Here is a 66345-nt window from a genome sequence, read left to right as displayed (position 1 = left end):
CGTCCCTGGAGGGGGTGCGTCACCTGAGTGGGTTGATTCACTGTTGTGGTCATCCTGTCTGGGTTGGCGCCCCCCTTGGGTTGTGCCGTGGCGGAGATCTTTGTGGGCTATACTCAGCCTTGTCTCAGGATGGTAAGTTGGTGGTTGAAGATATCCCTCTAATGGTGTGGGGGCTGTGCTTTGGCAAAGTGGGTGGGGTTATATCCTTCCTGTTTGGCCCTGTCCGGGGGTGTCCTCGGATGGGGCCACAGTGTCTCCTGACCCCTCCTGTCTCAGCCTCCAGTATTTATGCTGCAGTAGTTTATGTGTCGGGGCTGGGGTCAGTTTGTTATATCTGGAGTACTTCTCCTGTCCTATTCGGTGTCCTGTGTGAATCTAAGTGTGCGTTCTCTAATTCTCTCCTTCTCTCTTTCTTTCTCTCTCTCGGAGGACCTGAGCCCTAGGACCATGCCCCAGGACTACCTGACATGATGACTCCTTGCTGTCCCCAGTCCACCTGGCCATGCTGCTGTTCCAGTTTCAACTGACCTGAGCCCTAGGACCATGCCCCAGGACTACCTGACATGATGACTCCTTGCTGTCCCCAGTCCACCTGGCCATGCTGCTGCTCCAGTTTCAACTTCCACCTGACTGTGCTGCTGCTCCAGTTTCAACTGTTCTGCCTTATTATTATTCGACCATGCTGGTCATTTATGAACATTTGAACATCTTGGCCATGTTCTGTTATAATCTCCACCCGGCACAGCCAGAAGAGGACTGGCCACCCCACATAGCCTGGTTCCTCTCTAGGTTTCTTCCTAGGTTTTGGCCTTTCTAGGGAGTTTTTCCTAGCCACCATGCTTCTACACCTGCATTGCTTGCTGTTTGGGGTTTTAGGCTGGGTTTCTGTACAGCACTTTGAGATATCAGCTGATGTACGAAGGGCTATATAAATAAATTTGATTTGATTTGACTAAATACTTTTTTTGCCCCACTGTAACTCGGCTACGCATGCCTCTCCCTAATATCAATATGCCTTGTCCATTACTGTCCTGGTTAGTGATTATTGTCTAATTTCACTGTAGAGCCTCTAGCACTGCTCAATATGCTCAATATGGTTTCATGCATGTTAACATTAGAAGCCTCCTCCCTAAGTTTGTTTTATTCACTGCTTTAGCACACTCTGCCAAACTGGATGTCCTAGCCGTGTGTCACGACTTCCCCCGTAGTCGGCTCCTCTCCTTGTTCGGGCAGTGTTCGGCGGTCGACGTCACCGGCTTTCTAGCCATCGCCGCTCCATTTTTCATGTATCCTTTTGTTTTGTCTTGTTCCCTGCACACCTGGTTTTCATTCCCCAATCAATCTACATGTATTTATTCCTCTGTTCCCCATCATGTCTTTGTGTAAGATTGTTTGTGTTACGTGTTTGTTGTTGACGCGCCAGACTGGTTTGTTTTTTCCGTGATATTTCACAAAGATGTTTATTGTTAAACATTATTCTTGTGACTGTTTTGCGCGTTTTGCACTTTTGCCTCAATAAAGTGTGTGCCTGTTCACAAATCTCTGCTCTCCTGCACCTGACTTCATTACCAGTACGCACACACCTGACACCGTGTCTGAATCCTGGCTTAGGAAGACCACCAAAAACCCTGAAATTTCCAACCCTAACTACATCTTCCGACAAGATAGAACTGCCAAAGGGGGCGGTGTTGCAATCTACTGCAGAGATAGCCTGCAGAGTTCTGTCTTACTATCCAGGTCTATACCCAAACAATTTGAGCTTCTACTTTTAAAAATCCACCTTTCCAGAAACAAGTCTCTCACCGTTGCCGCTTGCTATAGACCACCCTCTGCCCCCAGCTGTGCCCTGGACACCATATGTGAATTGATTGCCCCATCTATCTTCAGAGCTTGTGCTGCTAGGTGACCTAAACTGGGACATGCTTAACACCCTGGGCCATCCTACAATCTAAGCTTGATGCCGTCAATCTCACACAAATTATCAATGAACCCACCAGGTACAACTCCAAATCCGTAAACACGGGCACCCTCACAGATATCATCCTAAACAACTTGTCCTCCAAATACACCTCTGCTGTTTTCAACCAAGATCTCAGCGATCACTGCCTCATTGCCTGCATCCGTAATGGGTCTGCGGTCAAACGACCACCCCTCATCACTGTCAAATGCTCCCTAAAACACTTCAGCGAGTAGGCCTTTCTTATCGACCTGGCCCGGGTATCCTGGAAGGATATTGACCTCATCCCGTCAGTAGAGGATGCCTGGTTATTCTTTAAAAGTGCCTTACTCACCATCTTAAATATGCATGCCTCATTCAAAAAAAATTGAACCAGGAACAGATATAGCCCTTGGTTTTCTCCAGATCTGACTGCTCTTGACCAGCACAAAAACTTCCTGTGGTGTTCTGCATTAGCATCGAATAGCCCCTGTGATATGCAACTTTTCAGGGAAGTTAGGAACCAATATACACAGGCAGTTAGGAAAGCAAAGGCTAGCTTTTCAAACAGAAATTTGCATCCTGTAGCACAAACTCATGTAAAGTCCACGGAGAATAAGAGCACCTCCTCCCAGCTGCCCACTGCACTGAGGCTAGGAAACACCGATAAATCCGTGATAATTGAGAATTTCAATAAGAATATTTCTACGGCTGGCCATGCTTTCCACCTGGCTACCCCTACCCCGATCAACAGCACTGCACCACCACAGCAACTTGCCCAAGCCTCCCCATTTCTCCTTCACCCAAATACAGATAGCTAATGTTCTCAAAGAGCTGCAAAATCTGGACCCCTACAAATCAGCCGGGCTAGACAATCTGGACCCTCTCTTTCTAAAATGATCTTCCAAAATTGTTGCAACCCCTATTACTAGCCTGTTCAACCTCTTTCGTATCGTCTGAGATCCCCAAAGATTGGAAAGCTGCCGCGGTCATCCCCCTATTCAAAGGGGGAGACATTCTAGACCCAAACTGCTATAGACCTATATCTATCCTACCCTGCCTTTCTAAGGTCTTCGAAAGCCAAGTTAACAAACAGATTACCGACCATTTCGAATTCCACCGTACCTTCTCTGCTATGCAATCTGGTTTCAGAGCTGGTCATGGGTGCACCTCAGCCACGCTCAAGGTCCTAAACGATATCATAACCGCCATTGATAAGAGACATTACTGTGCAGCTGTATTCATCGACCTGGCCAAGGCTTTCGACTCTGTCAATCATCACATTCTTATCGGCAGACTCAACAGCCTTGGTTTCTCAAATGATTGCCTTGCCTGGTTCACCAACTACTTCTCTGATAGAGTTCAGTGTGTCAAATCGGAGGGCCTGTTTTCCGGACCTCTGGCAGTCTCTATGGGGGTGCCACAGGGTTCAATTCTCGGGCTGACTCTCTTCTCTGTATACATCAATGATGTCGCTCTTGCTGCTGGTCATTCTCTGATACACCTCTATGCAGATGACACCATTCTGTATACTTCTGGCCCTTCTTAGGACACTGTGTTAAAACTAACCTCCAGATGAGCTTCAATGCCATACAACTCTCCTTCCGTGGCCTCCAACTGCTCTTAAATGCAAGTAAAACTAAATGCATGCTATTCAACCGATCGCTGCCCGCACCTGCCCGCCCGTCCTTCATCACTACTCTGGACGGTTCTGACTTAGAATATGTGGACAACTACAAATACCTAGGTGTCTGGCATCTCCAATCCAAAATAAATCTAGAATTGGCTTCCTATTTTGAAACAAAGCATCCTTCTATCATTGCTGCCAAACATACTCTCGTAAAACTGACCATCCCACCGATCCTCGACTTTGGCAATGTCATTTACAAAATATCCTCCAACACTCTACTCAACAAATTGGATGCAGTCTATCACGGTGCCATCCGTTTTTGTCACCAAAGCCCAATATACTACCCACCACTGTAACCTGTACGCTCTCGTTGGCTGGCCCTCTAGCTGTTCACCAACTACTTTGCAGACAGAGTTCAGTGTGTCAAATCGGAGGGCATGCTGTCCGGTCCTCTGGCAGTCTCTATGGGGGTGCCACAGGGTTCAATTCTCGGGCCGACTCTTTTCTCTGTATATATCAATGATGTTGCTCTTGCGGGCGATTCCGTGATCCACCTCTACGCAGACGACACCATTCTATATACTTCCGGCCCGTCCTTGGACACTGTGCTATCTAACCTCCAAACGAGCTTCAATGCCATACAACACTCCTTCCGTGGCCTCCAACTGCTCTTAATAGTAAAACCAAATGCATGCTTTTCAACCGTTCGCTGCCTGCACCCGCATGCCTGACTAGCATCACCACCCTGGATGGTTCCGACCTTGAATATGTGGACATCTATAAGTACCTAGGTGTCTGGCTAGACTGTAAACTCTCCTTCCAGACTCATATCAAATATCTCCAATCGAAAATCAAATCTAGAGTCGGCTTTCTATTCCGCAACAAAGCCTCCTTCACTCACGCCGCCAAACTTACCCTAGTAAAACTGACTATCCTACCGATCCTCGACTTTGGCGATGTCATCTACAAAATTGCTTCCAACACTCTACTCAGCAAACTGGATGCAGTTTATCACAGTGCCATCCGTTTTGTCACTAAAGCAACTTATACCACCCACCACTGCGACCTGTATGCTCTAGTCGGCTGGCCCTCGCTACATATTCGTCGCCAGACCCACTGGCTCCAGGTCATCTACAAGTCCATGCTAGGTAAAGCTCCGCCTTATCTCAGTTCACTGGTCACGATGGCAACACCCACCCGTAACACGCGCTCCAGCAGGTGTATCTCACTGATCATCCCTAAAGCCAACACCTCATTTGGCCGCCTTTCGTTCCAGTTCTCTGCTGCCTGTGACTGGAACGAATTGCAAAAATCGCTGAAGTTGGAGACTTTAATCTCCCTCACCAACTTCAAACATCTGCTATCTGAGCAGCTAACCGATCGCTGCCGCTGTACATAGTCTATCGGTAAATAGCCCACCCATTTTTACCTACCTCATCCCCATACTGTTTTTATTTATTTTATTTTCTGCTCTTTTGCACACCAATATCTCTACCTGTACATGACCATCTGATCATTTATCACTCCAGTGTTAATCTGCAAAATTGTAATTATTCGCCTACCTCCTCATGCCTTTTGCACACAATGTATATAGACTCTCCTTTTTTCTACTGTATTATTGACTTGTTAATTGTTTACTCCATGTGTAACTCTGTGTTGTCTGTTTACACTGCTATGCTTTATCTTGGCCAGGTCGCAGTTGCAAATGAGAACTTGTTCTCAACTAGCCTACCTGGTTAAATAAAGGTGAAATAAAAAAATACTGTATTTATTTATTTATCTTGCTCCTTTGCATCCCAGTATCTCTACTTGCACATTCATCTTCTGCACATCAACCATTCCAGTGTTTAATTGCTATATTGTAATTACTTCGCCACCATGGCCTATTTATTGCTACCTCCCTTATCCTACCTCATTTGCACAAACTGTATATATACTTTTTCAACTGTATTATTGACTGTATGTTTGTTTTTTCCATGTGTAACTCTGTGTTGTTGAATGTGTTGTACTGCTTTGCTTTATCTTGGCCAGGTCGCAGTTGTAAATAAGAACTTGTTCTCAACTAGCCTACCTGGTTAAATAAAGGTGAAATAAATCAAATATATATTTTTTAAATAAGTATGCCCCCAATGCAATTCTAAAGTCTAATACATCCAGTGTGATTTCAACAGATTTTTGTCAAATAAACAAATTATTGTCTTTTGTTGATTTTATATAACAACATTTCAACCTCGTTTAGCGTGATCTATTCAATTATGGCATAATTATATTTGTATTAATTTGCTTCACTCTCAATGACAGACTTTTATTTTGAAGGTTAACCACAATGTCCACTATTGTGGCTAGCTTCACATAGATGGGCCGACCACCATTAATCAAATAAGAACTGTTTTATAAATGAGGGTTATTTTAGATGATTACACCTCGCTATAGCTACTGAAACAGATTATGTCATTTTGCTGTGTTTTTGTGGAAGAACATTGTTGGCGTCCATGAGCTAGCTAGCTTTATTTTATGACCAGCCCTGTAGGTGCGCGAGACAATTTTATCTGCATCGTATGGAACGCCGTTTGGGTCTTTGCGTGTCATAAAAGACACAAGTCAAATAACACTATTTGACGTGTCAAATAACACTATTTGGCGTGTCAAATAAACTGGACGTGTCCTGGCCCACAGAAAAAAACTACGTGCGTCTATGTTGTCTGGCAAATTTCATGAAACTACTATTCCCATAACCCTTTATGAATGAACGGAAGCGGGGTGATACATTCATGACGTATAGTTTCAATTATTCTAGCTGCGCCCCCTTATAGTAGGGCGGGGATTGTCTTGTGTTTGGTAACTCCATAGCACAAGTTACACAAGCAAGGATGATTTTATAATAGGAGCATTTCACAACTTGTACACCAATTCGCACGCTCAGCACATGCGTCCGAGAAAGCAATTCTGTCTTCTCATTTGGCTGGTACTACAATAAAAATGGTCAACCTGAAATCATAGAATAGAATAGATCATCATTGACGTCCACGCCTCACCTTCCATTTATGAGACAGAACGATCAAATTGCCTACATTTGAGTCGACTGACATCAGGAGTCGCAAGAACATTTATCGCTTTAGGCTGAATAACACGGAACTCCAAAGTAAAGTCAGTATGTTTGCTTTGACAGTGTAAATATCAATCGCGAGCAGAGAGAGCGAGCGCGTCGATCTTGAACAACTACAGCGCGCGAATTTTCTAACGTTGAAATCTTCAAGTGGAGTAGGACACAGAAAGGAGTTTGTCGTCGCCATGGAGTTGAATTCAGTGCTTTTGACTGCGGGTGGCTCTATTGGATTTTTTAAACTTGTCAACTGTGGTGTCAGTAAACTCCCTCTTCCCGAGACTGCTTGCAGAAACGCCTGGAAATGGAGAAATATCTGCACATCTTTCACCCACAGTCTGATAACTGGGATATGGGCTGTACTGTGGTGAGTCGTTTTCCACTGCCTTGATGTGCAAAGATCAATTGTTTTCAATTAGCTTATACATTACAGGGTAGTAACTGATAATAGGGTTTATAATACATTTGTACAATTTAAAGGTAAACATTTGGATTTTTATAGGGTAAGGTAACATAATGTGGACTATGTTTTATTCTGGACTGAATTGTGAAGTGTTAAATCAATTAACCTATGGTCATATAGAATGCTTCAGAATCAATTTTATCTAGCCTACACCTTTTTCACTATGCTAATTCTCTCCAACTTTCTCTCCCAATAATACAAAAAACGATTTCATTGCTTTGAATAATATATCAATTTGAATTGCTTTCTGGTTATTCTCTCAAATGAATGTGTCTGTTTTTCCCCTGCAGCTTTTTCCTACACCCACAGATGGCCGAAGATTTGATAGGAACCCATTCTGTGTTCTCGCACACGTTGGTTTCTATATCAATTGGTGAGTGAGTGTGTGGATGGATGGGCAGAGGGAAAGGGAAGCGGTGTGTGAGCTGTCCACACTGATGTACTTTTATTCTATTTTTTTGTTTAGTTGTGTGATGTGTCTGGACCCCAGGAAGAGTAAGGCAGCAGCTAATGGGGAATCATAATAAATAGGAATAACCCATAGAAGGATTTTGGAACCTCTAACTCTGGCACTTTGACTCATGGGTACCCTAGCAATGGCTGCTATTCCAGACTTGAATGGGAACTGCCATCTATGGATTATATTTCTGTGGTTGGCTGCGGTTGTCATTTTGCCTTTCGCAAATTTCAAAATACAATCACGAGAAAAATGTAAGGTCTACCGTTTGGAAAGAAAATGCCTACTGCTGATAAGAGAAGACTAATCTGTCTGTCGATGCTAACACATTTGTTTCTCAGCTTTTGAGCGATTCTGAGCGAACAGCACTGCTTTTCAAAATATATTAACTTGAGATATTGGCATGAGCACATCGGCCATCACCGGTGAGTAGCCTATGCTATCTATCTTCATCATTGAGTCAGTGTTACTGGAAAGTTTATTTTGTAGCTATACAAAATAAAAATAATAAAAATATAAACGTAACATGTAAAGTGTTGGTCCTATGTTTAATGAGCTGAATTAATTTTTTCCATATGCCCAAAAAGCTTCTTTCTCAAATTTTGTGCACAAGTTTGTTAACATCCCTATTAATGAGCATTTCTCCTTTGCCAATATAATCCATCCACCTGACGGGTGGCATATCAAAATGCTGATTAAACAGCATGATCATTACACAGGTGCACCTTGTGCTGGGGACAATTATAAGGTCACATAAAAATGTGTAGTTTTGTAACGGTTTTCTAATGGTGAAGGAGAGTCGGACCAAAATGCAGCGTGTATATTGCGATCCATGTTTTAATAAACAAACGTAACACAAATCTAAATACAATTACTACAAAAACAATAAACGTAAAGAAAACCGAAACAGCCTATACTGGTGTAACCTAACATAGACAGGAACAAGGACACTAAGGACAATCACCCACAATACAACCAAAGAATATGGCTGCCTAAATATGGTTCCCAATCAGAGACAACGATAAACACCTGCCTCTGATTGAGAACCACTTCAGACAGCCATAGACTTTCCTAGAACACCCTACTAAGCTACAATCCCACTAACATACACACCAAAACCCCAAGACAAAACACACCACAATACAAAAACTCCATGCCACACCCTGGCCTGACCCAATACATGAAGAAAAACACAAAATACTTAGACCAGGGCGTGACAAGTTTTGTCACACAACACAATGCCACAGATGTCTCAAGTTTTGAGGGAGCATACAATTGGCATTCTGACTGCAGGAATGTCGACCAGAGCTGTTGCCAGAGAATTTAATGTTAATTTATATCATAAACTGCCTCCATTGTCATGGGAAATCTATAGATTAGGGCCTAATTAAAAATGTCAATTGACCAATTTCCTTTATATGAATTGTAACTCAGTAAAAAAAATAATTGGTGTGTGTGTGTGTGTGTGTGAATATATCTCAGGGTTTCCATTAGGAAAATTAGGCGGCGGGTATGGTTCCATCATCTTTTATTAGAAGTGAAACACACAGAAAACAATAAAGTGCAAAACGAAATGTGAAGCTAATGTAGTGCTCGCAGGCAACTATACATAGACAAGATGCCACAACAAACAGGTGGGAAAAGGCTGCCTAAATATGTTCCCCAATCAGAGACAACGATAGACAGCTGCCTCTGATTGGGAACCATACCAAGCCAACCTAGAAATAAAGAAACTAGAATGCCCACCCTAGTCACACCCCGACCTAACCAAAATAGAGAATAAAGGATCTCTAAGGTCAGGGTGTGACAGTACCCCCCCCCCCCCAAAGGTGCGGACTCCGGCCGCAAAACCTGACTCTATAGGGGAGGATCCGGGTGGGCATCTAGCCTCGGTGGCGGCTCAGGTGCGGGATGTAGACCCCACTCCGCTCGCGAATCCGACCGCTTCGGTGGCGACTCTGGTGCGGGGATCGTCGTCCCTATTCCAGTCTGCTGTCCCCACATGCTTAAAGATGGCCACCATTTTTACTGTTCCTAAATGACTATCGCCTTGTTGCACTCACTTCTGTCATCATGAAGTGCTTTGAGACTAGTCAAGGATCATATCACCTCCACCCTACCTGATACCCTAGACCTACTCCAATTTGCTTACCGCCCCAACAGGTCCCCTGAACGATGCAATCGCCATCACACTGCACACTTCCCTATTCCATCTGGACAAGAGGAATACCTATGTAAGAATGCTGTTCAATGACTGCAGCTCAGCATTTAACACCATAGTACCCTCAACTCGTCATTAAGCTCGAGACAACTGGGTCCTGGACTTTCTGACGGGCCGCCTCCCAGGTGGTGAAGGTAGGAAACACCATCTACACCCTGCTGATCCTCAACACTGGGGCCTCACAAGGGTGCATTCTCAGACCTCTCCTGTACTCCCTGTTCACCCATGACTGCGTGGCCATGCACGCTTCCACCTCAATTATCAAGTTCGCAGACAATGCTACAGTGGTAGACTTGATTACCAACAATGACAAGAAGGCCTACAGGGAGAAGGTGAGGACCCTCAGAGTGTGGTGTCAGGAAAACAACCTCTCACTCAACGTTAACAAAACAAAGGAAATGATCGTGGACTTCAGGAAACAGCAAAGGGAGCACCTCCCCATCCACATCGATGAGACAGTAATGGAGAAGGTGGAACGTTTTTTAAGTTCCTCGGCGTACACATCACGGACACACTGAAATGGTCAACCCACACAGACAGTGTGGTGAGGAAGGAGCAACCATGCCTCTTCAACCTCGGGAGGCTGAAGAAAGTTGGCTTGTCACCTAAAACACTCAAACTTTTACAGATGCACAATTGAGAGCATCCTGTCACCGCCTGGTACAGCAACTGCACCACCCTCAACCGCAAAGCTCTCCAGAGGGTAGTGCGGTCTGCACAACACATCACCGGGGACAAAATACCTGCCCTCCAGGACACCTGCAGCACCCGATGTCACAGGAAGGCAAAAAAAGATTATCAAGGACAACGACCACCCGAGCCACTGCCTGTTCACCCCACTATCATCCAGAAGGCGAGGTCCGTACAGGTGCATCAAAGCTGGTACCGAAAGATAGAATCTGTTTTTCAGTCTCAAGGCCATCAGACTGTTAAACAGCCATCACTAACATAGAGAGGCTGCTGCCAACAAATCTCTGGACACTTTAAGAAATTGACTTAATAAAGGTATCACTAATCACTTTAAATAACGCCACTTTAATAATATTTACATTTCCTACATTACTCATCTCATATGTAAACTCAGCAAAAAAAGAAATATCCCTTGTTCGGGACCCTGTCTTTCAAAGACCATTTGTAAAAATCCCAAAAACTTCACAGATCTTCATTGTAAAGGGTTTAAACACTGTTTCCCATGCTTGTTCAACGAACCATAAACAATTAATGAACATGCGCCTGTGGAACAGTTGTTGAGACAGTAACAGCTTACAGACGGTAGGCAATTAAGGTCACAGTTATGAAAACTTAGGACATTAAAGAAGCCTTTCTACTGACTCTGAAAAACACCAAAAGAAAGATGCCCAGGGTGCTCATCTGCGTGAACGTGCCTTAGGCATGCTGCAAAGGAGGCATGAGGACTGCAGATGTGGCCAGGGCAATAAATTGCAATGTCCGTATTGTGAGACGCCTAAGATAGTGCTACAGGGAGACAGGACAGGCAGCTGATCATCCTCGCAGTGGCAGACTATGTGTAACAACACCTGCACATGATCGGTACATTCGAACATCACACCTGCGGGACAGGTACAGGATGGCATCAACAACTGCCCGAGTTACACCAGGAACGCACAATCCCTCCATCAGTGCTCAGACTGTCCGCAATAGGCTGAGAGAGGATGGACTGAGGGCTTGTAGGCCTTTTGTAAGGCAGGACCTCACCAGACATCACCGGCAACAACGTCGCCTATGGGCACAAAACCATCGTCACTGGACCAGACAGGACTAGCAAAAAGTGCTATTCACTGATGAGTTGCGGTTTTGTCTCACCAGGGGTGATGGTCGGATTCGCGTTTATCGTCAAAGGAATGAGCGTTACACCGAGGCCTGTAGTCTGGAGTGGGATCAATTTGGAGGTGGAGGGTCCATCATGGTCTAGGGCGGTGTGTCATAGCATCATCGGACTGAACTTGTTGTCATTGCAGGCAATCTAAGACGACTTCCTCCCACATGTGGTACCCCTCCTGCAGGCTCATCCTGACATGACCCACCAGCATGACAATGCCACCAGCCATACTGCTCGTTCTGTGCGTGATTTCCTGCAAGACAGGAATGTCAGTGTTCTGCCATGGCCAGCGAAGAGCTTGGATCTCAATCTCATTGAGCACATCTGGGACCTGTTGGATCGGATCGGAGGGTGAGGGCTTGGGCCATTCCCCCCAGAAATGTCTGGGAACTTGCAGGTGCCTTGGTGGAAGAGTGGGGTAACATCTCACAACAAGAACGGGCAAATCTGGTGCAGTCCATGAGGAGGAGATGCACTGCAGTACTTAATTCAGCTGATGGCCACACCAGATACTAACTTACTTTTGTTTTTGACCCCCCTTTTTTTCAGGGACACATTATTCAATTTCTGTTAGTCACATGTCTGTGGAAATTGTTCAGTTTATGTCTCAGTTGTTGAATCTTATGTTCACATGCGCCGAATACAACAAGTGTAGTCCTTACCGTGAAATGCTTACTTACAAGCCCTTAACCAACAGTGCAGTTCAAGGAGAGTTAAGAAAATATTTACCAAATAAGCTAAAGTAAAAAATTATAAAAAGTAACACAATAAAATAACAATTACAAGGCTATATACAGGGGGTACCGGTACCGAGTCAGTGTGCGGGGTACAGGTTAGTTGTGGTAATTAGTACATGCTGGTAGGGGTGAAGTGAAAATGTATAGATAATAAACAGCAAGTACCAGCAGTGTACAAAACAAATGGGGGGGTCAATGTAAATAGTCCGGTAGCCATTTGATTCATTGTTCAGCAGTCTTATGGCTTGGGGGTAGAAGCTGTTAAGGAGCCTTTTGGTCCTAGACTTGGCGCACCGATACTGCTTGCCGTGTGGTAGAAGAGAGAACAGTCTATGCCTTGGGTGACTGGAGTCTCTGACAATTTTATGGGCTTTCCTCTGACACCACTTATTATATAGGTCCTGGATGGCAGGAACTTGGCCTCAGGGATGTACTGGGCCGTACGCACTACCATCTGTAGCGCCTTACGGTCAGATGCCGAGCAGTTGCCATACCAGTGATGCAACCGGTCATGATGCTCTCAATTGTGCAGCTGTAGAACTTTTTGAGGATCTGGGGACCCAAGCCAAATAATTTCAGTCTCCTGAGGGGGAAAAGGTTTTGTCGTGCCCAATGAACTTGAAACTCTCGCTCCATTACAGCTCTGTCAATGTTAATGGGGTGTTAATGGCTTTTTCCTGTAGTCCACAATCAGCTCCTTTGTCTTGCTCACATTGAGGGAGAGGTTGTTGTCCTGGCACCACACTGACAGTTCTCTGACCTTCTCCCTATAGACTGTCTCATTGTTGTTGGTGATCAGGCCTACCACTGTTGTGTCATCAGCAAACTTAATGATGATGTTGGAGTCGTGTTTGGTCATGCAGTCGTGGATGAACAGGGAGTACAGGAGGGGACTAAGTACCTACTCCTGAGGGGCCCCAGTGTTGATGATCAGCGTGGCAGAGTGTGTTGTTGCCTACCCTTACCACCTGGGGGCAGCCCGTCAGGAAGTCTAGGATCCAGTTGCAGAGGGAGGTTTTTAGTCCCAGGGTCCTGAGCTTAGTGATGAGCTTCGTGAGCACTATGGGGTTGAACGCTGAGCTGTAGGCATTCTCACATAGGTGTACCTTTTGTCCAGGTGGGAAAAGGCAGTGTGGAGTGCGTTTGAGATTGCGACATCTGTGGATCTGTTGGGGAGGTATTCGAATTGGCGTGGGTCTAGGGTATCCGGTAGGATGCTGTTGATGTGAGCCATGACCAGCCTTTCAAAGCACTACGGGGCAGTAATCATTTAGGCAGGTTACCTTTGCTTCCTTGGGCGAATGGACTATGGCGGTCTGCTTAAAAATGTCAGTGAAGACACTTGCCAGTTGGTCTGCACATGCTTTGAGTGCACGTCCTGGTAATCCGTCTGGCTCCACGGCTTTGTGAATGTTGACCTGTTTAAAGGTCTTGCTGACATCGGCTACTGAGAGCGTTATCACACAGTCATGTGACATGCTGGTAAAAATTGTAAAACTGATTTAAGTTTGCCTGCATTATAGTCCCCGGCCACTAGGAGTGCCACTTCTGGATGAGCATTTTCTTGTTTGCTTATGGCCTAGAGTTGGTTGAGTGCGGTCTTAGTGCCAGCATCGGTCTGTGGCGGTAAATAGACGGCTACGAATAATATAGATGAGAATTATCTTGGTAAATAGTGTGGTCTACAGCTTATCATAAGGTACTCTACCTCAGGCGAGTAATACAGACACACACCCCCACCCCTCGTCTTACCAGACGTAGCTTCTCTGTTCTGCCGGTGCATGGAAAATCCCGCCAACTCTATATTAGCTGTGTCGTCGAACATCCACGACTCGGTGAAACATAAGATATTACAGTATTTAATGTCCCGTTGGTAGGATATGCCACCTGACCTTGTCTATCTCTCATATAACTTAGAGCAATAGTGTATGTGTGTCAGCCTATACCCCTCCAAAGACCTCTCTCCAACACGCTTCATGTGTCTGACAGCTAAAATTGGTCTGTAGAAGTATTAAGCCTGGAGCACAAGTCAAACAGCAGAGCATAGCTTTCACTTGGTTAGGAGTCTCGGCTAGATGGACAAAATCTTTATTTAACTAGGCAAGTCAGTTAAGAACAAATTCTTATTTTCAATGACAGCCTAGGAACAGTGGGTTAACTGCCTTGTTCAGGGGCAGAATGACAGATTTTCACCTTGTCAGCTCAGGGATTCGATCTTGCAACCTCTCGGTTACTAGTCCAACGCTCTAACAACCATGCTACCTGCCACCACACTGAGCTTAAAGTAAACCCCAGCAGTACAGCCCCTTTAAATAAAAATGTCTCTATTTTGACTTCATGTTCTCTAATTGACTCGTGTATTGAGCTAATTTACACTCTATAAGCTGTTAATTTATTGGATCTGTGCCTGGTTAACAAGGGCTCCCTTAGAATTCCAAGGATTGTTAGCGTTCTCCCAGAGAATCCACCCACCCTTGAATGCTGCCTGTCAGTGTTACTAGTGTTGCCGGAATTCTAGAATCAATGGGGAGCATTATGATGCTTCGTCCCAGGCACTGCTCCGGGCCTACCCCTGTAGGTTGCGTGACCCTAGAATGGGCCGTAACGCCTGAGAAGAAGGCTGTTGATATATGCCGCAGCAGTCTGCCCGGGTCAAATGCCATCTATAACAGAGAAGTAACAGAGAAGGGAGTCCGGGTGAGGAGGGATGGTGGATGGTGCTTCTTCTGAGCCCTGCCTACAACAATGTGGCGTGACAGTGACACTGAGCCTATAGTATGGTCGTCACTATCAGGCCACGATGCAAAGCTAGAAAGACAAAGTATTTTCACTGTAGACAATTTTGACATGGCAGCTTGGCCACATAGTAGAAACCTACTGTATGTTCGGAGGCTATATTTAAAATGTTTTGTTTGTTTTTCGCTCTGATTGACCAAACAAACACTAGTCTGGGCCTCTGTCTGTGGACTGACTTGATTATGTCAGGCCAAGGCAAAGGTGTTGACATTTTGGAATGCATAACAGTTGCAGTAGGTACCCTGCCAGGCTGACCAAAGGTAAATGCAGTGTTACATACCAAACATGACACTACCATGAAGTGCCACTCTCCTATTGGGTGCGTCGTTAAGTTCATTTTAAGAATATTTTTGTTTTGAGGAACTGTAATCTGTCACAAAGATTTTCTGATGTAGACTCATCTCAACCAAACATCCAGGGTTTGACTGTAAAGCCAGTGTATAGACAAGTTGTGTTTGATCACCATGTCGTTGGACAGTCACTGCCCAAAACCCACAGAACGGGAGAGCTTGGCTCCAGTCACCAGCCGTTTGAGATAACATGCTGCTGTTGAATTTAAACACTACAAAAAAAATGTTTCCATTTTCAGCCACGTGTGGTGGTACAGAAAGGTGTGAGAGAAACTAGGGCAGAAGAACAGGGGCAGGGGGTGAGATGGGGACAGAGAGACACACAGAGAGGGAGAGAGCGACCGAGAGAGACCGAACCAATGATTCCTTTTGGAACACAGTCAGTGTCATAATGATAAGAGAGCCTGTTGGAAGGCCAACGGGCGAACAGTTGGTCACATGCCACCATGGTTCAATAACGTGAGAGCTTGACCTAGGTTGACGGTCTTCGCTGGTTGTAAAATGGCTTTTCTTTATACATATCTAGGAATGATAAGAGATGAATGGATGACACTTTTAAAATCTAATATGGATCCTATTCAGTCAAAATCAATTCCCAATGCACAGTCAGAATTATTTTTGGGATTCAATTTGGACAATTTGGTTAAGTAAACATCCGTTGTTTCTTCAGCATGTGTTTGTCATATAGCAGCTGAGGGTGCTCTAAAGGTACATGTCTTATCACAATATTTACAGAAGCCGTTTGGTGTTGAATGTCAAATAGAATATGTAGTAGGAACACAGACTAGGGTTAATTATAGTGTGCCCTAGAGGAGGACCCCCTCCGCGACATACACACACACACCCGACTATCTTTAACGCTTCATTATTTTTCCACCATTCTGAAAAGCCGTGTCCATGGTTATGCCCATAGCGGGGGACTGATCTAAATAGCACTCTTTAACTGACATCTTGGTTACCATCCTTGGTGTCGTCATGGAAGCGACTGGCAAGAGGGGTCCCCACTAAATATACTTGATATGCCAAACACTCCTCCACTGAAAAAGCCTTTGTTCTATCAATCTCCATTGCTTTGTTTTGGTTCTAAGCTAGAATATGCCTTTTCCATGTTTTGTTCAACAGGCTACTTCATCTATGACTTCCTTGATATGGTGCTCAACCAGAAGATGATCCTGTCATGGGAGCTCCTATTCCATCACACAGTGGTAAGTGGCCCTTGTAGCATCTACAAGGTTTGAGGTACCCGTTATGTACAACCACAGATCTAGGATCAGGTTACCTGACCTCACTCACCATAACCTTGATAAATATCTGACCCTGTATCAGCGGTTAGGTGAAACATAGCCTAGAATCTCTGTCTCAACCTCATTATCTAGCTAAAACACCCACCAGAGAATACTGAAGCAGTGAAAGCATCACACAGTGCACACACAAAACCCCCACAGTCGTTGGCCCCTGTTAGCATACAGCAGAGCTCAAATCCTATTTTATTGGTCGCTTGCACAGTTTTGCTGCACCTGCGATGTCTCTAGCTATAACAATGCAGTAAGATCTAGCAATACAATAACAATACACACATAATCCCCCCCCAAAAAATAAATAAAGAACAAGAAAATGAAGACCTTACTGTTAACCTTTTCCAGCCAGCCTTCCTCATCAGGCTCCTAACCTGCCTAACATCCCCCTTGAGGAAGTTAACCCCCAGGCATGGTAGTGTAACAGAGGTCTTTGGGTAAAAACGCTTGCACAATGAGTACATTTGCCAGAGACCTGATTAGTTGCATTGGCAACCTAAGTGAATGCATAGACTTCAGCTTAGCAGGCTAATGTGCTCTACTGTCCCTTAGAAAGTCTGAGTTTTAACCCCATCGGTCACACTAGCTAGGAACAACCAACTCATTATTGTTCTCTTTCTCATCAAGACTAGACAGCTCCAGTACTACGTAATAGGCCTCAAATGAGAGCACCTGGTAAAGTCATTGTTCATCATTGTCCTTTTGAGAAAAATGTTCATTGTTCACCAATGTTCTTGAGAAAGACCTCATAGTGTTGTTCTCATTCCCTTGAGAATGTGTTTCTCGTCTTTGTAGAATGCTGCTTGAGGCTGTGCATCAGGGTATGAAGTTGCCTGTTGGCAACAGATCTAGGATCAGTTTTCCCTCCCCCATCCTAACTTTAACCATTGGGGGTTAAAATGCTAAACTGACCTTGGCATACGCCAAAGTACTTCTGCCTGACCCATTTTCATGGCAATACTGAGCTTTTGAAGACCTTTTTATTTTGAGGACCGGTTTGTGATGTTGATGTACATTTTTAGATGTGTGGTTAGAAGAGGACTTGTGTAGATTTGAATTTGTAGAATTTTGTCAAGTCTGTCCATGTCTGCTTGTCTAATAGACTTATTATACTTATATAACTAATGTTTGTGTATAGGCGTCTGAAGTTGAGCCAGTGTATGTGGGCACATGCCTATTTATATGTGTGAGCCTCTATAAGTGTGTGTTTTTCTATATCGCTCGCACACATGCTGGTGAGTAGTACAGTATTCACACTCAGCCTCTCGTGTTGGTATGACTCACAGCTGGCTGTTCCTCGTCAATGTATCAACACTGTCCAGGGAAAGCCCTGCATATCTAAACTGACAGACTGACTGACTGGACTCAGTCTGCCAGGCAGCTCCATATCTAAACTAAATGACTGGCTGACTGGATTCAGCTCAGCTTGTTAGGCAGCTCCACGTGCCTCTGGCCCTGGAAGGATAGTGGCCCAGTGTATTTTGGCTCAGTCCCTCCATGGACTTCATTCTCCCCTGAAGTCACCCTATGGTTCTCATCCTCTCCTCTTCCAGGGCCAGCAGCCAGCCAGTCAGTCCCCCATTCTGAGGTTTTGTTGTTGTTGTTCTTCGCTCCCTTCTTTCCTGGAAGCTCCATTCAGGACAGAAGGAGGAGGTCTGGATGAGTGTTGGCAGATACACAGTCCATGACTGTGGCCTGGGAGGAACGTCATCCACTTTTCCTCTCCTTCTCTCACATCATCCTTTTTGTCTGTGTTGTGGTCCCTTTCTGTCTCCTGCTCTCTTCCTGTGTCTCTATCAGTCTTTCTTTATTCTATCTCTCCTCTCTCTCACTCTCTCTTCCTCTCCACCTGTGGTTTACTGATGGGGTCAGGGCCTGGAAGTAATGATAAATAAGAACATTGTTATGTGTTTTTTTGTGAGAAGTAAAGGGAGAGAAACTCTTTTTCTGAATCTGAGATCTCAATGGAGCATTTCATTGGTCTTGGGTAATGCCCGTTGACAATTTCTACGGTCTGTGGAAAAAACAGCCTTTATTTGGCGTACCCCCTCATCCTCTGAAAGTCATTTTGGTTAGTCATTCACTTTGTAATGCTGTAGATGGGTTTCTCTGAAATGCAGACTTAACAACACCAAAGACTCGAGCTAAGGACTGATGCTAAAGAGTTAGCATAAGGCAAAGCTTTGGTAGTTGTTCCAGTAGTCGTCGACCAGGCTCGTATTCATCAGGGCATACAGCATCATAGCAGAATGGTTGGGCAATGTAAAACATAAACTAGGGTTTCTTATTGGATAAGTTCAGCTGGAAGGCCATTTTCTTCCATTTCATGTCTAGTGAACATGGCCTAGTCTTAGTAACTGTGGGGGAATAAGCTGTCAAATGTTCCATAGAAACGTTATACTTTTTTCTACTTAAGTGGAGCTCACTGGGTAAGAAAGGTGTGAGTCTTCTTACAATGACATATGGGTACTCCACTGGCAGTTTGACACAGAGCAACACAGAGACTCCTCGTATAGCCCCCAAACAACCCCTGACCCCTCCATTCCTTTGAGAAACAGGAAGTCCTGCCGTCTGTGCCAGTAATAAGGCGCCCTTATGAACACAAAACTTCCTCACTCAGATCTGACTGAGGAGGTACTGTCATATGTATGAAAGAGCATATGGAAGATTCATAACATATGATATAAGGGTCTGGAAACAGACATTCTGACAAACACCATATTTGCATTTGCAGAAGTTGTCAGGGGTGCTTTTTGTTTCAAGGGGTTTTCTGCTGTAGTTTCAATAACATAATTGAGAATTTCAATAAGCATTTTTCTACGGCTGGCCATGCTTTCCACCTGGCTACCCTGGTCAACCGCCCGGCACCCCTCACTGCAACTTGCCCAATCCTCCCACATTTCTCCTTCACCCAAATCTAGATAGCTGATGTTCTGAAAGAGCTGCAAAATCTGGACCCCTACAAGTAAGCAGGGCTAGACAATCTGGACCCTCTCTTCCTAAAGTTATCAGACGAAATTGTTGCAACCCCTATTACTAGCTTGTTCAACCTCTCTTTCGTATCGTCTGAGATCCCCAAAGATTGGAAAGCTGCCGCGGTCATCCCCCTCTTCAAAGGAGGAGACACTCTAGACCCAAACTTCTACAGACCTATATCTATCCTACCCAGCCTTTCTAAGGTCTTCGAAAGCCAAGTTAACAAACAGATCACCGACCATTTCGAATCCCACCGTACCTTCTCCGCTATGCAATCTGGTTTCCGAGCTGGTCATGGGTGCACCTCAGCCACGCTCAAGGTCCTAAACGATATCATAACCGCCATCGATAAGAGACAATACTGTGCAGCTGTATTCATCGACCTGGCCAAGGCTTTCGACTCTGTCAATCATCACATTCTTATCGGCAGACTCAACAGCCTTGGTTTCTCAAAATGTGTCATTTAATGACTGCTTCACCTGGTTCACCAACTACTTCTCTGGCAGAGTTCAGTGTGTCAAATCGGAGGGCCTGTTGTCTGGACCTCTGGAAGTCTCTATGGGGATGCCACAGGGTTCAATCCTCGGGCCAACTCTTTTCTCTGTATACATCAATGATGTCGCTCTTGCTGCTGGTGATTCTCTGATCCAACTCTATGCAGACAACACTATTCTGTATACCTCTGGCCCTTCTTTGGACACTGTGTTAACTAACCTCCAGACGAGCTTCAATGCCATACAACTCTCCTTCCGTGGCCTCCAACTGCTCTTAAATGCCAGTAAAATTAAATGCATGCTCTTCAACCGATCCCTGCCTGCACCTGCCCGCCTGTCCAGCATCGCTACTCTGGACGGTTCTGACTTAGAATATGTGGACAACTACAAATACCTAGGTGTCTGGTTAGACTATAAAGTCTCCTTCCAGACTCACATTAAGCATCTCCAATCCAAAATTAAATCTACAATTGGCTTCCTATTTCGCAACAAAGTGTCACGCCCTGACCTTAGAGAGCCGTTTTATTTCTCTATTTGGTTAGGTCAGGGTGTGATGTGGGGTGGGCATTCTATGTTTTGGCCGGGTATGGTTCTCAATCAGGGACAGCTGTCTATCGTTGTCTCTGATTGGGCACCAAACTTAGGTAGCCCTTTCCCTCCTTTCTTTGTGGGAAGTTAACTTTGTTTGAGGCATCATAGCCCTGTGAGCCTCACGGTCGTTTTGTATTGTTTATTGGTTTTGTTGGTGACTTTTTTAATAAAAAAGGAAAATGTACGCTCACCACGCTGCACCTTCGTCCTCTTCATTCGACGGCCGTGACACAAAGCCTCCTTCACTCATGCTGCCAAACATACCCTAGTAAAACTGACTATCCTACCGATCCTTGACTTCTGCGATGTCATTTACAAAATAGCCTCCAACACTCTACTCAGCAAATTGGATGCAGTCTATCACAGTGCCATCCGTTTTATCACCAAAGCCCCATATACTACCCACCACTGCGACCTGTATGCTCTCGTTGGCTGGCAATCGCTTCATATCCGTTGCCAAACCCACTGGCTCCAGGTCATCTATAAGTATTTGCTAGGTAAAGCCCCGCCTTATCTCAGCTCACTAGTCACCATAGCAGTGCCCACCCGCAGCACGCGCTCCAGCAGGTATATCTCACTGGTCCCCCCCATAGCCAATTCCTCCTTCGGCCGCCTTTCCTTCCAGTTCTCTGCTGCCAATGACTGGAACGAACTGCAAAAATCCCTGAAGCTGGAGACTCATATTTCCCTCACTATCTTTAAGCACCAGCTGTCAGAGCAGCTCACAGATCACTGCACCTGTACATAGCCAATCTGTAAATAGCCCATCCAACTACCTCATCACCATATTGTTATTTATTTTGCTCCTTTGTACCCCAGTACCTCTACTTGCACTCATCTTCTGCACATCTATCACCCCAGTGTTTAATTTGCCATACTGTAATAATTTCACCACTTTGGCCTATTTATTGCCTCACCCAACTTATCCTACCTCATTTGCACACACTGTATATAGACTATCTCTATTGTATTATTGACTGTATGTTTGTTTATTCCATGTGTAACTCTGTGTTGTTGTTTGTGTCACACTGCTTTGCTTTATCTTGGCCAGGTCGCAGTTGTAAATGAGAACTTGTTCTCAACTGGTCTGCCACCGCCCTTGACTGGGTTCATGGAAAAACAAGGAAACATTTACCATAAAAAGCTCCCCTCTCCTCCTTGTATGTAGGCCAGTTGGCTATGAAAGTTGGAAATATTGAGGTTGCTATGAACGAGGGTGAGTAGATACTAGAGCACTGCTTCAGAAGTTAATGAAAAAAACATTTAGAAAATGGAATTGAGCCTAATGCAGTTCATTTAAGATGTTTAGGTCAGCAGGGGAGATGTCATTTGACTCTAGTTGCTTTTCTAATTGCAGTCGCTATAGCTGCGCTCTTCGTTCAACCGCTCTCTGACTGAGATGTTTTTGAAGGTTTCAACAGTGTTTGCTGTTTCCCTCCAACACAAATTGCTTTCATCCCTGTCTCGTTACGTATTATTGAGTTTGCTTATTAGTAGTGCTTAGTGCTGGTAGGGAAGCGAGTGTCGTGTGCTACTCTCAAACTGTTATTTTGACTGCTGTGTTCCATCTTTGAGATATACTATCATCGATTCCCCTACATACTACATCTGTATCTACAGGGCATTTGGAAAGTATTTAGACCCCTTGAACTTTTCCAAAAACAATTGTAACAGCCTTATTCTAAAATGTATTAAATCTACAATACTCCACAATGACAAAGCAAAAACTGGTTTTTCGAAATGTTTGCAAATGTATTAAAAATAAAATATTACATACGTTTTCAGATCCTTTACTCAGTACTTTGTTGCAGCACCTTTGGCACCTTACAGCCTCGAGTCTTCTTGGGTATGACATTACAAGCTTGGCACCTGCATTTGGGGAGTTTCTCCCATTCTTCTCTGCAGATCCTCTCATGCTCTGTCAGATTGGAGGGGGAGCGTCGCTGCACAGCTATTTTCAGGTCTCTCCAGAGATGATCGATCAAGTCCAGGCTCTGGCTGGGCCACTCAATGACATACAGAGACTTGTCCCGAAGCCACTCCTGTGTTGTCTTGGCTGTGTGCTTAGGATCTGAGGTCCTGAGCGCTCTAGAGTAGGTTTTCATCAAGGATCTCTCTGTACTTTGCTCTGTTCATCTTTCCCTCAATCCTGACTAGTCTCGCAGTTCCTGCTGCTGAAAGATATCCCCACAGCATGATGCTGCCACCACCATGATTCACCGTAGGGATGGTGTCTAGTTTCCTCCATATGTGACACTTGGCATTCGGTTCAAAGACTTCAATATTGGTTTCATCAGACCAGAGAATCTTCTTTCCCATGGTCTGAGAGTCCTTTAGGAGCCTTTTGGCAAACTCCAAGCGGGCTGTAATGTTCCTTTTACTGAGGAATGTCTTCCGTCTGGCCACTCTACCATAAAGGCCTAATTGGTGGAGTGCTGCAGAGATGATTGTCCTTCTGGAAGATTCTCCCATCTCCACAGAGGAACTCTGGATCTCTGTCAGAGTGATCATCAGGTTCTTGGTCACCTCCTTGACCAAGGCCCTTCTCCCCCGATTGCTCAGTTTGGCCGGGCGGCCAGCTCTTGGTGGTTTCGAACTTCTTCCATTTAAGTATGATGTAGGCCACTGTGTTCATGGGGACCTTCATTGCTGCAGAAATTCTTTGGTACCCTTCCCCAGGTACCCTTCCGACAATTCATTTAAAACTTATTATGGCTTAGATCCCGCTAACGGGATCAATATGACAACAGCCAGTGAAAGTGCAGGGCGCCAAATTCAAACAACAGAAATCTCATCATTAAAATTCCTCAAACATACAAGTATTTTACACCATTTTAAAGATAAACTTGTTGTTAATCACAACCACAGTGTCCGATTTCAAAAAGGCTTTACGACAAAAGCACACCAAATGATTGTTAGGTCAGTACCTAGTCACAGAAAAACACAGTCATTTTTCCGGCCAAAGAAAGGAGTCACAAAAAGCAGAAATAGAGATAAAATGAATCACTAACCTTTGATGATCTTCATCAGATAACACTCATAGGACTTCATGTTACACAATACATGTATGTTTTGTTCGATAAAGTTCATATTTATATCCAAAAATCTCAGTTTACATTGGCGCGTTACGTTCAGTAATGTTTTGCTTCCAAAACATCTGGTGATTTTGAAGAGAGCCACATCAATTTACAGACATACTCATCATAAATGTTGATGAAAATACAAGTGTTATGCATGGAACTTTAGATAAACGTCTCCTTTAACCTCATGGCTTGGTTTTTGCTCTGACGTACACTGTCAACTGTGGGACTTTATGTAGACAGGTGTGTGTCTTTCCAAATCATAGCCAATCAATTTGGAGAACCATCTCAAGGATGGTTCACCTGAGCTCAATTTTGAGTCTAATAGCAAAGTTTCTGAATAATTATGTAAATCAGATTTATCTGAGCTCAATTTTGAGTCTAATAGCAAAGTTTCTGAATAATTATGTAAATCAGATTTATCTGGGTTTTAGGTTTAATATATTTACAAAAATGACTAAAAACCTGTTTTTTCTCTTTGCCATTACTGGGTATTGTGTGTAGATTAATGAGAATGTGTTTTATTTAATACGTTTTTGAATAAGGCTGTAATGTAACAAAGTGGAAAAAGGAAAGGGGTCTGAATACTTTCCAAATACACTGTATACACCTACTGCCTGCCATCTTCTGTTCTCCTCCTCTCCTCCTTTCATCTCCTGTCCTCTCGCTTTCTCTCCCCCCGGCTTCTTCTCAAAAGACCCTGATATTCCCGCTCCTGCAGACCAGTCTTTGTCCATGTCCCCTCATTCTGTCAGATTCCACTGACTCACCACATAATATAGCCTTAGTACAGCAGCCGCCAAAGCTGTAGTACATGCCATGCGTTCTGCTTCTTCATTCCAAAGTTATTGAACATTCTCATCCCTACTCTCTCTTAAATGTACTCTAAAAGCAACAAAAAAAAGCATGTTGAGTTATAATTTCGAATTTGCTTTGGAAGTAAATTCATGAACATAATTTTCTGTAATATGTGGTTTGTGAAATTGTGGTTTGCTTTTCACAAACCACTAAAATGTCCCTGAACTCCAAGAAGCAATGTCAGCAGGAGCAATTTCATTTGTATAGCAGACTGCTGAATGTATTTGCCAAATAAATATTCCAGAGATCTTCATGTGCTCCACAAACATTCCTCTTTTGGCCAGGGTTCTACTCTGTGGGTTGAGGAGGCAGAAGGAGTATCGCTTGCTATTTATTTTTGCGCAAGTTTCAGTTCTTTCAACATATCGCCTAAACCTAGAGCTATGAGCTATAACCTCATGTGTTTTAGCCCTATCACTGCATAGATGTTATTAGAACTTACAATTACCAAAGTGAGAACACCAGAATAATGTGATTGAGTGAGAGATTGAGTGTGAATGAGAGGAAAGGGAAAGTGGGGTGAGGCAGAGAATGTGTCTATAGATTCTTGACGGGAGAGTTGTGGTGTGTTTTGCGGCCACATCTCTTTGGAGGAGGGAAACCCCTCTGCCTCTCTCCTCAGCATGTGTTTCCAGACAGAAGAAATCTGGTCTCCACATGAACCCCCTCTCACACACGCTCAACCCAGATCTCCGCCCCCATATCCCATACACCTAAACAGTCAAAACAGCACTCCATCCCACCCCAAATCCACTCACTCAAGACAGCCTCTGCCCCTTCTCATTGCAACAGACCGATGGGGATCTGTAGTTAGTTATATGCATGTGCATGTTTTCATCTAGGTCCAGTGTTCCCTTCTTTTGTAAAACGTTTATTGTTTCCATTCCTCAGTGTCGTTCCATATAGTAAACTACTCATCCAATGATACCAGTCTAAGGCCCCTCTCATCCAATATCCACACATAGATTGAACCAGCCTCTTAACTAGAAACCATTCTCAAAAGTGCTAGTAAATCTTATTGGCAGGTTAGAGCTTTGGACTGGTAACCGAAAGGTTGCAAGATCAAATCCCCAAGCTGACGAGGTAAAAATCTGTCGTTCTGCCCCTGAACAAGGCAGTTAACCCACTGTTCCTAGGCTGTCATTGAAAATAAGAATTTGTTCTTGAATTACTTGCCTAGTTAAATAAAATACAAATAAATAAATACCTCAACAGTAAACTTTTTAACATTTTGTTGTACACTGGTATTGGACAGAAACATAATTATTGTGCCTAGGGCCTGACAATAAGAATCTCTGCGAAGTCATAATGTCTCTACATTGTTATGAAGTGTCCACATTGTCAGAAGAACCCACATTGTCATAAACATTATTCTGTTGCTAAGAGGTTGGGAAGGAAATCCAGATGTGCTTAAACAGTGACTGTTGTGAGATGTTGGCATGGCAACCAGGAATGTGGTTCTTCAAGGAATCCGCTACATTCAGAAACTGGAGAGCCAGGCCCAGGGAGAACAGAATGAGGGAGTTGGCCTTTACTGACTTCATACTGTAGTCAAGGTGACGCTATAGGAGGAAGCAGGGCACTCCAGAGGGTGGTGCGGTCTGCCCACGCATCATCGGGGACAAACTACCTGCCCTCCAGGGCACCTACAGCACCCGATGTCATAGGAAGGCCAAAAAGATCATCAAGGACAACAACCACCCGAGCCAGTGCCTGTTCACTATCATCCAGAAGGCGAGGTCAGTACAGGTGCATCAAAGCTGGGACCGAGAGAGAAGCTGTTTTTCAGTCTCAAGGCCATCAGACTGTTAAATAGCCATCACTAGCACATAGAGGCTGCTGCCTATATACATAGACTTGAAATCACTGGCCACTTTAATAAATGGAACACTAGTCAATTTAAAAATGTTACATAGCTTGCATTACTCATCTCATATGTATATACTGAATTCTATACTGTTCTACTGTATCTTAGTCTATGCCGCTCTGACATTGCTCGTCCATATATTTATATATTCTTAATTCCATTCCTTCACTTAGATTTGTGTATTGGGTATATGTTGTGAAATGGTTAGATATTTCTTGTTAGATATTACTACACAGTCGGGGCTAGAAACACAAGCATTTTGCTACACCCACAACAACATCTGCTAAACATGTATATGTGACCAATGAAATTGTATTTTATTTAGAGGGAGCGGGAGAGAGAGAGAGAGACTTGGCTGCCAGCCAGAAGGATAGCTGTGAATTCCAAAGCATTTATGTCTACGGTTTTCCAGCAACTATGGAGTGTGTGTAGTCTTGGGAGGAGAGGATGTACTCAAAAGACAATCCCAGATTCCAACATGTGTATAGGGAAATTCCTATATTTAGCTCAGTTACAGTTGTTCGGAAAACACACAATTTAAATGTATGCTGGGTAGTTATGGAAACATTTGAATTTGCTCAAAACGTAAAGCATAAGTATTCATAGGATAAATGTATTGTTACACTGACAGTAGTCTGTAGTGTACATATACAGCCAAGTGGTCACTGAGTAGTGTAGATACAATGTTTTTGAAGTAGCTTCTATACTAATCAACATCTAGGAGAAAGTTAGGTGAGGTGAGTCACCAAAACCAATTAACACTTCCACACCTATCATCTGGCGACCACTAGTGAGGACTAGTGATGAGTATGAATGTCACAGCGACCTTTCGAAACACATTTCATGATGAAAACAACTTTTTTTGTAGTTTACCATTACTAACCATGGATGCACAGCATACACAATGTTTTTTATTTTTTAATCTATGGTCATTCGTTGACCGTGGCATTAACCCTGATCAGCCCTAGAAGGGTCATCACAGTATCTACTACTGCGGATGTGGGTTGTTTTCTGTAACGTGGATGTGTGTTTGTGTTCATGCAAGTGTGTGGGGGTGGGGGGTTTGTGTGAACATGATGGTTCATACACATATTTTTTATGTGTAGACCACCCTACACTTACATACTGTACATAAAACCTCCTCTCCTGAACCACACCCTGGCCCTGCTTTACACAAGACAGAGTGGTTTCCATAGGCTTTCCCATTTACTTCCTTACCATAGACTTTCCTAGCCCATTTTCCTTTCCCTTCCAATATCCCCCACTGGAAAAAATGGAAAACCTCCATCTGTCTACTCCAGTCCAGTATTGACCCGTTGCTATCAGAGTAACTCTGTTTGAGTGTGATGGTCGCTATGGAGCGTGGTGTTATTAGTCAGTAAACTGCACCCTGGGACCAGCCGATAGGGAGAACAGGCCTGTTTTTTTGGTGGGGGCTGTTGAGTGTTGTAATGTGTGTTGAATGCAGTGGTGGTTATGGGGCTATGTGTGTGTGCCTACCAGACTGGTTGTGCAACCCAACTTTACAGTAAAAGCCTGTTACCATTTTGATTCTTAGAATCATGACTAGTCGAGATGACACAGAACTCCTGCTGTTGCTATGTTCTTCACAGTTAGAGGCCACTATACTAGGCAACCCACACTCTAATCAGTAGACTTATCATTAGCTTTGTACACAAAAGCATCAAACACCTAACACTCCATCTTGTGTTTGGCATGGGTCTGAGTGGTGTTTATGCCTTCCTGTTATATTTAGGCCCTGTGAGGAATGTGCCTTGTCCCTGGCCCCATGTTTACGTTACACATACTACGCTGCATTGAGGACTGGCCATCACAAATGCTGTTTACCTTCACCTTTGACCCTGCACTGAGATGAGACACACAACATTTGGCGTGGAGGGGTATTTGTCATATATACACACCCCAACACCAGTCAAAAGTTTGGACACCTACTCATTCAAGGGTCCGGGCCTCTGGCAGTCTCTTTGGGGGTACCACAGTGTTCAATTTTTGGTCCGACTCTTTTCTCTGTATATGTCAACGATGTCACTCTTGCTGCGGGTGATTCCTTGATCCACCTCTACGCAGAAGACACCATTCTGTATACATCTGGCCCTTCTTTGGATACTGTGTTAACAAACCTCCAAACGAGCTTCAATGCCATACAACACTCCTTCTGTGGCCTCCAACTGCTCTTAAACACTAGTAAAACTAAATGCATGCTTTTCAACCGATCGCTGCCTGCACCCACCCGCCCGACTAGCATCACTACTCTGGACGGTTCTGACTTAGAATATGTGGATAACTACAAATACCTAGGTGTCTGGCTAGACTGTAAAGTCTCCTTCCAGACTCATATTATAAATCTACGATCCAAAATTAAATCTGGAATTGGCTTGCTATTTCGCAACAAAGGATTCTTCACTCATGCTGGCAAACATACCCTCGTAAAACTGACCATCCTACCGATCCTCGACAATGTCATTTACAAAATAGCCTCCAACACTCTACTCAGCAAACTGGATGGAGTCTTATCACAGTGCCATCCGTTTTGTCACCAAAGCCCCATATACAGTGGGGCAAAAAAGTATTTAGTCAGCCACCAATTGTGCAAGTTCTCCCACTTAAAAAGATGAGAGAGGCCTGTAATTTTCATCATAGGTACACTTCAACTATGACAGACAAAATGAGAAAAAAAATGCAGAAAATCGCATTGTAGGATTTTTTATGAATTTATTTGCAAATTATGGTGGAAAATAAGTATGGAGACATATCTGCCTCACTAACTTTATACCGATTGCTGCAGCTGTACACAGCCCATCTGTAAATAGCCCATCCAACTACCTACCTCATCCCCATATTGTTTTTATTTACTTTTTTTGCACACCAGTATTTCTACTTGCACATCATCATCTGCACATCTATCACTCCAGTGTTAACTTGCTAAATTGTAATTATTTTGTTACTATAGCCTGTTTATTGCCTTACCTCCTTATGACGTTTGCACACACTGTATATATTCTTTATTTTATTTATTTCACCTTTATTTAACCAGGTAGGCCAGTTGAGAACAAGTTCTCAATTACACCTGCGACCTGGCCAAGATAAGGCAAACCAGTGCGACACAAACAACAACACAAGAGTTACACATGGAATAAACAAACATACAGTCAATAACACAATAGAAAAAGAGGAGGGTGCAAAGCTGTCATCAGCTACTTTGAAGAATCTCAAATATAAAATATATATTTGATTTAACACTTTTTTGGTTACTACAGTTGCAAACCGTAGTCTGGCTTTTTATGGCGATTTTGGAGCAGTGGCTTCTTCCTTGCCGAGCGGCCTTTCAGATTATATCGATATCGGACTAGTTTTACTGTGGATATAGATACTTTCGTACCTCTTTCCTCTAGCATCTTCATCAGGTCCTTTGCTGTTGTTCTGGGATTGATTTGCACTTTTCGCACCAAAGTACGTTCATCTCCAGGAGACAGAACGCGTCTCCTTCCTGAGCGGTATGGCTGCTGCGTGGTCCCATGGTGTTTATACTTGCGTACTATTGTTTGTACAGATGAACGTGGTACCTTCAGTCATTTGGAAATTGCTCCCAAGGATGAACCAGACTTGTGGAAGTCTACCTTTTTTGTCTGAGGTCCTGGCTGATTTCTTTTGATTTTCCCATGGTGTCAAGCAAATAGGCACTGAGTTTGAAGGTAGGCCTTGAAATACAACCACAGGTACATCTCCAATTGACTCAAATTATGTCAATTAGCCTATCAGAAGCTTCTAAAGTCATGACATCATTTTCTGGAATTTTCCAAGCTGTTTAAAGGCACAGTGAACCTCATGTATGTAAACTTCTGACCCACTGGAATTGTGATACAGTTAATTATAAGTGAAATAATCTGTCTGAAAACAATTATTGGAAAAATGACTTGTGGCATGCACAAAGTAGATGTCCTAACTGACTTGCCAAAACTATAGTTTGTTAACAAGAAATTTGTGGAGTGGTTGAAAAACAAGTTTTAATGACTCCAACCTAAGTGTATGTAAACTTCCGACTTCAACTGTACATAGGCCAGCAGTCTCTAAGGTGCAGGGTTGAGTAACCGGGTCATAGCCGGCTAGTAACAGTGTCTAAAGTTCAGGGCAGGGTACTGGGCGGAGGCCGGCTAGTGATGACTGATTAACAGTCTGATGGCTTGGCGATAGAAGCTGTTTATCAGTCTCACGATCCCTGTTCTGTCTCCGCCTTCTAGGTGGTGTGTGTGTGTGTGTACTGTCTTCATTTCATCACCTGCAGAACAGGCTGCTCAGGCTACCAATATTCACTCTGGAGGCCTTTTTCATGTCATCATCTGTAACCAGGGAAACAGGTTTGGTTTGAGGTGCGTTAACCTCTCGGGGCTCAGAGAGAGGTCAATGCTCTACAGATGGACTGACTCCGTTCCATTCCCACCTGACTGACATTTTAGTTTTTTCTGCTGCCTTGGCCATGACTCTACAAATCTTAGTAGGATGAAGTTGCATCTAAATGCTTATCAACACCCAAGTCAATTATCTGTTATTCCTAGAAATTGAGTATCTAGGCCACTTTTTGTTTTTATCCTCCGCCATTGTCGCTCTGCCAGTGCTGTGTGCCACCTTGGGTCTATCGGCCATCTTTGATCTATCTTTCCCTTACCTGCCATTCTTCACTGTGGTTAAGGAAACATATGCAAACACAAGCTGTTTTCACCCTTTCTCCTTTACCCCCAACCAGTTCAATATACACAAAACGAGAGAAAATGCTTTGAAACTAGGGTTCTACTGCTGATTCTTGCTTTCCATTTCAAAACGTTTTGCTATGTTGTACCTTACTGAACATGACACAGCAGCACATAGTGTAAGAGCAAGGCTAACCTCACCGTGCCCACTTTCCCATCCATGCTGTCACAGACTGGGTCCCCTGCCAGCAGTCTCATCCCCTTGGCCCTGTGTATATCCACTATGTGTCTCTGTCTGTGGCACTGTTAATAGGCTACCAGCAGCTCGCTGCCAAGCCTGACCCTGGCTTAGCAGGGGATAGCTTGCTAATGCTGAATCATTCTAATGGTCCAGGGCTGTCTTATCTGTCTGTCTGATACAGGGGAGAGAGGATTACAGTAGCTTTAACCCCAGCCAGGGGGGCTCACTGTCGGGCAAGGTTTTGGGGTTCATCCCCTTTCATGGTTTGATTTAATTTGTTTAACTGACAGGACCCAGCCAGGACCTAGGCTATGGTGTCTGGTCCTAATCATACCCCACAAAAAGAGCCACGTGCCTTAGCTTGGGCCAAGTGATGTCCCCCTGTCTCTCTCAGTGGCGATTTGAGGCTATCATTTCCTGATTATGGCCTGACTGCTTCGCTGGATCATAGTAGGGAATCAAGGTTTTGTAGTGTAAAGCTTGTGTAAGGGGTTATTAAGTGAGTGCCTCCTCACCCACTTCTATCAATGATTACAATCAGTCATTATATAGATGGCTCTGATTACCCCCTCCCTTCACAAGGACAGGGAGGAAACTACAATCAGTGTCTCTACTGAAGATACCTCTCACTAATGACGCTCCTCAAACATCATAGAGGAAGCCATGGCCATACAAGCAGACATAAACACACATAGTAGGATCTCCAACGAGTCTGCTAAGTCTATTGTCCCAGGGTCATCGGGAATCATTATGTATGCAGGCTTTTTATTTCAACCAATAATCCATGGTCAAATTCTACTATTTGAAGTATCACAGATAACTAACCAAAATGGAGTCTGAATATCAAACAGTATTTCTAAAATAGGTGATTCAAAAATGTTTGTTCTAATTGACCAAGCAGTTATTCTTAATACATACAGTTAGTACGTGTCTGTCTTGATGTTCAGCTGAAGTGAGAACCAGCCTACACAGTGAGTGCCAAGGATCAATGTTGAGAGACCATACAGCACTCATACAAGACGTCACAGAGAGAGCTAGAAGGTGATAGATAATCATGTAAACAGAATCCTGGCCATGAGGTCTCTTATCAGAGCATTTTATACCGTTTTTATTTGATCTCCATAGTTCCTGTTTTGAGTGTCCCGGACGAGATGTGTGACCTGGAAGAATGATAAGACCGGTTGAAGTTTAGTGTGATTGTGTATGTATGAGAGACCGGGGTGTTTACCTGGGACTTCTCTCTCCCTGGGGAAAGAGTCACACACACCTTATTGGCTAAGAGCAGCATGGGATTAGGGCCTCTATATATACACACACATACACACAGCCTGCAGCAGGAGATAGGACATAATGCTGTGTCTCACGTCAGTGCTGGCCTGCTGGTAGTCTGGCTAAATAGGTGTTATTATTCAGACATGCTTGGCCCTGAGTTTCTACATGTAAGCGTCTCTTTCTGTCTTTTTATTCCTCTTTAGGGGGTTGCCACTAGCCAGTGTGTGTGCTGACCTTTAGACTAGACCTCAGTGTGTGTGCTGCTGTTTATCCCATGACCATTTTGTCAGTTTAGGGACGGCACCTCGTCTGTTGACTCCAGCCTCACCCCTGGGGCCACGCACACACATACACACACTGAAAGCCCTTCCATTGGGTCCTGCCTAATTGTTAAGCTCAGTCGCACAACTGAGCCATTGAGGATTTTTTAGTGTCCTAACAAGATACTTTGTGCTTTACATCGCTAAATTGGTATGCCAGTAACTGCTATGTAACATGGTCTACAGCCTCCCAGAATTAAAGCTGCGTTTCAAATGGCACCCTATTCCCTATGTTGTTTGCTACTTTTGTGCACACACACAGTGCACTATATTGGGAATAGGGTGCCATTTGGGAGACAGACTGAGTAATTCAGTGGTTTGAATTGAGACAGGAGTTTTGAGAAAGGTTCGGGTTAGTAACAGTGTGGTCAGGGTCATTGGACTGCTCGGGCATTGCTGTTCTCAATGGGATATTTTGGGGAAAACATAAAATCTCTCCAGCTGCTACAGTAACTAAGATGGATGTGAGATTTACTGATCTAACTCTGACACACAACACAATACAGACGTTGTAAAGGCTGCTGCAGTCTAATAAAATAAGTTATTGTATATCAGAGCAGTATGTACACATTCTATAGTGGCTCTATTGTAGACTGGCATTGGGTGCCACCTATTGGTTCTAGTACGCTACTACATCACCCTATTACCAAAGACTGTCTGATATGCTGTAGCCTCAGACTTTCATTTCATAACCATGACCTTGCAGATGTTTCATAAGCATGATGACCTCCCTCAATGTAATTAAATAAAGAGTAGTCAGTGTTTGACATTCAAAGGCATGTATCTGACAAGCAAATAAAGGAAAAACAAACAAATGCTTGTTATGATAATCTAACTGCATGACATTTTCCTGGAAATAATACAATGTTTATCATAAATACAAAAAAAGTCTGTAGTGCTTTGAGTCAGGTGGTCACAGGATGTGGTGCGTTTTGCACCGTGGCTAATATGGTGGACATGACCTAAGTCATGAGATCCCAGTCATCCCACCACTACCTCATGAGATGATGGTTAACCATGTGACTTCTGGGTAGATGAGTAGGTTGTTTGTGTGTTATGTTAGGACATGTGAGTTGACTCAGACCTGGACTCGAAAGCTAGGAATTTGACTAAATCACTGCCACTCGGTGTCTAAGTTTTTCTCATTCTCCCTCTCTCTCGCTCTCTCTTCCTCCTAGGTGATCAGCTGTTTCGGCATCACCGTCCTGACCGGTCGCTACGTGGGCTTTGCTGTGGTGGCCCTCCTGGTTGAGATCAACTCTGTGTTCCTCCACCTGCGGCAGATCTTACGCATGGCCAACCTAGCAGAGGGCAACCTCTACCGCATCAACAGCATGGTCAACCTAGGTACTGTCACGTTCATAAGGTTTCAATGATGAAAGGATATTTTTTATGAACAGCTAGCTTGCGCTAGACATTTATTATCTATAACTTCACATCATGAGGTGTTGCCATTAAGTGGTTTGGTTACATGACCTTTCAACTGTCATAAAGCACTGTAGTAAGTAGATTATACAAATGTTAGCCCCATAGAATTACATATAGAAATACATGTGTCATTTAATAGGATCTCTGTTCTGTGTCATTTAATATAATCTCTGTTCTGTGTCATTTAATAGGATCTCTGTTCTTAGTGCTGATAATAACGAACAACATATTATTCCAGGTACTTATGTGGTGTTCCGGATCAACACCCTGGCCTGGATGACCCGCTGGCTGGTCCTGAACCGGGACAACATCCCCCTGTTCAGCTACACAGCGGGGAGTGTAGGGCTAGCCATTATGACCGCCATGAATATAGTGCTCTTCTACCGCCTGCTGAGGTCTGACTTCCTCAAGAGTAGTACACCCACGCCCACAGATTGTAAAGAGAGTAGAGGGCAAGGAGAGGGAAAGAAGGAGACGTAGGAAGGAAGGGAGGGAGGGAGAAGAGATAATGGCAGAGATTGTATAATGGCAGAGATGGATAAGATGTCCTTGAGTATTCGAGAGGGTGAGCAGGATGTATGAACACACGTACATATGTACACACACAGGGAAATACATAAGACATCCTGTAGCGAAGCCGGGAGCGCGAGGATGTCAGTCACATACAAACACACACACATATAAATACACACTTTGTGGCCAACAGACCTTGTACCTTATGCCTGTACTCTACCCAAGAGATCTGACCAAATACACTTCCTCATCTCTTCTGTTTTGAGGTACAGGCGTTTACAATTCACACACACAAGGTCCATTGAATGATAGCCAAAAGAAGTGACACATCTATGAAATAATGTGTGTGTATATATGTGTACTGTGTGAGTGTGCAGGATAATGTGCTCTACTGTACCTTAGAAAGTTTGGGTTCTCACCCAAATGGTCGTGTGTGTGTGTGTGTATATATATATAGTCAAAAGTTTGGACACACCTACTCATTCAAGTTTTTTTTTTTTTTTTTACTATTTTCTACATTGTAGAATAATAGTGAAGACATCAAAACTATGATATAATACGTATGGAATCATGTAGTAAAAAAAAAAGTTAAACAAATCTAAATATATTTTAGATTTTAGATTCTTTAAAGTATCCACCCTTTGCCTAGATAACAGCTTTGCACACTCTTGGCATTCTCTCAACCAGCTTCATGAGGAATGCTTTTCCAACAGTCTTGAAGGAGTTCTGACATGCTGAGCACTTGTTGGCTGCTTTTCCTTCACTCTGCGGTCCAACTCATTCCAAACCATCTCAATTGGGTTGAGGGTCGGGTGATTGTGGAGGCCAGGTCATCTGATGCAGCTCTCAATCACTCTCCTTTTTGGTTAAATAGCCCTTACACAGCCTGGAGGTGTGTTGGGTCATTGTCCTGTTGAAAAACAAATGATAGTCCCACTAAGTGCACACCAGATGGGATGGCGTATCGCTGCAGAATGCTGTGGTAGACATGCTGGTTAAGTGTGCCTTGAATTCCAAATAAATCATGACAGTGTCACCAGCAAAGCACCCCCACACCATCACACGTCCTCCTCCATGCTTCACGGTGGGAACTACACATGCTGAGATCATCCGTTCACCTACTCTGCATCTCATAAAGCCACGGCAGTTGGAACCAAAAACCTCAAATTTGGACTCATCAGACCAAAGGACAGATTTCCACCGCTCTAATGTTCATTGCTCGTGTTTCTTGGCCCAAGCAAGTCTCTTCTTCTTATTGGTGTCCTTTAGTAGTGGTTTATTTGCAGCAATTCGACCATGAAGGCCTGATTCACACAGTCTCCTCTGAACAGTTGATGTTGAGATGTGTCTGTTACTTGAACTCTGAAGCATTGATTTGGGCTGCAATTTTTGAGGCTGGTAACTCTAATGAACTTATTCTCTGCAGTAGAGGTAACTCTGGGTCTTCCTTTCCTGTGGTGGTCCTCATGAGAGCCAGTTTCATCATAGCGCTTGATTGTTTTTGCGACTGCACTTGAAGAAATTTGAAAGGTTCTTGAAATGATCTGCATTGACTGACCTTCATGTCTTAAAGTAATAATGGACTGTCATTTCTCTCTGCTTATTTGAGGTGTTCTTGCCATAATATTGACTTGGTATTTTACCAAATAGGGCTATCTTCTGTATACCACCCCTACCTTGTCACCACACAACTGATTGTCTGAAACGCATTAAGAAGGTAAGAAATTCCACAAATTAACTTTTTAACAAGGCACATCTGTTAATTGAAATGCATTCCAGGTGACTACCTCATGAAGCTGGTTGTGAAAATTCCAAGAGTGTGCAAAGCTGTCATCAAGGCAAAGGGTGGCTACTTTGAAGAATCTCAAATATAAAATATATATTTGATTTGTTTAAATGTATTTAAATAAAAAAGAATCCCTCGTCAATCTACACACAGTACCCGTTTAATGACAAAGCAAAAACAGGTTTTTAGATTTTTTCGAAAATGTATTTAAAAAAAATGAAAGACCTTATTTTAGCTCAGGTGCATCCTGTTTCCATTGATCATAATTTAAATGTTTCTACAACTTGATTGGAGTCCACCTATGATAAAAATCTTTTTTTGTTGAATTTGACCCCTTTTTCTCCCCAATTTCGTGGTTTCCAATTGTTTTAGTAGCTACTATCTTGTCTCATCGCTACAACTCCCGTACGGGCTCGGGAGAGACGAAGGTTGAAAGTCATGCGTCCTCCGATACACAACCCAACCAAGCCGCACTGCTTCTTTACACAGCGCGCATCCAACCCGGAAGCCAGCTGCACCAATGTGTCGGAGGAAACACCGTGCACCTGGCAACCTTGGTTAGCGCGCACTGCGCCTGGCCCGCCACAGGAGTCGCTGGTGCGCGATGAGACAAGGACATCCTTACCTGCCAAGCCCTCCCTAACCCAGACGACGCTAGGCCAATTGTGCATCGCCCCACGCACCTCCCGGTCGCGGCCGGTTAAGACAGAGCCTGGGCACGAACCCAGAGTCTCTGATGGCACAGCTGTCGCTGCAGTATAGCACCCTTAACCACTGCGCCACCCGGGAGGCCCCACCTGTGCTAAATTCAACTGATTGCACATGATTTGGAATGGCACACCTGTCTATATAAGGTCCCAAAGTTGACAGTGCATGTCAGAGCAAAAACCAAGCCATGAGGTCGAAGGAATTATCACTCTGACAGAGTGCCAAATTTCCTTTGTGGAGATGGGAGAACCTTCCAGAAAGACAACCATCTCTGCAGCACTCCACCAATCAGGCCTTTTTGGTAGAGTGACCAGAAGGAGGCCACTCCTCAGAAAAAGGCACATGACAGCCCGCTTGAAGTTTTCCAAAAGGCCCCTAAAGGACTCTGATTCTGATTCTCAAGATTCTCTGGTCTGATGAAACCAAGATTGAACTCTTTGAACTTAATGCCAAGCGTCACGTCTGGAGGAAACCTGAGACCATCCCTACGGTGAAACATGGTAATGGCAGCATCATGCTGTGGGGATCGAGGGAAAGATAAATGGAGAAAAGTAGAGATCATTGATGAAAACCTGCTCCAGAGCGCTCAGTACCTCAGACTAGGGCGAAGGTTCACCTTCCAACAGGACAACGACCCTATGCACAAAGCTAAGACAACGCAGGAGTGGTTTTCGGACAAGTCAATGAAAGTCCTTGAGTGGCCCAGTCAGAGCCCGGACTTAAAACCAATCGAACATCTCTGGAGAGACCTCAAAAAAAATGTGCAGCGACGCATCGAACCTGACAGAGCTTGAGAGGATCTGCAGAGAAAAATGGGAGAAACTCCCCAAATACAGGTGTGCCAAGTTTGTAGCATCATACCCAAGAAGACTCAAGATTGCTGACAAAGTTTCTTAAACAAAGTATTGAGTCTTTGGTCTGAATACTTATGTAAATGTGATATTTCCATTATTTATTTTTATACATTAGCAAAAATGTATAAATCTGTTTTTGCTTTGTCATTGTGGGGTGTGTGTGTAAATTGAGGAGAAAAAAAAATATTTAATCAATTTTAAAGTCTTACCCTTTAACATAACAAAATGTGGAAAAAGTCAAGGTGTCAGAATACTTTCAGAATGTGTGTGTGTGTGTGTGTGTGTGTGTGTGTGTGTGTGTGTGTGTGTGTGTGTGTGTGTGTGTGTGTGTGTGTGTGTGTGTGTGTGAGAAATGTCTTACATGTTGAGGTGCAAATCTCATAACACTGAGAAAGAAAAATATATATAAATACTATGTGGAATCATTGAATCCAACACCTGTGTCTTCTTGAACATGTTGTAAACATGTTGAGTAAAACTAGCACTAGAGTCGAAGACGTTTATTGGCCAAGCCTTATGTAAACTAAACACCTGCTACCTCGGAAGACTGTAGCAACTGCAGCTGTTCCTAACATGAGCTTTGCTATCTATTTTGTAAGGGTTCCCATGGGGCAGCACACATTTGGCCCAGCGTCGTCTGGGTTAGGGGAGTGTTTGGCCTGCTGGGATGTCCTTGTCCCATCGCGCTCTAGTGACTACTTGTGGCAGCTAGGTGCATGCAAGCTGACCTCGGTCGCCAGCTGTACGGTGTTCCCTCCGACACATTGGTGCGGCTGGCTTCTGGGTTAAGTGAGCAGTGTGTCAAGAAGCAGTGCAGTGCATCCTCGTGTTTCGGAGGATGCATTGCTCTCAACCTTCGCCTCTGCCGAGTCCGTACAGGAGTTACAGCGATGGGAGAAGACTGTAACTAGCAATTGGATATCACAAATTTGGGGAGAAAAGGAGTAAAAAGCACCAAAAATAAAACCAACAAAAAAGGGGCGTGTTGGTATTTCTCAAAACTGTTTCACATACTCGCTGATCGGGTTGTTAACCAAACAACAAGGTTGACTTCAGATCGATGTCGAGTTGAATTTTGTGGAAATTAAACTAAAACAACATTTCCCTAAGAAACAGCAGCTATGTTTGCTTTCTCTCCCTCACACACACACAACACACACACAGGCACACAGGCAACGGCTGCTATGTTAGTCCATTTGGAACTTGCCCATTAAGTCGAGTGTACCTCTCAATACTAGGTCCACACAGTCACCATGACAACCGAGAGAGCCAGCTCGGTGCCACACTTTTTTCCCCAGCTAACATGCCTGACTGCAGTAATCAACTAATCATGATCTTCAGTTCAGAATGCCATTTGTTTAATCAGCTGTGTTTGGTAGGGATCGGGAAAAGGTGTGACACCACTCCGGCCCTCGAAGACTGGAGTTGCCCATCCCTGTTCTTGGTAGAAGTTGCCCATTTAGGCACAGATCCAATATCAGCTACCTGTCCCATATCCTAGATCTGTGCCTAAAAGGGCAACCTCTATCTAGTATCCATCATAACATTACAGACCATCGGTAATATTGAGCTGAAGTTTTTCTAACAAGATGTATTTCTATGTTTTGCTCCACTTTTTTATTTAAAATTTTTTTTTTGTATATTTGTAATTTATTTGTATTCAAAAAAAGTTGTGGATTTAATTATCAAGGATGAATAAAATTATAAATATGGTTAATGAACACAGTTTGAATAATATTGTATATCCCTTTAGAATAATTGTTGGTTATATTGGAGATATATGGATTGATAGTGGTATCTGGTGTATAAACTGTGGTGTATAAACTGTTGGGCATTGTGGTGTTTCTATAACCAGTGAGGGGTTCTTTCTGTTTCCCTGAGTCTAGAACATCCATGAGGGTCTTTTGAAAAGAGAGCTTATTCTTATTTGCCTGTTGATTCTTTTGCTCTCTGACCAAACACATCCACTATTGCAGGGGTGGGCAGTCTTACCCAGCAAGAGCTGGTTCCAGCCAAGCAGTAATTCTACTTGACCAATTCTTCATGGAATACTATGATTAGAATAGCAAAATTAGATGACCCTACCAATGGCAACACACTGCTATACTGTACCACTATCAACAATGAAAATACACTAATGATGTTTGATATGAAGCTCATTAGCAAAGCTTGTTTCAGCTGCTTGAATAGACCTCCCAAACATCCCAAACATCAGACAGTCAATGAACGGCTGAAGACTATTCTACAAAAACAGCCATGATTTGTTTCCATTCAGAAGTTGCCTTTATTGCGATAAGACTCCTGAATGAACTTCACTAGTTTACAACATGTATGTATGTACTATATTTGTTTATTTTCGAGCAGATTAACAGATTGTGGTGGTGATATCTGAAGTACTTGCATTAACTTGTGAGCTTTATATTGCGTATCATGTGTCCTGTTTTGTAATGATACGACATATTGTTATTGCTATTTGCCATTATAAATGTAAAGTACCATTGTGGCCAGGTTGGTTGGTAAGTGTCTGTATATTGTTGTAGTCTTTTGTAACCACATGGTGTAACTTTGGTAATGGAGGTTGTGACAATCCTAACAGTGTTGCGTAAGTGGTGGGCCGAAGCCGAAAAAACGCGCAGTTGGTCGATCCCCTTCGAGGGAGGCGCTGATTTTTTGTATATGACAGTAAAAAATTCTTATGACCAAAAAATGTGTTCGCATCTTCAATTCTTGCACATTTTCAAATAAATATATTTCATCACTCTGCTCACGCAAATTTGCCAAACTGCTAAACTTGGAACCAATCAGAACTCCCATACATACCCCTCCCCTGCAAGACTATGGTACTTGCCTTCAGAGCAGCAAGAGGAACTGCCCCTCCCTACCTTCAGGCTATGCTCAAACCCTACACCTCACTCCGTTTTGCCACCTCTGGTCTCTTGGCCCTCCCGCTCAGCTCAGCCCAATCCAAGCTCGTCTCTGTCCTGGCACGCCAATGGTGGAAACAGCTTCCCTATGAAGCTAGGACAGCAGTCCCTGCCTATGTTCTGAAAACATCTGAAACTACCTCTTCAAAGAGTATCTGTCTTAAATAATCGCCCACCTCCGGAACTAACACTCGCACTTTACTTTTTTTCCTCCTTTGCTCATAAATACTTTATTGAGGAACAATGTACTTAATATAAATACATATGTGTTTTTGAGTGCACTTGAAATATGCAGCGTGCAATATTTCATTTTTTTTTCACCTTTATTTAACCAGGTAGGCTAGTTGAGAACAAGTTCTCATTTGCAACTGCGACCTGGCCAAGATAAAGCATAGCAGTGTGAACAGACAACACAGAGTTACACATGGAGTAAACAATTAACAAGTCAATAACACAGTAGAAAAAAAAGGGGAGTCTATATACATTGTGTGCAAAAGGCATGAGGAGGTAGGCGAATAATTACAATTTTGCAGATTAACACTGGCGTGATAAATGATCAGATGGTCATGTACAGGTAAAGATATTGGTGTGCAAAAGAGCAGAAAAGTAAATAAATAAAAACAGTATGGGGATGAGGTAGGTAAAAATGGGTGGGCTATTTACCGATAGACTATGTACAGCTGCAGCGATCGGTTAGCTGCTCAGATAGCAGATGTTTGAAGTTGGGGAGGGAAATAAAAGTCTCCAACTTCAGCGATTTTTGCAATTCGTTCCAGTCACAGGCAGCAGAGAACTGGAACGAAAGGCGGCCAAATGTGGTGTTGGCTTTAGGGATGATCAGTGAGATACACCTGCTGGAGCGCGTGCTACGGATGGGTGTTGCCATCGTGACCAGTGAACTGAGATAAGGCGGAGCTTTACCTAGCATGGACTTGTAGATGACCTGGAGCCAGTGGGTCTGGCGACGAATATGTAGCGAGGGCCAGCCGACTAGAGCATACAGGTCGCAGTGGTGGGTGGTATAAGGTGCTTTAGTGACAAAACGGATGGCACTGTGATAGACTGCATCCAGTTTGCTGAGTAGAGTGTTGGAAGCAATTTTGTAGATGACATCGCCGAAGTCGAGGATCAGTAGGATAGTCAGTTTTACTAGGGTAAGTTTGGCGGCGTGAGTGAAGGAGGCTTTGTTGCAGAATAGAAAGCCGACTCTAGATTTGATTTTCGATTGGAGATGTTTGATATGAGTCTGGAAGGAGAGTTTACAGTCTAGCCAGACACCTAGGTACTTATAGATGTCCACATATTCAAGGTCGGAACCATCCAGGGTGGTGATGCTGGTCAGGCGTGCGGGTGCAGGCAGCGAACGGTTGAAAAGCATGCATTTGGTTTTACTAGCGTTTAAGAGCAGTTGGAGGCCACGGAAGGAGTGTTGTATGGCATTGAAGCTCGTTTGGAGGTTAGATAGCACAGTGTCCAAGGACGGGCCGGATGTATATAGAATGGTGTCGTCTGCGTAGAGGTGGATCAGGGAATCGCCCGCAGCAAGAGCAACATCATTGATATATACAGAGAAAAGAGTCGGCCCGAGGATTGAACCCTGTGGCACCCCCATAGAGACTGCCAGAGGACCGGACAGCATGCCCTCCGATTTGACACACTGAACTCTGTCTGCAAAGTAGTTGGTGAACCAGGCAAGGCAGTCATCCGAAAAACCGAGGTTACTGAGTTTTCCGATAAGAATATGGTGATTGACAGAGTCGAAAGCCTTGGCAAGATCGATGAAGACGGCTGCACAGTACTGTCTTTTATCAATGGCGGTTATGATATCGTTTAGTACCTTGAGCGTGGCTGAGGTGCACCCGTGACCGGCTCGGAAACCAGATTGCATAGCGGAGAAGGTACGGTGGGATTAGAGATGGTCAGTGACCTGTTTGTTGACTTGGCTTTCGAAGACCTTAGATAGGCAGGGCAGGATGGATTTAGGTCTGTAACAGTTTGGGTCCAGGGTGTCTCCCCCTTTGAAGAGGGGGATGACTGCGGCAGCTTTCCAATCCTTGGGGATCTCAGGCGATATGAAAGAGAGGTTGAATAGGCTGGTAATAGTGGTTGCGACAATGGCGGCGGATAGTTTCAGAAATAGAGGGTCCAGATTGTCAAGCCCAGCTGATTTGTACGGGTCCAGGTTTTGCAACTCTTTCAGAACATCTGCTATCTGGATTTGGGAGAGAACCTGGAGAGGCTTGGGCGAGTAGCTGCGGGGGGGGCGAAGCTCTTGGCCGAGGTTGGAGTAACCAGGCGGAAGGCATGGCCAGCCGTTGAGAAATGCTTGTTGAAGTTTTCGATAATCATGGATTTATCGGTGGTGACCGTGTTACCTAGCCTCAGTGCAGTGGGCAGCTGGGAGGAGGTGCTCTTGTTCTCCATGGACTTCACAGTGTCCCAGAACTTTTTGGAGTTGGAGCTACAGGATGCAAACTTCCCTGAACAGTTGCATATCGCAGGGACTATTCGATGCTATTGCATTCCGCCACAGGATGTTTTTGTGCTGGTCGAGGGCAGTCAGGTCTGGAGTCTGAAGAGCTAACTCCGTTGACCATTTAGCCAATTTATTGAAAGCAAGCCAATGTTACAGTTTAACCAGCCTAGCCAGCTACCGTATATGTCAATTTGCCTGCTCAGAAGGGTAGTGTTTCATTAGCTATCTTTCTGTCAGTGAATTACATTTTTCATGATGTTTTGATATTTTGGCATGATTAGGCTACAGTGGTGATTTTCTGCATGTAAATCTTGGTGGGGCAAACATGAATTGTACAATAACAGTGATAAACGGTGCCCAAAAACTGTTAGGGCCTACATAAAGCTGTCCCAACAGCAGAGCTTTCTTTTCAGCAACATGGAGTGAATCCTTACCACTGTTACACCTGGGTATCAGCAGAGCCTTGTCGGGCAGCGAAACAGTTAATTCATCCTCATTTACCGCCTTTAAAAAAAACATAGCTGATATTGCTGACTTGCTTAAACAAATGGGGTTTCTACTGACAATTGAGATGTACAAACAATGGTATAAGGGGGCGACGGGCGGATAAGAGGCCATCCCTAATTTTGATTAAGACAATGAGAGAGCTAGAACGGACGTAGTCAACATAATCTTAGGGATAGACCCCTTTTTTTTTCAATTTTCGCCGAAATTACATACCCAAATCTAACTGCCTGTAGCTCAGGCCCTAAAGCAAGGATATGCATGTTATTGGTACCATTTGGAACGACACACTTGGAAGTTTGTGGAAATCTGATTTGAATGTAGGAGAATATAAAACAATAGATCTGGTAGAAGAAAATACAAAGGGAAAAAAAAACGTTTTTTTTCTATCACCATCTTTGAAATGCAAGAGAAAGGTCCCAGTTCCAGCCATCACTCTGGTTGTAATTCCGATGTTGTCCACACGATGGCAGCAGTGTATGTGCAAAGTTTCAGACGGATAACTTGAAGTATGAGCGAACTACATGTCATTTAGTGTGAAGTCACCCAGGCACATTTGGGCAAACTGTGAAGGAGACATTTCCATTCATATGAAATTTTTCTGCAAGAATATCGTCAAATCTTTATACTTGGACTCTGATTTAGCCTTCCCAGTATTAGTAGCCATATTATAAGTTAAACATTTGCAAAACAACCAGTTTTCATAACTTCATAACTCTGAATAATCTTATAATTTTTGTCCAAAAGGAAAAGGCATGCTGTCGCAATGTTGGCAGCTACATTTTGAGACGGATACAGGGTTTCCGGATACTCCCGTAAAGCCCAGCTCATTGGCTATCTAGCTAGCTTTGTTTGACCCCAATTGGTGCTTATTTGACAAAGTTAAGGTCAATCAAGTGAAGACCGCCCTTGTCATCGGCGTGCCATGAAGGTGTTGCTTACTGACCAAATTTGGTGTCCTATAGGATATACTACACCCCTAATGATATAGTGAAGTCTGGTTACGTTCTATGATCTCTGAGGAATACATACGAACGTGATTTGACTGGTTGAAACAACGTTTAGAGATTTTCACAGATTCCTTTCTTTGCAAATTGAACGAGTGGAAATACAAAATCGATCGTGCATGCTATATGGACCTTTTTAGGGTATGAAAAAGGATTTTATCTAACAAAACGATACTTCATGTTATTTCTGGGACCCTTTGGATGATAAATCAGAGCAAGATTTCAGAATGTAAGTACACATTTCACCTTCAGAGGTGAATTTATCAAACCTATCGCAGTGAAAAAAGTGTTTTGTTGTTAGGAGCAATCCTCAAACAATAGCATGGCAGTAATAGTTACTGTAAATTGGATCATGCAGTTATATTAACAAGAATTTAAGCTTTCAGCTGATATAAGACACTTATATGTCCCGAAATTTGTTGTTTCTCTAAAATCTGCGATCATGACACAAGGCGCTGCATGATTTAAAATTGTCCCTTGGACGGGACGCACTTTTGAAATGTACAGCGACAGAATTCAGAACATGGGTCATTCTTACAGTATTCTCCCTGTTCACGAAGTCAGAACCGTAGGATAAATAAAGGGGGCATATAAGCAGACAATGAAAGCTCTTACAATATTCGATGATGACATTTCTCTAAAACAGGCTTTAGGCTACATGTGCACCACCAAGTCAGAACAGTAGGCTAAGTTACGAGGGGGAAAGGGACCAAATTATTAGGGTGCGGCACATGGGCTACTAACAGCTTACCACCCAGCATACACTTAGTATTGCTTTCTTAGCAACAGTATACATACAGTGGGGAGAACAAGTATTTGATACACTGCCGATTTTGCAGGTTTTCCTACTTCTTACTGGTTGGTAGGTGATCAAATACTTATGTCATGCAATAAAATACAAATGAGTTACTTAAAAATCATACAATGTGATTTTCTGGATTTTTGCTTTAGATTCCGTCTCTCACAGTTGAAGTGTACTTATGATAAAAATTACAGACCTCTACATGCTTTGTAAGTAGGAAAGCCTGCAAAATCGGCAGTGTGTCAAATACTTGTTCTCCCCACTGTATCTCCCTGGCATACTACATAATTTATGCAGAAGCATAAAATACATTTTTGGACTCACCTTGTTGTGCTGTGCTCACTTGAGCAGGAAGGTGGCGCTGCGGTCCTTCTTGTGGGCAAATTTTGTCATCAAATCTGGCATTCTCTGGATTTATGGTGCATTTCAAGACAACTGTGAACTGAAAAAAAACAGGTTGAATCATGACGTCAGTGATCTTCAGGTCAGAGCTCTAGAAAGAGCCCTGAGTTCTCAACTTGGAATTCCGAGTTGGATGACCGTTCAAAACATATTTTCCCAGTCGGAGCTCATTTTTTTCCTTGTTCCCAGTTGTCTAGAACTCACTGAAGATTTCTGAGATTTCTCTCAGTTCCGATTTTCCAATTGTTTTGAACACGGCAGAAGTCATGCTGGATTGACAGCATGGCCAATGTATTCAAACGTTTCTGGCCCATGGTGTTGAATGTTTAAAAATAAAAATAAAACATGTAGAGAAAGATGTGTGTCATGTATGCTAGAATGGAAGTTTAAAAACTACAGCTGCATATTAGCCAATGCATATTTAGGCAAGTCAGTTAAGAACAAACTCTTATTTTCAATGACAGCCTAGGAACAGTGGGTTAACTGTCCTGTTCAGGGGCAGAATGACAGATATTTACCTTGTCAGCTCAGGGATTCGATCAAGCAACCTTTCGGTTCCTAGCCCACCGCTCTAACCCCTAAGCTACCTGCCACCACATATAGCATACCTTGAGGAAATATGCAAGAATTAACATGACCAACAAATGGAAATGTGTTCAGGAAGATAATTGTATTTTTTCTTCATTTTTTTGTTGAATTGAGGGTTTGTAATTAATACGACTCCAATGTATGTTTCTTTACAGTAACATATATTTTGTATTTTAATATGAAAATAAAAAACATAACATTGAAAGTATTTTGTGTATTAATTTCATTAGTGGGTGCAGATGTTTTGCCATCATATTTGAGGCAACAGTGACTCAATATCACAGCCTAATCTCATTGACTGGACATAACACAGTAAATGTAAATCTGAGACACTCAAATTAGTATGATATAAATTACGTTTGGTATGGTTACATAAGACAGATGGTTATTTAAGGCAAAAACAAAAGTATGGTGGTTGGTCGGGGTAGGTGGGCGTATAACGCGAACAAAGTTTGCGAGTTTGAATCTAATTAGCAACTTTTCAACTACTTACTCCTTTTTAGCTACTTTGTAACTACTTAACATGTTAGCTAACTCTTCCCTAACCCTAAACCTTTTAGATAACCCTTCCCCTAACCTTTATCCTTTAACCTAACTTGTAAACTTAACCATAACCCCTAGCTTAGCTAACGTTAGCCAGCTAGCTAACCTTAGCCACCTAGCTGGAATTCATAAGATATCATAAATGTAGAAAATTCATAACATGGTGTACATTTAGCAAATTCGTAACATATAATACGCATTGTAATTCGTAACATATCATAGTGTAACGACCTTTGGTTTATAAACTCGGAAATCGACTCTGCCGCACGAGCATGCTTTTGCGACACAGTCGATAGCGCGCCGGACCTCGGGCTAGAAGGTCGGGGGTTCGAGACCTGCTCTCTTCTGTTTCATTACATTGGTGTCAGAAGTACAATATAAAATGGGTGATGGACATCCAAAAAAGTAATACATACCATGCGAAACCTAACATGCTGTATCATACTAAATGGAGGGTCCCGGGTTAACATACAGAATAATACTAAATGCTCTAAGACCAGGTTGAATATCAATGATTGACAGTCTTAATTCTTGGCCAATTAAGCCTCATTATTGTGCTAAATGTTGCGATTTTTTTTTAACGTAGATCATTTCCATATAGACATAAGAGCTAGGCCTATCCATCAAGCCTAGCAAGACATTGCCATCCCCCATCAGGTCTGAAATGACTGGACTATGTCAGATTGTCTCAGGGTGACGCATGTCCAGAGCAATGTCCCTGTCCATGGTGCTGAAATTGAGGCTTGTATTTGCCGTGCATATTCTCAAAGTAGCCCATATGATTTCGTAAGAACCCTGGCTCGGATAAACAGGCTTTGGTGTCACCCAAACAATTGTCTTACCAAAAGTACAGTCATTTTAACATTCATAATAAAGACTATCCTGTCCTATCTCTGCCTTCGAACTACTGCTATATCGATCCTGGCAAAAGTCGATGTTGGGTACGGCCACTTCTTTCAATAAGCTGCATTTGAGTCGTATGATCATCTCGGGTGTTCCGGTCGCGATGTCTTGTTTTCATCATACGACAGTAGACTACTGTACCAGCTCAACCCAACAGACGATGAAGAAGTGGGAGGCTGCGTCTGTCGAAATGTATCGTTCTCCGTTTCCATACGTTACAATCTACTTGCTATGGTGACCTTGTTATGAGTGTTTTGGCAATAACTGTTACTGACGCAGCGAGATGGTGCAGCAGTAATGAAAACATATTTATCCTGTTGTAGCCTTCCAGGACCGATATGTGATGCGTCGCTGATTTTTTTTCTGTGTACAGGCTATCATCTTTCGTTCTTGATACAACGTTATCGCCTGCAAATGATGTTGAATTTATCTCAATTATTGGACGAATATCCTAAATGGTTTTGAAACATTCCTGGAAATCAATCATGTATGGATCGAAGGACTTGTTTATAGATCTCATGTATTTCATATCGTAATTCTTTGGGACTCCGTTCGACATTATCTAAAATAGCACGGTAAGCATGGATCATTTTCATAAAATTGCCACATTTATTGAGTGTATTGTAGGCATGTAGGAATCAACTGTCAAATTGAATTTAACTGGTACTAGGACTTTCAACATACTGTAACCTACCAAGCATATTGCGTTGGTTTCTTCCATCTCTCTATTGGGTGATCAATACATTTTTAACCACATGACCACAATGACTCATACACACTCATACACACTTTATCTTACCTGACATAACCATCATCAATCATTGTGTTTTTTAAAAATGTATCTTAGAATAAATTAAGACCAGTGTTTCTCTTGTTGTAATGTTTATCGAAAATGTGTCAGGTGATATTCTAAACTGCATTGTAAAGTAAGATTAAATAATTAACCTACAGTGAAGGTAAATAAAGAAGGGGGAAAGATACTGCAAATGCATCATTACACACACACAGACACACACAGACACACACACAGACACACACAGACACACACACAGACACACACACAGACACACACAGACACACACACATATACATTTGTAATACTTCCTTTTGTTATTGTTCATCATTAGTAACAGGAAAGTGACCCTTATACACATGCAGGTATAATGTATATTAACGCCCTCTGACCCTGTTCTCTGTGCAGGGTGCAGGACAGGTGTGTAATCATGGAACCTACAGGCTCCACCTTGGACATGCAGATGGAGAGTGTTGAGAGGAGTACAGTGTTTCTCAGACAGGAACATCTCACCCTACTGCATGGCCTACACCTGGAGATCCTGTCCTTGCAGAAACGATGTAGCGGTGAGTCTATACATCACACACACACATGCACACATACCGTCTACTAGAGGAGTAGACAGTGACCCTCTTTACAACAACAGTGTTACTGCCAAGCCAAGCAGAGGCAGACCTCACTGCAGAACATGAAGAAGGTTCAGTTAAAGGGCATCACCACATGGTGTTGTGGTTTGACTGACAGACTAGGCTCATACACTGCAAAGATGCTAAAGCCATCAAATCTTAGATACAAACACAATGTAGCCTACTGTACTAGTCTATCAGCCCAATCAATTTGTTTTCTTGGGACTATTAACTTTAACTTGAAAAGAGCAGGTTTATCTCAATGAATGCTCCCCCACTACAGCCAGGGTTTCCATGAAAGGAAACCACATATTATAATACCTTCCTGTTCCTGGTAGTAGGGGGTCTGACTCCCCCTTTGGAGTTATCCTTTCTGCTGGGGTTAATCTATCCACCATCCTCCTCCTTCATCCTTCCTTTCTCTTTCTGTCTTTAATTTTCTCTCTCTCTCTCTCTCTCTCTCTCTCTCTCTCTCTCTCTCTCTCTGTGGGGATTGATGGGATTTTCTGAGCAGGCAAAAGAAGGTGATAGGTTAAGGATTTACTGTGCTTATTTTGGGAGGTAAACTGTCTATTCCACCCAGCTGGCGAGTGAGAGGGAATAGACAGGGACATAATATAAATACTGTACAGTATATTTTAGTCTTTGTCCTTGAGAGCAACCCAAGCATGGCATCTGTCTGTGCTGACTGGAGAAGTGCTTAGAGTCCACCCAGCTAAACATAATCAGTTTAACTCAATGGCATTACTGTATGTCCAGTCTACACAAGGCCCTAATCATCTCTGTCTGAACTGTCTGCAGTCAAGCTAATTCACAGACTAGACGCAAACAAACAGATTGGACATTCACTGCTTCAACAGCACTACAGTTATGATTAAGGATTAACATGGGTAACAGTGAACCCGGGACTGTCCTGGGAACACTTCACATTTCCTGAGTAAATAAAATGAAAGACCTGGGAAATTACAACATTTTACCTCAATGTTGGCACCAATGCAGGCCCTACACATGCGCAGCATCAGATTGGCAAAAATTAAAATAGCACATTATCCAAAGAAGTTGTCACATGGTCTAGCACATTTACTCCACACAAAGTCGCCTTAAATTCAAAGCACACGCATAGTTGACACTGCCGGACTGCACATCGACCCGATTGCAGTTAAACCCTACAGGAAACCTCTACAGTTGGCCTAAAGACTATAAATGAACATGTGCCTCTTTGAGCTGTCATTGTGAATCTTCAAACAGTCACACATTAGATAGGCCTATACACATTTCACTACATAGGCATCTCTGTCACAGATATGAAGTCTGTTAACAATTCAGAGAGGAATGAGGACAATTCTCCTGTCCTAGAACCTAGGCTATTTTCCTATCCAGTCCCAATCCCACTGAAACACAAAATCCTGACTCCTGTCTCGCATGAAAATTCCAAACTTTATTCTGTAATCCATAGGTTGCATTATCAAAGCACCTCTCTTGCCTGCATGTCAAAATATAATATTTCCCCTGCTTCTCTGTGCGGTCTCATAGCCTAGCCTACTTGCTGCCCATATGAGGGCTGAGGAAATATTCTGTTGACCACTATTTTGCTCCACTCATACAGAAGGTAATAAAGGCCTAGTGCACAATTTAAAAATATATATACAGTACCAGTCAAAAGTTAGGACACACTTACTCATTAAAGGGTTTTTCTTTATTTTTACTATTTTCTACATTGTAGAATAATAGTGAAGACATCAAAACTATGAAATAACACTAATGGAATCAAGTAATAAACAAAATAGTGTTCAACAAATTAAAATATATTTTATATTTGAGATTCTTCAAAGTAGCCACCCATTGCCTTGATGACAGCTTTGCAAACTCTTGGCATTCGCTCAACCAGCTTTAATTGTCTCCTGAGTGGCACAGCGGTCTAAGGCACTGCATCTCAGTGCTAGAGGTTTGATTCCAGGCTGTATCACAACTTGCCATGATTAGGAGTCCCATAGGGTGGCACGTAATTGGCCCAGCGTCGTGTGGGGTAGGCTGTCAATGTAAATTAGAATGTGTTCTTAACTGTCTTGCTTAGTTAAAAATAAAGGTTAAATAAAATAAATGAGGTAGTCACTTGGAATGCATTTAAATTAACAGGTGAATTTCTTTCCTTCTTAATGTGTTTGAGTCAATCAGTTGTGTTGTGACAAGGTAGCCCTATTTGGTAAAAGACCAAGTTCACATTATGGCAAGAACACCTCAAATAAGCAAAGAGATTTGAAAGTCCATCATTATTTTAAAGAAATGAAGGTCACTCAATCCAGAACATTTCTAGATATTTGAACATTTCTTCAAGTGCAGTCGCAAAAATCATCAAGTGATGATGAAACTGGCTCTCATGAGGACTGCCACAGGAAAGGAAAACCCAGAGTTACCTCTGCTGCAGAAGATAAGTTCATTAGTGTTACCAGCCTTAGAGAGTTCAAGTAACAGACACATCTCAACATCAACTGATCAGAGGAGACTGCGTGAATCAGGCCTTCATGGTTGAATTGCTGCAAAGAAACCACTACTAAAGGACACCAATAAGAAGAAGAGTCTTTCTTGAGCCAAGAAACTAGCAATGGACATTAGAATGGTGGAAATCTGTCCTTTGGTCTGATGAGTCCAAATTTTTGATTTTTGGTTCCATGTCTTTGTGAGACGCAGAGTAGATGAGCGGATGATGTCCGCATGTGTCGTTCCCACCGTGAAGCATGGAGGAGGAGGTGTGATGGTGTGGGGTGCTTTGCTGGTGACACTGTCGGATTTATTAGAATTCAAGGCACACTTAACTAGTATGGCATACGCCATCCCATCTGGTGTGCACTTAGTGGGACTATCATTTGTTTTTCAACAGGACAATGACCCAACACACCTCCAGGCTGTGTAAGGGCTATTTGGCCAATAATGAGAGTGATGGAGTGCTGCATCAGATAACCTGGCCTCCACAATCACCCGACCTCAAACCAATTGAGATGGTTTGGGATGAGTTGGACAGCAGAGTGAAGGAAAAGCAGCCAACAAGTGCTCAGCATATGTGGGAACTTGTTTAACACTTTTTTGGTTATTACATGATTCCATATGTTACGTCATAGTTTTGATGTCTTCACTATTATTCTACAATGTAGAAAATAGTACAAATAAAGAAAAACTCTTAAATGAGTAGGTATGTCCAAACCTTTGACTGGTACTGTATATATTTTTATGTGATTTATCAAGGGGTGCTACAGCACCCTCAGCAACCCTACTTCTCGTTGCTATGATGGGCACTTTCAGGATAAATATGAATTATTCCCGGTATTGAAACTTGGTAGATTTGGTGGGAAATATTCATCCCTAGTTTCGATCAGCATTAGTATTTAGTCTTTCAACGAGACACATCAGATTGAAAGCATTCCTTTTTATTATTTTTGTAAATTCCTGAAATGTATCTATTTGTCTCCTAGACTTACTCATATGACTCATTTCTGTCTCACACATTATTCATTCACGTCTCTCTCACTGATGTCTCATTTCTTGTCTCTGTTTTCTCAGAGTTGACATGTGAGCTGAATGTGAAACCTCCAGGCAAGAGTGAACTGGGTAAGTTCTGTGTCTCTCTTTCTCTCTCTTCCTGCCCCCTCCCTCTCATTCTCTCCAGGCTTGGCTTTGTGACACTAACTGTTTGTCCTCTTTGGCTCCACCCATCCCACCCTCATGGCATTATCCTTCACTTTACCCATCCGCCAAGGGACAGCCCTGTGATCGACCTCCACAAACGCTCTCTCCCTTTCCCCCTCTCGTCTCAGCCATAAAGGCCATATTTCATGAATAAAACATCACATTTTATGGATTGATCTGTTACCAGGATAAACAATGTGTAGGAGGATTGGAATTGGGTAGATTGGCAGCGGAGTGCAATCCACAGTTCATGAATATGAACTATCAAACAAAGGCTGTGTGTGTGCACCTTAATATTCCATTCATGGGTACTTTGTTGCATTAGAATGTCTAGATAGAAGATGGATATTATGTTAATATCGTAGATAATTACAGAGACAGAGGGGATGGGAGGGAATGGCTGGTGGAGAGAAAGAGAAAGAAAGGAGGAGTTGGGGGGTTCATGCCCATCTGCAGCCAATTATAACTAATCAGGACCCCCCTCTTTTTCCAGAGCAGGCTGTCCTTTGCTCTATCACACCACCACAGCCCCCTCTCCTCCATCCTCACAAATTGATCCATCCATTTTTCCTCCTCTCTCATTTTCCTCTGTGCCCTGGTGGAGGGGTACAATTACAGTCTGTTTGCTGAGACAGAGAGATGGAGGGACAAGGGAGGAAGGGAGGGAGTGGGAAGAATGGTACAGAACGTGTTAGAGGGTCAGTGAATGAGATAGAGATAGAGAGAGAGAGAGAGAGAGAGAGAGAGAGAGCGAGAGAGAGAGAGAGCGAGAGAGGGAGAGAGAGAGAGGAAAATGAGGACGAAATGGAAATTAGATTACACAGCATTTTCTATATTTGCAGCATGACCTCACCACCCTGGTCTAGTGGGCGACGGTTAGACAGAGACCAGGAAGAACTACACCAAGGAGAAAGCTGGGTTACTCAGAGAGGGAGGGAGGGGAAAGAGATGGAGGAAGAGGGGGGGGGGTGCGAGGAGTGGAGAGCGGGAGGGGAGAAACAGATGTAGAAAGAAAAATCTGTAAAATAGTGATTGGGATCGAGAGAAGAATTAGGACAGAGGGATGGAGAAACAGGTACAGGATGAGACTGGTACAGAGAGAGGGATTAAGACAGAGGGATGGAGAAACAGATACAGGATGAGACTGGTACAGAGAGAGGGATTAAGACAGAGGGATGGAGAAACAGGTACAGGGTGAGACTGGTACAGAGAGAGGGATTAAGACAGAGGGATGGAGAAACAGGTACAGGATGAGACTGGTACAGAGAGAGAGATTAAGACAGAGGGATGGAGAAACAGATACAGGATGAGACTGGTTCAGAGAGAGGGATTAAGACAGAGGGATGGAGAAACAGGTACAGGATGAGACTGGTACAGAGAGAGATTAAGACAGAGGGATGGAGAAACAGGTACAGGATGAGACTGGTACAGAGAGAGGGATTAAGACAGAGGGATGGAGAAACAGATACAGGATGAGACTGGTACAGAGAGAGGGATTAAGACAGAGGGATGGAGAAACAGGTACAGGATGAGACTGGTACAGAGAGAGGGATTAAGACAGAGGGATGGAGAAACAGGTACAGGATGAGACTGGTACAGAGAGAGGGATTAAGACAGAGGGATGGAGAAACAGATACAGGATGAGACTGGTTCAGAGAGAGAGATTAAGACAGAGGGATGGAGAAACAGGTACAGGATGAGACTGGTACAGAGAGAGAGATTAAGACAGAGGGATGGAGAAACAGGTACAGGATGAGACTGGTACAGAGAGAGGGATTAAGACAGAGGGATGGAGAAACAGGTACAGGATGAGACTGGTACAGAGAGAGAGATTAAGACAGAGGGATGGAGAAACAGGTACAGGATGAGACTGGTACAGAGAGAGGGATTAAGACAGAGGGATGGAGAAACAGGTACAGGATGAGACTGGTACAGAGAGAGAGATTAAGACAGAGGGATGGAGAAACAGGTACAGGATGAGACTGGTATAGAGAGAGAGATTAAGACAGGGGGATGGAGAAACAGGTACAGGATGAGACTGGTACAGAGAGAGGGATTAAGACAGAGGGATGGAGAAAAAGGTACAGGATGAGACTGGTACAGAGAGAGGGATTAAGAGTGATGAGAGAAGAGAAGAACAAGAGAAAGAGAGGAGGATGAGAAAGGAGATAGAGGAAGGAAGGGCTATTTATGTGGATATCAGGTTCCTCCTATTCTAAACTAAATGCAGCAATCCTAATATAGGCCAAATGAAAATCCCTACTGATCATTTTACAATGATTTCACATCCAAGTTTCAACTAATCACAGCACCTTTTGCTCCTCTCCCTTCCCATTAGTTTACTTTGACCTAATTCTTGGGTCAACCAGCATACCAGAGGCTGTGGTGTAATCCCTCTCCCCTGGCCCAGCTGTCTGAGCTGGGCAGCCTCAGCCCAAAGGTACAGCTACAGCTAGTACTGACTAAGGCTTTTTTGAATCCCCCATTCCTACTGGAGGATTTCACTGTGATGGAGTACTATAGCTTTGACTTTGCCCCAAAAGCACAGCAAATGATGTACAATGATTTTAGACTTGCGGTTAAAACTGGATGCAGTGACGTTTTCACAGCAAATTCCTGGTGTAATGATGACATCAGTGCAGCCAATTTTGTCCGCTGAGAAAGTAGGTATTATTTGGTTGAGGGAACTATCAGTATATTACTACATTGAATGTTATATCGGCTATCAGCCCTCCAAAACAATCACCTTCCTTCCCCTCCCATCACACCACCACTGCATGTGAGCAGTCTGCCAGTCTACTCTCTTCACTCTCTCTCTATAGTGGGTAAGTGGCAGCAGATGTCACACCATGCCAGTGGCCATGATGCGGCTGGTAGAGATTGGGTGGTGGATACTGGCAGGGATTTGCTCAGTGGCTCTTTAATCCTTTGCCCATATGTGCTCAGTCTTCTGCCTTTGTCCATTCAATCCCTAAACCCACATACCATTTCCTATCTGCCAGATGATCCACAAATGTGCTTTGAGGCCAACTTGGTGATTGAAAGCAGCCAGCGCTGGTCACATTACCTAATTCCATATCCGTTTGACTGAATGTATCATATCCAGGCAGTGTGTTATCTTTCTGCATGTGTTCTATGCTCTGTTCTCTGGTCCTATGTCCTGGGGGGTGGGGTTAGGAGGAGTGCTCGGTTCTCTGGTCCTATGTCCTGGGGGTGGGGTTAGGAGGAGTGCTCTGTGGGGTCAATATGTCAGCATGAGTAGTAGATGCCCTTCATGTAAATCCTGGCAGCTGCATTTGGGGCTTGTTTTTTTGTCTGAATGTTAGCTATCTGTCTGTGAATCTCTGATGTGTCCTTACTATTTGATTTGTGTGCACTTCTCTGCTTCTGTGTTCGTGTGTTCGTCCTCAGACCTGGCGGAGGAGGAGGAGCAGCTGGAGGCCCGCTGTCTGGAGGTCGAAGATCGCCGGGCCGAGCAGCAGTGCACACTGGGAGAGCTGTGTAAGGAGCTGACTCACAAGGGGGCGCTGGTTGGTGTGCTGCGGGCTAACCTCAAGGACAAGGAGCGCCGCTTCCTGGATGAGCTGAAGCGCCGCAGCCAACGCTCCACGGTGCTCAACACAGAGCTGCAGAGGCAGACCGAGGCGGCAGCCTACCTCTCGTTCCAGCTGCACGCTGCCCGACAGAAACTGCAACACCAGCGGCTGCAGCAGAGGCAGCAGGCCCTCAGGGAAAACTGGGAGAATAGGGATCGTCATCATGGGAATCCCCCTGGGCCCCAGTACAGCCAAGCAGCCGAGTGGGACACCGCCATCTTTTCTCCCTTTTCTCCTCAGTCGCCCTCCGGTTTCTCCAATGCCTCCAACACCAGCTCTGCCATAGCCTCCCCTGTGGTCAAGCCTAAACGCAGGGACAGCAGGACCATGTCAGGGCACCAGCTCCGGGCGGAGAGGGCCAGGGAGTGTGTCCCCAGGGAGAGGGTGACGTGCCCTGCAGAGCCCACCGCCATGCCTGACCCAGCGCTGTTCCTCCACCCTCACCGCAGGCACCACAGGTCCAGGGTCAGGCATTCCTACTCCCTGGCCCACAGACAGAATCCTCTGGTGGGGGAAAGAGGGGAGGAGGAGGAGGGGGGTGGAGAGGGGCCCATGGAGCCCCAGGACGGAGCTCCTCCCAGACTGGCGGCCACGGCCACAGCGTCACCTGCTGGCTGCTCAAACCAAGGCTGAAGGCTGATGGCCCCACTGTGACCATCCCTAGAAATGCATCATCATCATCACTATTATCATAATCATTGTCATCATCATCGCTATCCTCATAATCACTATGACTATCTGATTTTATTAATACTGTAAATCGCCCATTGTCCTGCACCATTATCGAATTGATACTGAGATTAATTTAGCATTGTTGATTATAATCCTATTAACTCTAATGACTGGTATTTAGATGTATTGCTATGATGAACACTTTTTATAATTATACATTTTGACATGACCTGAATTAACCCAAACTTCCAGGTGTACGAACACCCAATGAGGTTGTTGTTACTAATCACTTCACGTCAATGTGTAGAATCATGTAGTTGAATGCATTTACACTGGCGTCGCTCTATATAACGTTATTATGGGGCCTTATCCGAGTGTGACATCCTGTGTGGAGGTTAGTTTAACATATGGCCTGTTGTCATAGACCACAGCGCCTACTGTGCAATTACCTTACCCTGCTGTGTCGTTTTAGGGCCAACCATAAATCAACCCTGGGTTGCCCTTGTAGAAAACATTTTCTGACCTCTGTTACGCGGAGTCACAGTTGGGTAGCGTCTGAGCATCTGTGTATGTCCTTGAATTTCAGATCTGCATCGGTGGCCTTCACTTGAAAAGTTCCCACATGGCCAAGAGGTGTAGTCATACCCCACTGAATCTTTCTTTATTCCATTGGTCATACAATAGGTAGGCCTACAGCACACCCTATACGTTATACAATAATTGAAAGTAACATTAGTCCACTGACCTCACACACAGATCTTAGTAGGTTTCAATTATATTGTGTCTCTGAGCTTTAAAAAAAATACAAATATTACCAAACACTGATGAAGCTATTGGATGAGTTAAACTGGAGTTCCTGGCATCCTGCATAAATAGGTGGAGGTATAGGTAACCTTCTAATCTTGCAGATGCTTTGCATAAACAGGACATTTTTGGGTAATAATGCATTGGGACCAGTTTGGCCAGATGCTTCTCTCAGGTTTAGTGAGCTGTGTGTAATACTGTACACAGAGAATAGTATTTCTCTGTGTTTATTTACATCTGTGGTTTGCTGGGGGGGTTTCACCTTAGGGATAAAAGACACATAGGAATGTTGTTTATAGATGGTATGTGTAACGATCCTCTTCCTGTATATGACTGGACCAAAGCGCAGCGTGGTACATGTTCATGATATTTTATTCAATCAGAACACTTGAACAAAACTAACAAAGAAGAAAACAAACAGTTCTGTAAGGAAACTAAACTATACAGAAAATGACTACCCACAAAAAACCCTGTGGGAAAAAGCTACCTAAGTATGGTTCCCAATCAGAGACAGCGATAGACAGCTGTCCCTGATTGAGACCCATACCCGGCCAAAACAAAGAAATACCAAAACATAGAAAAAGGAACATTGAATGCCCACCCAAATCACACCCCGACCAAACCAAATTAGAGACATAAAAAGCTCTAAGGTCAGGGCGTGACAGTTTGTTGCTGTTTGTTTTGGGTTGACCTTAGGCTGTGGCTGATTTGATCTCACTATTACTAGTCAAGCAAAAGGGGTTATTAGGGCCTTCTGGTAGATTTGTCTCTTGTCTCAGATAGCTGAGAAGAGAAAATTCTAATTTTCTTAAATAAAGGGGTAATTTTGGTTATCTACATGGTAGACTCCAAGCTGTGTAGACAGCAGCTGTTGAAAGCCATGACGCTATGAAACCAGCCAACATTGATTTGCACTTGGCTGACCCTAGTGGTGTAGTGAGAGAATAGCACCCAACCAGATGAAGATGTGTGGTGTCACTTGATCTGAACATTTAACCTAGTCTCTTTTCCTTTTAATTGTCTTTTAGTTGATGAAATTGGTGGATTTTACATTCAACATCAGATTATCTTACTGAAACTGTTAATCTTGGTAGGTAATATATCTTAACCCTTATATGAATGTACATATATCGTCTGATAATAACTCAATATAACACAGAGGTAATCCTTTTAGTAGACACTCTTAGCCAGAGCAACTTACAGTAAGTGAGTACATACTTTTTCATACTGGTCCCCTGTGGGAATTGAACCCACAACCCTGGTGTTACCAGTGCCATGCTCTACCAACTGAGCCACACGGGAAATGTTGTCAAGGGGTTATTTAATACAAAATATATCCTATTAATCAATATAAAATGGAATACTGTAAAAGCTATTAGAAGGATATGTTTTATTATGATTGTTTTAACTTCATCTTTTTTTACGACTTATTTAACTGATTGTTTAATATATTATGTTTATTATATTACAGAATGTTATAAAACTATGATGCTATTTTCTGTATTTATCTGTCTATAAGGCATTTGGAGGAGGTATTGTCATGGAATGCCTTGAAGAAGAGAAGATGGTTTGCATTCAGTGCAGACATTTAACATTGTTGTTTTTTACAATGTAAGAAGAGCTGCCTCATTACTGAAAAGCCATGAACTTCAACTGTTGCTGGCAACAATAATGTCAAGCCTCCCAAAAAATGGCAATGTCCCATAGGCACAACTTTCATTTTCTGTGTAGAAAAATGTCCAGATTCATGGTCAAGGTCTCCATAATGGCCCTTAACCCTTAGCCTGCAAGCAAGCAATTTATCATGACTGTGCACTATTTCCTCAGCTTCTGAGAACACATTCCCCATTCAATATCGAAATGACAGTAACATGACATTGAAAATGTTTATAGAGTACATGTTCTTCTTAGGGAACTAGAAGTTAGACTGTTCAGCTTTCATGTAAAGCACATGTCCTTGGATGATGTACTTGTGATATACCTGTGCTTATAGTGGTGTCAGATGTGGTCTGTGGCTAGAGCCAGCTATGTCCAAAAAATATCCTTACTTTCACACGGACACATTCCACTCTACAACTAAGCAATAAGAACAGATAAAACTGACACTTCACATCTTACACATTTTGGACATTGAAATGTGTAAGTGACACGCTGATATGATATTATATCACAGACAAATAACAAATAAAAACACTATCCCTTTATTCTTAATCAAATAGCTGAACAGCTTTGATATACTGTTGAATCAGATTGTGGTGAAAAGTGTCTTATGACGACAATGATGAGCCAAAGAGGCCCAACACAGTTGTATGGTGTTCTGCTGTGGCTATGCTGTGTAACGTTGCAGCATAGCCACGCACAATTACATAGAAAAAAAAATGTCTGTCATGAATGTTGAAGAAAATTATATTTGAATTTACTCTGCCAATTGTCCGTGGGTCGAAATTTGAGACAAAATATCCACAGGAAAGCATTATTAAACCAACTTCGAAACGCGGGTCTCTGTGTGTGGCAATCAATATTTGTTTGCTCGTGACCTAAGGCATGTGCACAAGACGGAATTACATGCACAAGATACATGCATACTAACCAAAGTCGTGCCAGGTGATAGAAATTGCAACGGCAGTACTGGCGCTCTGAAAAGTTGGGTAAATAATACTTTCCTGTGGATATTCTGAAGGACCAACCTCACAGATAACAGATAGAGTAAGTTCAAATGGAATTGTATTGAACATTCTGGCTTGTAAGGAAGCTTTTTTTCAGACTGTATACCAAGAATTGGTACCAGTCTGATTTATTAGGCAAGCCTTGTTCTCCTCTTTCTGAATACCAGGAGAGGATGAGTCTTAAAAGTATTTAGTTGATTCTTCATAGAATACTCAGATCTTCCCCTTCTGCTCTCCTTGCTTCCTTCTGATCCTTTGAGGAGGTGGCAAGGAGAACAGACACAAGGAATCGAGCAATGACTTTTGAGATCACCCTGGTATCCTCACTTCTATCTTCTATCTGGTTTCCAATTCCACATTTACTCAAATGTTTCTCTATCCATTTACTCACTAGCATGAAGAAAATGAGGATGAGGGAGACATTTGAATGAATTTCTCCTGCTGAGTATGTATTCCATTTTGAGGGAGGAAGGTTTTTTAGTGTAAAAACTCTCTGGCCATTGGCGCCCAGAGGTCAATCCTGACAGAAGCCAGAGGTCACAGAGGTAAATCCACAACATTAGTTCATACTAGTGGATTTCACCATCACCTCATCGCGAGACCATGAGCCTGAGTCATGTCCACTACATGGGCATTTTAATAAGTATTTGTTTTTTTCTTGTTTGATATGTTAAGACTTTTCAAGCAATACAAAGCCACCACTCTATATGTTCCCTCAGGCATACAACATAAGATATGTAGTGAGACACTCTGAGGGCGCCTCCTCTCAAGACCATGAGGTGTGTTGTGTCATACAGTCCCGTGCTGAGCGCCTCCCACCCCCGTCTCTAGCGCACTACTGTGTTGGCTTGCTGTAGAGCATAGAGCTGTACACATTATCCAAATAAAATGTAGGATTGACTAAGCATGTCTACTGTGTGTTGTATCTTTGAATGTGTTACCCTGGATTATCGAGTTCGATGACGGACACCAGCTCTGAAATCTACATACATAGATATACAGTAATGTACATACATAGATATACAGTAATGTACATACATAGATATACAGTAATGTACATACATAGATATACAGTAATGTACATACAGTGCCTTCAGAAAATATACACACCTCCTGACTTTTTCCACATTTTCTTGTGTTACATCCTGCATTTAAAATAGATTAAATTGAGATGTGTCACTGGCCTACACAAAATACCCCATATCGCCAATGTGGAATTATGTTTTTAGGAATGTTTACAAATTAATAAAAAATGTAAAGCTGAAATGTCTTGAGTCAATACGTTTTCAACCCCTTTGTTATGGCAAGCCTAGTCACATAATAAGTTGCATGGACTCACTCCAATAATAGTGTTTAACATGAATTTTGAATCACTACCTAATCTCTGTACCCCCACACTTACAATTATCTGTAAGGTCCTTCAGTTGCGCAGTGAATTTCAAACACAGATTCAACCATTAAATTCAGGGAGGTTTTCCAATGCCTCGCAAATAAGGGTGCCTATTGGTAGATGGGTATACATTTTTAAAAAGCAGACATTGAATATCAAATCAACTTTTAATTGTCACATGCTTCGTAAACAACAGGTGTAGACTAATATGAAATGCTTACTTACTTCCTGACCATACAGAATACAAAATTATATACTGTACATTAATAATAATAATAATAACAACAATAATAATTGAAGAAAAGAATAGTAACATGTGGAAATAATACACAATGAGCAATGATAGCTTGGCTATAGACATGGGATTCCAGTACCGAGTCAATGTGCAGGGGTATGGGGAAATTGAGGTGGATATGTACATATAGGTAAGGGTAAAATGACTAGGCAACAGGATAAATAATAGACAGCAGCAGCAGAGTATGTGATGAATGTGTAAGTGTGTGTGTGGTGAATGTGTGCCTGTGTGTACGTGTTATGTGTGAGTGAGGGAGTGTGTGTTGGAGTGTCAATGTAAGTATGAGTGAGTGGGTAGAGTCCAGTGTGTGTGCACTGATTCAAAAAAGAGTGAAAAAAGGTTCAATGCAGATAGTGTGGGTAGCTATTTGGTTAACTATTTAGCCATCTTATGGTTTGGGGGTAGAAGCTGTTCAGGAGCCTTTTGGTCCCAGACTTAGCGCTCCAGTACCGCTTGCTGTGCGGTAGCAGAGAGAACAGTGTATGACTTGGGTGGCTGGAGTCTTTGACAATTTGTAGGGCCTTCCCTCTGACACAGCCTGGTATAGAGGTCCTGGATGGCAGGGAGTTCAGCCCCAGTGATGTACACGGCCGTACCCTCTGTAGCACCTTGCGGTCAGATGCCGAGCAGTTGCCATAGCAAGCGGTGATGCAGCCAGTCAAGATGCTCTCAATGGTGCAGCTGTAGAACTTTTTGAGGATCTGAGGGCCCATGACACATCTTTTCAGCATCCTGAGGGGGAAAAGGCATTGTTGTGCCCTCTTCACGACTGTGTTGGTGTGTTTGACCCACGATAGTTCCTTAGCGATGTGACCCCCAAGGAACTTGAAGCTCTCGACCAGCTCCACTACAGCCTCGTCGAAGTGAATGGGGCGTGTTCGGTCTTCCGTTTCATGTAGTTCACGATAAGCTCATTTGTCTTGCCCACGTTGAGGGAGAGGTTGTTGTCCTGGCAACACAATGACAGGTCTCTGCTAGGTCACTGACCTCCTCCCTTTGAGCATGGTGAAATTATTAATTACAGTTGGATGGTGTATCAATACACCCAGTCGCTACAAAGATACAGGCATTCTTCCAAACTCAGTTGCCAGAGAGGAAGGAAACTGCTCGGAGATTTCACCAATGGTGATTTTAAAACAGTTACAGAGTTTAATGGCTGTGATAAGAGATAACTGAAGATGGATCAAAAACATTGTAGTTACTCCACAATACTAAGATAAATGACAGAGTGAAAAGAAGGAAGCCTGTACAGAATAAAAATATTCCAAAACATGCAATAAGAAACTAAAGTAATACTGCAAAAGAATTTGCCAATGAAATTAACGTTTTGTCCTGAAAACAAAAGTGTTATGTTTGGGGCAAATCCAACACAACATTTCACTGAGTACTACTCTTCATATCATTATGCAAGCTGGTGGCTGTATCATGTTATGGGTATGCTTTTTGGGGGATAAAAAAACAGAATAGACTGCCAGCAAAATCCTAGAGGAAAACTTGGTTCAGTCTGTTTTCCAACAGACACTGAGAGGGAAATTCACCTTTCAGCAGGACAAATATACACTAGAGTTGCTTACCAAGACGACATTGAATGTTCCTAAGTCGCCCAGTGACAGTTTTCAATTAAATTGGCTTGAAAATCTATGGCAAGACTTGAAAATGGCTCTCCAGCAATAATCAACAACCAACTTGACAAGGCTTATAGATTATTTTAAGAATAATGGGTGAATATTGTGCAATCCAGGTGTGCAAAGCTCTTAGAGACTTACACTGAAAGACTCACCGCTGTAGTCGCTGATAAAGGTGATTCTAGCATGTACAGTTGAAGTCGGAAGTTTACATACACCTTAGCCAAATACATTGAAACTCAGTTTTTCACAATTCCTGACATTTAATCCTAGTAAAAATTCCCTGTCTTAGGTCAGTTAGGATCACCACTTTATTTTAAGAATGTTAAATGTCAGAATAATAGTATAATAGAATAATAGACTAATAGAGAGAATTATTTATTTCAGCTTTACGTAACGATTGTCGTTAGGAGAAGGAGAAGAGGACCAAAGTGCAGCGTAATAATTTTAATAAAGATGAATACTGAACAAAAACAACAAACCAACAAACGAACAAACAGTTCTGTAAGGTGCAACAAAAACACTAAACAGAAAATAACTACCCACAACCCATAGTGGGAAAACAGGCTGCCTAAGTATGGTTCTCAATCAGAGACAACGATTGCCAGCTGCCTCTGATTGGGAACCATACCAGGCCAAACACATAGAAATAGAAAACATAGAACACAAAACATAGAATGCCCACCCCAACTCATGCCCTGAACCAAACTAAAATAGAGACATAAAAAATGAACTAAGGTCAGGACGTAGCACTTTCATTTCTTTCATCACATTCCCAATGAGTCAGAAGTTTACATACACTCAATTAGTATTTGATAGCATTGCCTTTAAATTGCTTAACTTGGGTCAAACGTTTCGTGTAGACTTCCACAAGCTTCTCACAATAAGTTGGGTGAATTTTGGCCCATTCCCCCTGACAGAGCTGGTTTGTAGGCCTTGCTCGCACACGCTTTTTCAGTTCTGCCCACACATTTTCTATAGGATTGAGGTCAGGGCTTTGTGATGGCCACACCAATACCTTGACTTTGTCCTTAAGCCATTTTGCCACACTTTTGGAAGTATGCTTGGGGTCCTTGTGCATTTGGAAGACCCATTTGCGACCAAGCTTTAACTTCCTGACTGATGTCTTGAGATGTTGCTTCAACATATTCACATAATTTTCCATCCTCATGATGCCATCTATTTTGTGAAGAGCACCAGTCCCTCATGCAGCAAAGCACCCCCACAACATGATGCTGCCACTCCCGTGCTTCACGGTTGAGCTGGTGTTCTTCGGCTTGCAAGTCTCCCCCTTTTTCCTCCAAACGATGGTCATTATGGCCAAACAGTTATATTTTTGCTTCATCAGACCAGAGGACATTTCTCAAAAAAGTACAATCTTTGTCCCCATGTGCAGTTGCAAACCATAGTCTGTTTTTTTTTATTTGACCCCCTTTTTCTCCCCAATATCCAATTATTAGTAGTTACTATCTTGTCTCATCGCATAGTCTGTTTTTTTATGACGGTTTTGGAGTAGCGGCTCCTTA

At 43.2% G+C, this 66345-nt stretch overlaps 2 protein-coding genes across 2 annotated transcripts; both read left to right on the top strand.

Annotated features, from left to right (window-relative positions):
- Positions 1-6426: 6426 nt before the first annotated feature.
- Positions 6427-40243, top strand: LOC115136807 (TLC domain-containing protein 2-like). Its single transcript, XM_029672620.2, has 5 exons — positions 6427-7036; positions 7423-7505; positions 16656-16738; positions 34412-34580; positions 34900-40243. The coding sequence occupies exons 1-5, from the start codon at positions 6858-6860 to the stop codon at positions 35139-35141; spliced, it is 756 nt and encodes a 251-aa protein (XP_029528480.1). The 5' UTR covers positions 6427-6857; the 3' UTR covers positions 35142-40243.
- Positions 40244-48774: 8531 nt separating this feature from the next.
- Positions 48775-62729, top strand: LOC115136806 (coiled-coil domain-containing 92B-like). Its single transcript, XM_029672619.2, has 4 exons — positions 48775-49246; positions 49873-50030; positions 53646-53693; positions 57183-62729. The coding sequence occupies exons 2-4, from the start codon at positions 49895-49897 to the stop codon at positions 57998-58000; spliced, it is 1002 nt and encodes a 333-aa protein (XP_029528479.1). The 5' UTR covers positions 48775-49246; positions 49873-49894; the 3' UTR covers positions 58001-62729.
- Positions 62730-66345: the final 3616 nt, after the last annotated feature.

This window comes from Oncorhynchus nerka, linkage group LG11, assembly GCF_034236695.1.
Source record: "Oncorhynchus nerka isolate Pitt River linkage group LG11, Oner_Uvic_2.0, whole genome shotgun sequence".
NCBI lineage: Eukaryota > Metazoa > Chordata > Actinopteri > Salmoniformes > Salmonidae > Oncorhynchus > Oncorhynchus nerka.
This window is presented reverse-complemented; position numbering and strand designations above follow the sequence as displayed.

Excerpts from the sequence above, each read along its gene's own strand:
- LOC115136806 (XM_029672619.2), top strand. The coding sequence starts at position 49,895 with ATGGAACCTACAGGCTCCACCTTGGACATGCAGATGGAGAGTGTTGAG. Across the intron at positions 50,031-53,645 it reads CTTGCAGAAACGATGTAGCG|AGTTGACATGTGAGCTGAAT; the intron begins GTGAGTCTATAC and ends CTGTTTTCTCAG. Across the intron at positions 53,694-57,182 it reads TCCAGGCAAGAGTGAACTGG|ACCTGGCGGAGGAGGAGGAG; the intron begins GTAAGTTCTGTG and ends GTTCGTCCTCAG.
- LOC115136807 (XM_029672620.2), top strand. The coding sequence starts at position 6,858 with ATGGAGTTGAATTCAGTGCTTTTGACTGCGGGTGGCTCTATTGGATTT. Across the intron at positions 16,739-34,411 it reads TCCTATTCCATCACACAGTG|GTGATCAGCTGTTTCGGCAT; the intron begins GTAAGTGGCCCT and ends TCTTCCTCCTAG. Across the intron at positions 34,581-34,899 it reads CAACAGCATGGTCAACCTAG|GTACTTATGTGGTGTTCCGG; the intron begins GTACTGTCACGT and ends ATATTATTCCAG.